Here is a 71,515-nt window from a genome sequence, read left to right on the forward strand (position 1 = left end):
CCCCACTACGTAGTGCTTGTTTAGCCAGTACATCAACATCCCCACTACGTAGTGCTTGTTTAGCCAGTACATATCAACATCCCCCTACGTAGTGCTTGTTTAGCCAGTACATCAACCTCCCCACTACGTAGTGCTTGTTTAGCAGTACATCACCTCCCCACTACGTAGTGCTTGTTTAGCCAGTACATCAACATCCCCACTACGTAGTGCTTGTTTAGCCAGTACATCAACATCCCCACTACTAAGTGCTTGTTTAGCCAGTACATCAACATCCCCACTACTCAGTGCTTGTTTAGCCAGTACATCAACTGCCTCGTTCCCCTCCACTCCTACATGAGCTGGGACCCATGTAAATATGATCTGTATACCCATTTGTTTACTCCTGCCATGGGTTTGTAGCCAACTCATAAAGCAGGTCTTGTCTGATACGTGATATAAACGACTGGAAACTCCTTAACACCCATGAATCAGAGCAAATAACTACTCTTTCTGGCATACCATCCTCCACCCACTGCAAGGCCAACAGTATGGCCATCATCTCCTCCGTACATACAGCCAGATCTGTACTACGTTTCCTGACTTTCACCCCATATTCCTGCTCTACAAACGCTGACCCAGAACATCCTGTTGATCGTGACTGAGAACAACAGAGGACTAATCACGCTGCCCTGTGGTGTACCATTATCCACCAGGTAGCTGCCGGAGAGACTTCCCCAGCCTCACATGGATAGACCTTCCAAACAGGAAATCCTTTATCCAGATGTATGTTCTTCCTCCTACCCCCGTAATATCAAGCTAAATTTACAAACCCTGCTTCCACATCATACGCCTTCTCCACATCAAAAAAAATACAGCTACAACAGTCTTCTTGTTCACCTGAGCCTTCCTGACCTCTGCTTCTAAGCAGAGCACTGGGTCCATTGTTCCCCTCCCCTTCCTGAATCCACTCTGATGTAGCGATACTAGCCCACTGCTCTCCAGGAAGTAAGTTAGCCTCTCCGTTATCATACGCTCCATAATCTTACATACATGTGATGTTAAAGGCTATTGGCTGATAGCTTGTTGGCCTCGTTGGGTCCTTCCCTGGCTTCCAAATTGGTACCACTACTGCCTCTTTCCAACTGCCTGGTAGTCCCCCCCCTACACTCTGTTGTACAACACCAATACCTTATCCAGAGCCTCATCACTAACATGGGCCAACATAATATAGCACACCTCATCTTTCTCAGGTGAAGTTAACCCAGCCTTACCTATTGCCCTTTTCACCTGTCATGGCGCATTCAACACATCATCTACATCCTCCCTCCTATCCAGCACTCCACGATACTCCGCCTCCTCTGACAAATGTACAGAGCTATGCACTGAGACGAACACTTTGGCCATCATCTCTGCTTTCTCCTCAGCTGTTACTGCCACATCCTTCCCACTCGTCAACACTGGATAATCCACTCCCCATTTTAATAATCTCCCACAGTCCTCCCACAGGGGCCGCCCTTCCAATGGTGTCACAGAACCGATGCCAACATGACGGATAGTTCTCCTCTTCAGGGATCTGGTGGTTTCCCAAACTCTGTCCTGTGTGTACGTTTTGGGCTGATTAAAATAACCAACTCATAATTACGCTTTGATGATTTGAATCAGCTATGTAGCGTTAGAGAGCAACAACCAAAACGTGCACCCAGGTCCAGAGTTTGGGCAATCCCCAGACGAGGTGAACCATCCGTCATGCAAAGAGGTCTGGTGGAGATGACGTAGATCCCCCACACAGTCGGCTGACTCTCCGCGGTAGATGGCTGTCAGTTGGGGCTAGCCAGCTAACTCACCGTTGACAACGATAACATTCAGACTATATTCACAAGACAGAAATATCAATACCAAAATGGATCAACAGTTTGAGGAAATAGATTCGTCTGGGCAGTGGCAAAACCTTTATAATGTAAGTTGGGCATTCAATGTGTTATTTTTATCCATTTTCGGTTGCTAACCTAGCTAACGTTAGTTATGTTGCTAACTAAATTGGCTAGCTATCTGCCCGGTTACTAGCTAGCAATTATGCACATTATCCATCATACTAGCTAGCACCAAACTATGTAATTTTAACGGTATATTGAATGGATAATACTAGTTAAACTGGTATTCATCCTGAAAGATAAACTAAGCTTCACAGGAGAAGAGTCAGACTTCCGGAAAACGTGCATCAACATTAGCTGGCTCGCCTGTTTCTGAGAAGTCGCAAACACTTCCTGAAATAATATGTGCGCATGTGTTGCCATATCTAGGAATCTGGGCACATTTACAGCGAAGTGGATGTCTGGAGCTCAAGTTAACAACAACCTATATAACTACCTACTCGGCCACAAGGAACACACAGTCCCGTTTTCTAGTTGTAGTTATTATGAGAGTGTTATAGTTAATGTTTGAGTTTTATATCCCTAGAGTTGAAAAATGTGTGATAGTAGTGCAGCAACAGTAGCCTTCTGTCTGTTATTACAGTTTGTTTTATACCATTCATTTTTCCCATAGGGATTTTACTATGACCAACAATGTCAGTATTACAAGAAGGTATTGCTCACTTATACCCTTTAATCATATATAATAGGAAAGCTTATTGGAAAGACACATTTTCAGAATGTTCATGTCAACAGACCTCTAGTGTTCATATCAGAATTACTTGTATAAATGGCTTTAAAAAAGGAAACCCTATTTTACAAGTGGTTCTGAAAGGTCATGAAAATACCTTTCCAATTATATATATAATGTAACCAACTTTGAAAGCACCAACACCAAGCTGTTGTTAAAAAATCGCCCATAAAGGTGCCATTGTAATGGGGCAGCTATGTTTTTGAAATGTGACTTTGGTTATAGAATCACCAAGTTACACACACACACACACACACACACACACACACACACACACACACACACACACACACACACACACACACACACACACACACAGCGAGAACAGGGTTTTAACGGGATTTGTATTTACAGGGCCATCACAGAAGTCACACATTAACCCCATAGAAGCCTTTTCCCAATATGGCCGCCCAACAACTCTATGGGGTCTTATTGGACAATTTCACACCTGTGAATGCCCAAAAATGTTCATAGTGATGGAGAATTAACAACTACATGAGGGAGACGAATCAGATATATAAAGATGTTGAATTATTCAAATAATTGTAAGAATGTAGCCAAAAATCTTTCTGAATCGCTGATTTCTGATGTTATGATCAATAATGGCAACATTTAATCGTCAAACATGTCAAATGGATATGTACATGTTTAGAGTCATGGATGTGAGTTGATTACAATGTTATCCAAGTGGCTGTTTTCATTATGAGGACTATAATCCTTCTGCCTACATTCCATTACAATGTAGTAAAATCCAGTGTTGGGCCTGTTGAGGCCAATTACATTACTTTTAGTATTATAGTAGCAGGATTATAGAGGTTCTAGGCTAGGGATAGGAGACAGGGTTATAGAGGTTCTAGGCTAGAGATAGGAGACAGGGTTATAGAGGTTCTAGGCTAGGGATAGGAGACAGGGTTATAGACAGGATTATAGAGGTTCTAGGCTAGGGATAGGAGACAGGGTTATAGAGGTTCTAGGCTAGGGATAGGAGACATGGTTATAGACAGGGTTATAGAGGTTCTAGGCTAGGGATAGGAGACATGGTTATAGAGGTTCTAGGCTAGGGATAGGAGACAGGGTTATAGAGGTTCTAGGCTAGGGGTAGGAGACAGGGTTATAGAGGTTCTAGGCTAGGGATAGGAGACAGGGTTATAGAGGTTCTAGGCTAGGGGTAGGAGACAGGGTTATAGACAGGGTTATAGAGGTTCTAGGCTAGGGGTAGGAGACAGGGTTATAGAGGTTCTAGGCTAGGGATAGGAGACAGGGTTATAGAGGTTCTAGGCTAGGGATAGGAGACATGGTTATAGACAGGGTTATAGAGGTTCTAGGCTAAGGGTAGGAGACAGGGTTATAGAGGTTCTAGGCTAGGGATAGGAGACAGGGTTATAGAGGTTCTAGGATAGGAGACAGGGTTAAAGAGGTTATAGGATAGGAGGCAGGGTTATAGAGGTTCTAGGCTAGGGATATGAGACAGGCTTAGAGGTTCTAGGCTAGGGATAGGAGACAGGGTTATAGACAGGGTTAGAGATTCTAGGCTAGGGATAGGAGACAGGGTTATAGAGGTTCTAGGCTAGGGATAGGAGACAGGGTTATAGAGGTTCTAGGATAGGAGACAGGGTTATAGAGGTTCTAGGCTAGGGATAGGAGACAGGGTTATAGAGGTTCTAGGCTAGGGATAGGAGACAGGGTTATAGAGGTTCTAGGCTAGGGATAGGAGACAGGGTTATAGAGGTTCTAGGCTAGGGATAGGAGACAGGGTTATAGAGGTTCTAGGCTAGGGATAGGAGACAGGGTTATAGAGGTTCTAGGCTAGGGGTAGGAGACAGGGTTATAGAGGTTCTAGGCTAGGGATAGGAGACAGGGTTATAGAGGTTCTAGGCTAGGGATAGGAGACAGGGTTATAGACAGGGTTAAAGAGGTTCTAGGCTAGGGATAGGAGACAGGGTTATAGACAGGGTTATACCCAGTAGTAAGCTGACCTAGGTAATTAGTTAGGTAGTGTATACCCAGTAGTAAGCTGACCTAGGTAAATAGTTAGGTAGTGTATACCCAGTAGTAAGCTGACCTAGGTAATTAGTTAGGTAGTGTATACCCAGTAGCAAGCTGACCTAGGTAAATATTTAGGTAGTGTATACCCAGTAGCAAGCTGACCTAGGTAAATAGTTAGGTAGTGTATACCCAGTAGTAAGCTGACCTAGGGAATTAGTTAGGTAGTGTATATCCAGTAGTAAGCTGACCTAGGTAATTAGTTAGGTAGTGTATACCCAGTAGTAAGCTGACCTAGGTAAATAGTTAGGTAGTGTATACCCAGTAGTAAGCTGACCTAGGTAAATAGTTAGGTAGTGTATACCCAGTAGTAAGCTGACCTAGGTAAATAGTTAGGTAGTGTATACCCAGTAGTAAGCTGACCTAGGTAAATAGTTAGGTAGTGTATACCCAGTAGTAAGCTGACCTAGGTAAATAGTTAGGCAGTGTATACCCAGTAGTAAGCTGACCTAGGTAAATAGTTAGGTAGTGTATACCCAGTAGTAAGCTGACCTAGGTAAATAGTTAGGTAGTGTATACCCAGTAGCTGACCTAGGTAATTAGTTAGGTAGTGTATACCCAGTAGCTGACCTAGGTAAATAGTTAGGTAGTGTATACCTAGTAGCTGACCTAGGTAATTAGTTAGGTAGTGTATACCCAGTAGTAAGCTGACCTAGGTAATTAGTTAGGTAGTGTATATCCAGTAGCTGACCTAGGTAATTAGTTAGGTAGTGTATACCCAGTAGTTGCTGTAGCTCAGACCTGTACACATTTAAATGAAAGTCGTATTGACAGTCGCTGACTGGTATTTGTTCTCGTTCTTTCTCAGGAAATCCGAAACCAAGCGAGCGACTACTCATGTAAGGTGGCAAAACTCCCAGAGAATCAGAATCGAAACCGATATAGAGATGTCAGCCCCTGTAAGTATTATCAATGTGGTGAATGTTTACACCTTGACGAGTCGCAAATAGTTTTCATTTACACATTTTAAATATATCTGGTTTCAGATGATCACAGTCGCGTTAAACTTGAAAACTCTGAAAATGACTACATCAATGCAAGTCTAGTCATGGTGGAGGAAGCCCAAAGAACCTATATTCTGTCTCAGGTCAGTACATACAAGTAGCTCAGACATTTCCATTCATTCTGTACTGATCACTGAAATGAGATTTACACTCAACATGTACTAAGGATTGTGTATCTACATGTTAAGGGTTGGTCTGTGTTTCAGTTGGTGATGAAGCAGTGTGTTGTGTTTTCTCCCAAAGGGCCCCTTGAAGAACACCTGCGGTCACTTCTGGTTGATGGTCTGGGAGCAGAACTCCAAAGCTGTTATCATGCTGAACAGAATCCTAGAGAAGGGGTCTGTAAGTAGCCGACATACATGTTATCAACAGAATCCTAGAGAAGGGGTCTGTAAGTAGCCTACATACATGTTATCAACAGAATCCTAGAGAAGGGGTCTGTAAGTAGCCTACATGCTGTTATCATGCTGAACAGAATCCTAGAGAAGGGATCTGTAAGTAGCCTACATGCATGTTGTCAACAGAATCCTAGAGAAGGGATCTGTAAGTAGCCTACATACATGTTATCAACAGAATCCTAGAGAAGGGGTCTGTAAGTAGCCTACATGCATGTTATCAACAGAATCCTAGAGAAGGGGTCTGTAAGTAGCCTACATACATGTTATCATGCTGAACAGAATCCTAGAGAAGGGGAACAGACTGACTGATGTATTGTCCCCCCCCCCAACAGGAGAAGTGTTCTCAGTACTACAGCTGACTGATGTATTGTCCCCCCCCCAACAGGAGAAGTGTCCTCAGTACTACAGCTGAATGATGTATTGTCCCCCCCCCCCAACAGGAGAAGTGTCCTCAGTACTACAGCTGAATGATGTATTGTCCCCCCCCCCCAACAGGAGAAGTGTCCTCAGTACTACAGCTGACTGATGTATTGTCCCCCCCCCCCCCCCCCCCCCAACAGGAGAAGTGTGCTCAGTACTACAGCTGACTGATGTATTGTCCCCCCCCCCAACAGGAGAAGTGTCCTTAGTTGTCCCCCCCCCAACAGGAGAAGTGTGCTCAGTACTACAGCTGACTGATGTATTGTCCCCCCCCCCCAACAGGAGAAGTGTCCTCAGTACTACAGCTGACTGATATATTGTCCCCCCCCCCAACAGGAGAAGTGTCCTCAGTACTACAGCTGACTGATGTATTGTCCCCCCCCCCCCCCAACAGGAGAAGTGTCCTCAGTACTACAGCTGACTGATGTATTGTCCCCCCCCCCAACAGGAGAAGTGTCCTCAGTACTACAGCTGACTGATGTATTGTCCCCCCCCCCCAACAGGAGAAGTGTCCTCAGTACTACAGCTGACTGATGTATTGTCCCCCCCCCCAACAGGAGAAGTGTCCTCAATACTACAGCTGACTGATGTATTGTCCCCCCCCCAACAGGAGAAGTGTGCTCAGTACTACAGCTGACTGATGTATTGTCCCCCCCCCCAACAGGAGAAGTGTTCTCAGTACTACAGCTGACTGATGTTTTGTCCCCCCCCAACAGGAGAAGTGTCCTCAGTACTACAGCTGACTGATGTATTGTCCCCCCCCCCCCCCCCCCAACAGGAGAAGTGTCCTCAGTACTACAGCTGACTGATGTTTTGTCCCCCCCCAACAGGAGAAGTGTGCTCAGTACTGGCCTACAGCTGAGGAACAGCAGCTGTCTTACACGGACACAGGGTTTGTCGTGACATTAGTGAAGGAAGAGGACAAGTCCAACTACATCGTACGAGTGTTGGAGCTGAGGAACACAGAGGTGAGCTCTTCGTCTCCGCAGACTCTGTGTCATGAGGACGTTGCTGTTAGCAACAGTCACCGTAATAAAACGACATGTCTTTTATCCAGACAGGAGGAACCACAGAGATATACCACTTTCACTACACCACCTGGCCTGACTTTGGCGTCCCAGAATCCCCGGCCTCTTTCCTCAACTTCCTGGTCAAGGTGCGGGAGTCTGGCTCATTGGGGCCGGAGCACGGGCCCTCCGTGGTCCACTGCAGCGCTGGGATTGGACGCTCAGGGACCTTCTCGTTGGTCGACACGTGTCTCATCCTGGTAACATCAATACTTCCTGTTTTTACATTGTAATTGAATCCCCGAGGGTTGGTATGAAAGTAGACTAGCTTCCTGTTCAGGGGTTGTCCTTGGACATTGAGCCTGTTCCCGCTACAGATACAGGAGATTCTGTCTCGGACAAGGCTCTACTACGTGGTGTTTCACATCAGCTCCAGGTCAAACTGTATTTTGATGTTTTTATTTCACCTTTATTTAACCAGGTAGGCCAGGTGAGAACACCTTTATTTAACCAGGTAGGCCAGGTGAGAACACCTTTATTTAACCAGGTAGGCCAGGTGAGAACACCTTTATTTAACCAGGTAGGCCAGGTGAGAACACCTTTATTTAACCAGGTAGGCCAGGTGAGAACACCTTTATTTAACCAGGTAGGCCAGGTGAGAACACCTTTATTTAACCAGGTAGGCCAGGTGAGAACACCTTTATTTAACCAGGTAGGCCAGGTGAGAACACCTTTATTTAACCAGGTAGGCCAGGTGAGAACACCTTTATTTAACCAGGTAGGCCAGGTGAGAACACCTTTATTTAACCAGGTAGGCCAGGTGAGAACACCTTTATTTAACCAGTTAGGCCAGGTGAGAACACCTTTATTTAACCAGGTAGGCCAGGTGAGAACACCTTTATTTAACCAGGTAGGCCAGGTGAGAACACCTTTATTTAACCAGGTAGGCCAGGTGAGAACACCTTTATTTAACCAGGTAGGCCAGGTGAGAACACCTTTATTTAACCAGGTAGGCCAGGTGAGAACACCTTTATTTAACCAGGTAGGCCAGGTGAGAACACCTTTATTTAACCAGGTAGGCCAGGTGAGAACACCTTTATTTAACCAGGTAGGCCAGGTGAGAACACCTTTATTTAACCAGGTAGGCCAGGTGAGAACACCTTTATTTAACCAGGTAGGCCAGGTGAGAACACCTTTATTTAACCAGGTAGGCCAGGTGAGAACACCTTTATTTAACCAGTTAGGCCAGGTGAGAACACCTTTATTTAACCAGGTAGGCCAGGTGAGAACACCTTTATTTAACCAGGTAGGCCAGGTGAGAACACCTTTATTTAACCAGGTAGGCCAGGTGAGAACACCTTTATTTAACCAGGTAGGCCAGGTGAGAACACCTTTATTTAACCAGTTAGGCCAGGTGAGAACACCTTTATTTAACCAGGTAGGCCAGGTGAGAACACCTTTATTTAACCAGGTAGGCCAGGTGAGAACAAGTTCTCATTTACAACTGGGACCTGGCCAAGATAAAGCAAAGCAGTACGACACAAACAACAACACAGAGTTAAACATAAACAAACGTACAGTCAATAACACAATAGAAAGATCTGTATACAGTGTGTGCAAATGTAGAAGAGTAGGGAGGTAGGCAATAAACAGGCCATAGAGGTGAAAATAATTACAATTTAGTATTAATACTGGAGTGATAGATGTGCAGATGATGATGTGCAAGTAGAGATACTGGGGTGCAAAAGAGCAAGAGGATAAGTAACAATATGGGGATGAGGTAGTTGGGTGGGCTATTTACAGATGGGCTGTGTCTCCAGGCTAAATGTACTGTTCAGCATTATGTAGACCAGCCGGTCTTGTCCCTGGTGTTGTGGGTGAAGTCATTCTCTCTCTCCTGTCCAGATGGACAAGAGGAAGGACTCGTCGTCAGTGGACATTCTGAGAGTTCTGCTGGACATGAGGGAGTACCGGATGGGTCTGATCCAGACTCCTGACCAGCTACGCTTCTCCTACAGGGCTGTCCTGGAGGGAGCCAAGAGCATCATGGGAGACTGCTCTGCACAGGTAAACACCACTAACCCTAACCACACACCTAGCTAGCTGGAGGGAGCCAAGAGCATCATGGGAGACTGCTCTGCACAGGTACACACTGTAACTAGTGTAAGGGATGAGTCCTGTGTCACCGTGAAACGATTTGGGGGGTTGTGACACTGTACAGGGTCATTCTGGGGCGGCAGGTAGCCTAGTAGTTAGAGTGTTGGACTAGTAACCGAAAGGTTGCAAGATCGAATCCCAGAGCTGACAACGTAAAAATCTGCTGTTTTGCCCCTGAACAAGGCAGTTAACCCACTGTTCCTAGGCCGTCATTGAAAATAAGAATTTGTTCTTAACTGACTTGCCGAGTTAAATAAAGGTAAAATAAAAAAATATTGCCGTATCGGAGAGTAGAGGACTGTCAATGTGAAACTAGACATGAGCAGAACTGTGTCTTCATTAACTACTGTCCTGTCTGTCTGTCTGGGGAGCTGTTGGTCATTAACTACTGTCCTGTCTGTCTGTATGAGTGGCTGTTGGTCATTAACTACTGTCCTGTCTGTCTGTATGAGTGGCTGTTGGTCATTAACTACTGTCCTGTCTGTCTGTATGAGTGGCTGTTGGTCATTAACTACTGTCCTGTCTGTCTGTCTGGGGAGCTGTTGGTCATTAACTACTGTCCTGTCTGTCTGTCTGGGGAGCTGTTGGTCATTAACTACTGTCCTGTCTGTCTGTCTGGGGAGCTGTTGGTCATTAACTACTGTCCTGTCTGTCTGTATGAGTGGCTGTTGGTCATTAACTACTGTCCTGTCTGTCTGTCTGTCTGGGGAGCTGTTGGTCATTAACTACTGTCCTGTCTGTCTGTATGAGTGGCTGTTGGTCATTAACTACTGTCCTGTCTGTCTGTCTGGGGAGCTGTTGGTCATTAACTACTGTCCTGTCTGTCTGTCTGTATGAGTGGCTGTTGGTCATTAACTACTGTCCTGTCTGTCTGTCTGGGGAGCTGTTGGTCATTAACTACTGTCCTGTCTGTCTGTCTGGGGAGCTGTTGGTCATTAACTACTGTCCTGTCTGTCTGTCTGTATGAGTGGCTGTTGGTCATTAACTACTGTCCTGTCTGTCTGTCTGGGGAGCTGTTGGTCATTAACTACTGTCCTGTCTGTCTGTCTGGGGAGCTGTTGGTCATTAACTACTGTCCTGTCTGTCTGTCTGTCTGGGGAGCTGTTGGTCATTAACTACTGTCCTGTCTGTCTGTATGAGTGGCTGTTGGTCATTAACTACTGTCCTGTCTGTCTGTATGAGTGGCTGTTGGTCATTAACTACTGTCCTGTCTATCTGTCTGGGGAGCTGTTGGTCATTAACTACTGTCCTGTCTGTCTGTATGAGTGGCTGTTGGTCATTAACTACTGTCCTGTCTGTCTGTCTGGGGAGCTGTTGGTCATTAACTACTGTCCTGTCTGTCTGTATGAGTGGCTGTTGGTCATTAACTACTGTCCTGTCTGTCTGTCTGGGGAGCTGTTGGTCATTAACTACTGTCCTGTCTGTCTGTCTGTATGAGTGGCTGTTGGTCATTAACTACTGTCCTGTCTATCTGTATGAGTGGCTATTGGTCATTAACTACTGTCCTGTCTGTCTGTCTGGGGAGCTGTTGGTCATTAACTACTGTCCTGTCTGTCTGTATGAGTGGCTATTGGTCATTAACTACTGTCCTGTCTGTCTGTCTGGGGAGCTGTTGGTCATTAACTACTGTCCTGTCTGTCTGTCTGGGGAGCTGTTGGTCATTAACTACTGTCCTGTCTGTCTGTCTGGGGAGCTGTTGGTCATTAACTACTGTCCTGTCTGTCTGTCTGGGGAGCTGTTGGTCATTAACTACTGTCCTGTCTGTCTGTCTGGGGAGCTGTTGGTCATTAACTACTGTCCTGTCTGTCTGTCTGTATGAGTGGCTGTTGGTCATAAACTACTGTCCTGTCTGTCTGTATGAGTGGCTATTGGTCATTAACTACTGTCCTGTCTGTCTGTCTGGGGAGCTGTTGGTCATTAACTACTGTCCTGTCTGTCTGTCTGGGGAGTTGTTGGTCATTAACTACTGTCCTGTCTGTCTGTATGAGTGGCTGTTGGTCATTAACTACTGTCTGTCTGTCTGTATGAGTGGCTGTTGGTCATTAACTACTGTCCTGTCTGTCTGTATGAGTGGCTGTTGGTCATTAACTACTGTCCTGTCTGTCTGTCTGGGGAGCTGTTGGTCATTAACTACTGTCCTGTCTGTCTGTCTGAGGAGCTGTTGGTCATTAACTACTGTCCTGTCTGTCTGTACAGAGCCAGAAGAGAGAGCTGTCCAGAGAGGACAGAGCGACAGTATGTGATTCACCGCCTTCCCCCCCTCCCAGGTGGCTCTCTGACACCCCCGCCCCCCCTCTACCCCCACCACGGCCTTTAGCCGCCCCCGCCCCCCCTCTACCCCCACCACGGCCTTTAGACGCCCCCGCCCCCCCTCTACCCCCACCACGGCCTTTAGACGCCCCCGCCCCCCCTCTACCCCCACCACGGCCTTTAGACGCCCCCCCGTCCCCTCTACCCCCGCCACGGCCTTTAGACGCCCCCCAGTCCCCCAGTCGGCCCTCAGAAAAGCCCAACGGCCAGCCACTGCCCTGTGTGGAGCCTGAGCCTGTGGCGTTGTCCAGAGAGGACCGGACATCAGGAGACGGGACAGATCCAGACAGATCAGAGAAGGACCTGGCGGAGGTGCCAAGGTCAGTACACCTCGAGGTGTATTCCCCTCTACTGCTTCTCTCTATTGTCTGCTTAACTCCTCCTACTGAAGCTGGCTGTGGGCCTTCAGTGCTGGGCAGACTGTTTAGATGGCATTCAATTAGGACCCTTCCAGACTCACATGTTTAGATGGCATTCAATTAGGACTCCCCCAGGCTCACATGTTTAGATGGCATTCAATTAGGACCCTTCCAGACTCAAATGTTTAGATGGCATTCAATTAGGACCCTTCCAGACTTACATGTTTAGATGGCATTCAATTAGGACCCTTCTAGACTCAAATGTTTAGATGGCATTCAATTAGGACCCTTCCAGACTCAAATGTTTAGATGGCATTCAATTAGGACCCTTCCAGACTTACATGTTTAGATGGCATTCAATTAGGACCCTTCCAGACTCAAATGTTTAGATGGCATTCAATTAGGACCCTTCCAGACTTGCATGTTTAGATGGCATTCAATTATGACCCTTCCAGACTCCCATGTTTAGATGGCATTCAATTAGGACCCTTCCAGACTCCCATGTTTAGATGGCATTCAATTAGGACCCTTCCAGACTCCCATGTTTAGATTGCATTCAATTAGGACCCCTCCAGACTCACATGTTTAGATGGCATTCAATTAGGACCCTTCCAGACTCCCATGTTTAGATGGCATTCAATTAGGACCCTTCCAGACTTCTCTAACCATGTAATGAAACCCTCATCTTATTATCTTATTCCAGTCTGAGGAAGAGACACAGGGAGGAGCGTATCGCCTGCACGGCCCAGAAGCTTCACCTGATGAAACAGAGACTGACGAACACAGAGAGGCAGAGAGAACGCTGGCTGTACTGGAGGCCTGTGCTGCTCAACATGGGGGCTGGAGCTGCCGTGGCCCTAGGGCTAGTGGTGGTTTGGCTCTTCTCCCAGTGATTTCCCTCCCTCTGTCAGAGCTGCCGTGGCCCTGGGGCTAGTGGTGGTTTGGCTCTTCCCCCAGTGATTTCCCTCCCCCTGTCAGAGCTGCTGTGGCCCTGGGGCTAGTGGTGGTTTGGCTCTTCTCCCAGTGATACCCCCTCCCCCTCTGTCTTTTTTGCACCAGTACCTGGCACACGGTACCCTCTCTCTCTCTCTGTAAGATACATTCTCATGGTCTGTTTGTGCATAACAGGGGTATTTATTTCTACAAGTCAAAACCAAGATTGGGGTCAATTCCATTTTTGATTCCTGTCAATTCAGGAAGTACACTGAAATTCCACATTTCAATTCTCTTCAAGCTTTTAAAAAAAATGATTTAACATTTAGAATTTAGTTTTGCTTTCTGAACTGAAATGGTGTTGAACTCAACCCTGGTGGAAAGGTCAGAGCACTAGATCAAACCGTCCCGGTGTATATTTTGGTTCCTGTTTAAAGATCTTGGTGGTAACATCTTCTCTCAGGCTGTTGGTGCTCCAGTTGGCAGCACCTGATGAATGTACTGTCTGAAACCCCCCCTATGCAGCAGCAACAGACATCATGTGCAAAAGGCTCAGTACAAAACAACAACATCATCTTGACCTTTTTACTTTCGTTCATTCTTTTTATTTCATTTTAAAAGGTCAGATTGTTTCATTGATATGATTGATGTACGTATTTGACAGGAAGCAATTCAAAGGCTGTTTCACCTCTTTTTTGGGGGATCCTCTCATAGAGCAACAGGAACATAGAGGTCAGAGGTCAGCAGTAGAACTGTTCTCTAACCAACAACATACTTTGTTCTTCATAATGCTGATGGTGCTTTGACATGTGTTCCTGACCAGACACGGTTCTTCCGTTGTGTCAGCAGGGTCCGGACCAGGCAGAGTTTGGTCTGAACGGTCAGCAGGGCCCAGAGCGGGCAGAGTTTGGTCTGAACGGTCAGCAGGGCCCGGACCGGGCAGAGTTTGGTCTGAACGGTCAGCAGGGCCCGGACCGGCAGAGTTTGGTCTGAACGGTCAGCAGGGCCCGGACCGGGCAGAGTTTGGTCTGAATGGTCAGCAGGGCCCGGACCAGGCAGAGTTTGGTCTGAACGGTCAGCAGGGCCCGGACCGGGCAGAGTTTGGTCTGAACGGTCAGCAGGGCCCGGACCGGGCAGAGTTTGGTCTGAACGGTCAGCAGGGCCCGGACCGGGCAGGGTTTGGTCTGAACGGTCAGCAGGGCCCGGACCGGGCAGAGTTTGGTCTGAACGGTCAGCAGGGCCCGCAGCGGGCAGAGTTTGGTCTGAACGGTCAGCAGTCTGGTCTCTACCTACCAACCCACGTTGTTGTGTACCGGGTCCATACAGCGGGTTCCCCCTGGTCCGTTAGTCTGGTCTCTACCTACCAACCCACGTTGTTGTGTACCGGGTCCATACAGCGGGTTCCCCCTGGTCCGTTAGTCTGGTCTCTACCTACCAACCCACGTTGTTGTGTACCGGGTCCATACAGCGGGTTCCCCCTGGTCCGTTAGTCTGGTCTCTACCTACCAACCCACTGGGTTACATTCTACTGGCAGCTGATCCAGGATGTCTCTCCTGGTGGACTTCTCAGCTAGCTAGCTTGTGCAAAGTCTGCTTATGAGGTTATATCTGATATGACAAGTTTTGCTAACCTGAGTTTATTTTATTTAGTTGTAGTATTATTAATCTGATGCTGACTGACTGGCTGACTGGCTGGCTGGCTGGCTGGATGGCTGACTGACTGGCTGGCTGACTGGCTGGCTGGCTGACTGACTGGCTGACTGACTGGCTGGATGGCTGACTGACTGACTGACTGGATGGCTGACTGGCTGATGCCCAGCAGACAGTAAGGAGAAGTGATGTATAACAGTAGCCTTGGTCTCTGTGTTGCAGCATGGACAGAGAAACGTGTGTGTGTGTGTGTGTGTGTGTGTGTTGCAGCAGCAGGTTTGGTCAAAGCACCTGCCAGTCCAAGGTTAAGGAAATGAATGTTGTTCAAAGAAAGCTCGGTGACAATATGATGTGGTTGTATCTTTTACTCTGTTGCTTTTAAACCCCCAAAATACTTGAATGTGCCTTTACTGTAGTCCCAGGGTTTCCATAGTAACGTGGTAGGGAATGGAGCGCTGTTTGCTATTAGGACAGTGTGACAGAGTTGACTTCATATACCCTGAATGGTCATTGTCACTGTTGATCAAAAATAAACCGTGTGGCTAACTCAAATAGGAATGTATGGTTGTATGGGCCCATGGTCGCGTACCAAATGTGTTGTTAGCATGTACTGACCTAGGATGTCTTCTTTATGTCGTCCCAGGTACTCACTCCTTGTGATAGAATGACTCATTGGTTACGTTCTTAGTGGTGCCCTATTCTCTTAATAGTGTACTACTTTTGGCTCTGGTCTAAAGTAGTGCACTATATAGGGGAAAGGGTTCCATAGGGCTCTGGTCAATAGTAGTGCACTATATAGGGGAAAGGGTTGCCATAGGGCTCTGGTCTAAAGTAGTGCACTATATAGGGGAAAGGGTTGCCATAGGGCTCTGGTCTAAAGTAGTGCACTATATAGGGGAAAGGGTTGCCATAGGGCTCTGGTCAATAGTAGTGCACTATATAGGGGAAAGGGTTGCCATAGGGCTCTGGTCAATAGTAGTGCACTATATAGGGGAAAGGGTTGCCGTAGGGCTCTGGTCAATAGTAGTGCACTATATAGGGGAAAGGGTTGCCATAGGGCTCTGGTCAATAGTAGTGCACTATATAGGGGAAAGGGTTGCCATATGGCTCTGGTCAATAGTAGTGCACTATATAGGGGAAAGGGTTGCCATAGGGCTCTGGTCTATAGTAGTGCACTATATAGGGGAAAGGGTTGCCATAGGGCTCTGGTCTATAGTAGTGCACTATATAGGGGAAAGGGTTGCCATAGGGCCCTGGTCAATAGTAGTGCACTATATAGGGGAAAGAGTTCCATTTGGGACTCCAACATTGTGATGACACTGGACGATCCTCCACCATTGGTTATGGTTTAGGCAGGTAATGCTGGCCTCGGTAATGCTGGCCTCGGAAATGCTGGTCCTCGGTAAATTACTGGCCTCGGTAAATACTGGCCTCGGTAAATACTGGCCTCGGTAAATACTGGCCTCGGTAATGCTGGCCTCGGTAATACTTGGCTCAGTAATACTGGCCTCTGTAATGCTGGCCTCGGTAATGCTGGCCTCTGTAATGCTGGCCTCGGTAATGCTGGTCTCGGTAATACTTGGCTCAGTAATACTGGTCTCGGTAATACTGGGCTCGGTAATACTTGGCTCGGTAATACTGGCCTCGGTAATGCTGGCCTCAGAACAGCATGGACCATAACATTTGTTTGTTGTTTCCCATGAGATTCAGGTGAGTTTTGTAACTGTGCAGTCACAACCTGACTGATAATGTTTAAAAAACAACCTGAACTTGTCCAATAAAATGTATTTTTTAAACCGTACATGCTTATGGCTGAGTTGATCCGCTTTCAATCAGTGATGCTTCTACACAGGTCTTAGAAGGAACTGAAATCCCGTGTTCATTTAGAAGGGACAGATGTGATTGGAGCTGAAATCCCGTGTTCATTTAGAAGGGAGAGATGTGATTGTATACAAATGTAAGCGGTTTACAAATTGACAGCAAGAAGCCCACACAGATCATGTTTGACTAAAATATATTTTCAGTCTACAAATGATTTGTAATTATGTTCCCCCCGATTTTAAATATACTCAAATATCAAAAGTAAAAATATAAATCATTTCAAATTCCTTATATTAAGCAGAGCAGACGGCAAAATGTTCTTGTTTTTAACATTTGCGGATAGCCAGGGGCACACTCCAACATAATTGACAAAAGATGCATTTGTGTTCAGTGAGTCTGCTAGATCAGAGGCAGCAGGGATGACCAGGTGTTCTCCTGATACCTGTGTGAATTGGACTGTTTTCCTAACAAGGGAAAATGTATGGAGTAAAAAGTACATGATTTTCTTTAGGAATGTAGGTAAGTAAAACTTTTCAAAAATGTATATACTAGTATAGGCAAGTTTCTCATGAAGTCAGAGGCAGGCTGCTGTTGTTGATCCTAGTTTGTCTGTAACGTCAAATTAAAAGTGATCATACTTATGTATTGATAGTACCGTTTTTTTTTGCTTCTCATGTTTGGGTTCCCTGTGTTGCCAATCTGAAATGTGAGAGATATGGTAGCCTAATCTTTGGCATGTTTTAATCATTTACACTATTTATCGTCAAGGGGTGTAGCGCTTGTTTCGGGCCGCAGATGGAGCCGGTCGCTGTAGTGGTCTCTTCCCGTTCTGTCTCCACAGCGGTTCTCTCACTAGCCTGCCGGGGCAGCCGAATGACACAGACACCAGATAAACGGAATATATTTTAAACGTTATCCGGGTGAGCGAGTTATAAAGCATATGGTATGAAACACCAAGAAGCGGGGGGAGTAAATGTAGTATTGTTGTTGTTGACGTTTTGATAGTTTAATTAGTTGATCCGTTAGCATAGAAGCTAACGTTAGCTCCAGTCAAGCTAGCCTGGGGGGTGTCATGGCAACAGGACCAACGAGCGACTGTTCACACAGAGTGGAAACAGGAACACATCACTTCCTGTTTTTAGGGAAAGGTTGACAATTATATGATGAATGTATCTATGAGATAAGATGAGGATGTATACCTTTTTACAAATAGTTTTTAGTATGTTGGCTATTTAGAATTGTATATGAGTATCCAAGTCAGCTGAATAAGAGAGAGACAACTGTATTGAAGAGAGAAGCCCCTGATAAATTATTTTAAATCTTCATTGTTTCAGACTCCATTCATTCTTCTCACCATACCCTGTCCAGGTCCCAAGGTTTAATAGGGTACACTACTAGACCATGTTGTGGGTTTTCACTGAGTTAACAGGGTTTAAGAGGGTACACTACACAACTAGACCATGTCTGCTGTGGTTTTTCACTGAGTTAACAGGGTTTAAGAGGGTACTACGCTTTGCCATTGCAGAGCTAGTAGTCAATGTTGCATTGTGTGAGTATCATAAATTACTAGGTTTTTTGGTCACTTTACCCCAAAAATGGTGGGACACAGACCACCATAATACATTGTATACAACTACCATGCTTTCATGTTTCACCACATGCTGCTAGTACAAAACCATGGTGTTTTTTACATCGCTGTACCATGGTTCATTTTACCATGGTAGCTAATACCATGTAACAAATGTTTTTGGGGTCACTACCATGGCAGTAAAATACCATGGTATTTTCCTGCTGTAGTAGTACAATGAAAAAACTACCATGGTACGATCATGTTTTTTTGGTCACTACCATGGCAGGAAAATTCCATGGCATTTGCATCAGTACCAAGGTATTTTCCTGCCATGGTAGTGCCCCCAAAACCATAATAGTAATGTTATCATGGTATTTATTGTTTTATTTTACTACCATGGTACATTTTCGTAAGGGACCAACTTTACCACGATGCATGTACAGTGAAGTAATACAAATACATGTGATTTTAGAGGCTCTCTCAATGATTGATTGCATAATGTACCCTAAATATTTCAGCTTGTGAGTGTGTGATATGGGGGTTGGAGCTATGTTTTACTTCTAAACAATGGCAACAGCGCCATGTTGATCTGAGCCTTGCTGTCGAAAAAACATATTAGTGTCCGACTTTCATCAGTTGCAGAAACACCTGCCCTGAATTCATCTTCCTCAACTTTCGTTTTCACTCGGTTGTTTTCGCCATTACGTCGATGCACGGCGCGGCCCATCGATGACGCATGGAAAACGTACACAATGGGCGTTTCACGTCTCCTGAAAAGTATCTCTGAGAAAACTACAATCAGTTCTCAAACTACAAACTGGTCCTTCTATAACCGAGTAGTTTATCGCCGACGATTTATAGAAATGTAAAATATTGAATGAAAATAAAGCAAATACACGTTAAACAAGACTCAGTCCTCAAAAAGTGATGGTTTTATGTAATATGTGTGATTATTGTTATTTAATGGAATGGTTTTGTCCTTAGTTGAGACTTTAATTAGACGAACCGCTTCAGGCAATGAGGAAGACACATGCCCGCTTCCTTTTCCGCCACAGTTTAAACTGGCAGTTGTTATTGTTGTGGAGGTCTGGGATTGAAGTTTTTGCAGATGGATTTTCCCGATCCTTCGTGTTATTCAGGCAAATAAGACAACTATAAGCCATTTACATGTAGCACTTCTTACCACACGTACAGTGTTCATTTAGTAAAACGGGCGAAACGCGGGTGGAAGTCTACCGAGATGTCTCTGCCACCGGAGAAAGCATCTGAACTAAAGCAGATCATACACAACCATCTGATCAAGGTAGCTAGTTACCGAAGCATTTAAAATAATCATTACCAATCTGATAGCTATGAAGTCATTAAAACTCGTTTTTCAACCACTCCACAAATGTCTTGTTAACAAACTATTGTTTCGGCAAGTCGGTTAGGACGTCTACTTTGTGCATGACACAAGTCATGCACAGATTAATTCACTGTATCTAGCTATGTACAGGGAAACACTTCTAGTTAAAGAGAGACTGTTGCCATTGAGGGAGAACAGCCAGGAGTTGAACCATTCTGTTCTAAGATTTAGTGACTAGTAGTAACGTGTGTTTTGTCAGATGAACATCCATGCGAAGATCAGGGATGTGTTGGCGGAGACCGTGAGAGAGGATCTGGACCCTGGACATAGCTCTCTGTCTGAGGAGGACTTCCTCCGGGCTCTGCAACGCAGGGGAATCGTAGACGATGTCATGAAGGATCTTCATTTCTCCAAGGTGAGTTCTGGGAAATCCTCCGTTCAGCACGTTTTATGAATGCAGCTTTCTACAGAAGTCCAGAGAGGACATGAATATACACAACAATTAATTCCCTCGTTATGTCGAGATCACAACTTCTCTCATGATCGCTACATAACAAACGTTGTTTAAATGAGACCACGAGATAATCGAAAGTACCACGCATCATCCATTCATTTGTTCAGATGCACCATGCAGGATTTAACCACCTCATCAAGGAGTCCTGTGGCTGTATTGGTCACAATGCACTCCTGGGGCATTTAAGCCCCGAACAATGCCTGACAAGCAGTCCTGTCTCCCAGGCTGTGTGCTGCCCCCAAGACCACAGCCAATCGCATGCAAGGAACAACGCAGCTAACTTGGCTAGTTAGCTGGATCGTCTTACTAGAAAGTTGTCTATGCTGATTGTTAGCTTGCATAACTGATATGTGTATAACTATAATGGACACTATTTGTTTTGTGGATAATATTTAAATGTACAGTGGATCAACTCCATTCCTGACAGGCTGATCAGATTCAATTTCAGCCTCAGAGGCTGATGAATCAGGATGCTGCCTTTAGAGGCAGTTTCATAGGTAAAGCTCCTTGCATGCGGATTAGCTGTCGGTGCTTTATAGGTTCATGCATATAATCCAGAGTAGTTGTGCTCTATTCCTGGCAGGCTGATCAGATTCAATAGCAGCCTCAGAGCTAGATCAGATTCAATAGCCTCAGAGCTAGATCAGATTCTATAGCAGCCTCAGAGCTAGATCAGATTCTATAGCAGCCTCAGAGCTAGATCAGATTCTATAGCAGCCTCAGAGCTAGATCAGATTCTATAGCAGCCTCAGAGCTAGATCAGATTCTATAGCAGCCTCAGAGCTAGATCAGATTCTATAGCAGCCTCAGAGCTAGATCAGATTCAAAAGCAGCCTCAGAGCTAGATCAGATTCAATAGCAGCCTCAGAGCTAGATCAGATTCTATAGCAGCCTCAGAGCTAGATCAGATTCAAAAGCAGCCTCAGAGCTAGATCAGATTCAATAGCAGCCTCCGAGCTAGATCAGATTCTATAGCAGCCTCAGAGCTAGATCAGATTCTATAGCAGCCTCAGAGCTAGGTCAGATTCAATAGCAGCCTCAGAGCTAGATCAGATTCAATTGCAGCCTCAGAGGCTGGTAAGTCAGTATGCTGTCTGCAAGGAGCCTTCCATATGAAACAGCCTACAAGGCAGCATCCTGAGAGGCTCAGAGGCAGCATCCTGAGGCTGCTATTGAATCTGATCAGCCTGTCAGGAATGAAGCTCACCCACTCTGTAAATAGCATCCATAAAACATACAGTGTCCCTTACAGATAAACACATATCAGGTATGCAAGCTAACAACCAGCACAGATAACAAGCTCGCTAGCTGACAAAACTACCTTGCTAGCTCGCTTACTCACTCACAAGACGAGCCAAGTTAGCTGCGTTGTTGCTTGCATGCGATTGGCTGTGGTCTCGGGGGTCGGCGGACAGCCTGGTAGACAAGGCTGCCTGTCAGGCATAGTTAAGGGCATAGATGCCCCATTAGCTCTAAAGGGACATTTATCTGGTTCACATTCTAACGTAGAAACTGATAATGATCTCCAAACACAAATGAAAGCATGATGTCAGCATGAAATGTACCATCCCTTAGTGTAGCAGTCAATAAAAACATGGGCTCTGATCCACTCCTATCTGTAGAGTTTATCTCGTCATCTCAACAAAACAACTTTTGTTATGTAGTGTTCATGACATAAGTTGTGATCTCAACATAATGAGGGGGTTTGTAGTGTTCATGACATAAGTTGTGATCTCAACATAATGAGGGGGTTTGTAGTGTTCATGACATAAGTTATGATCTCAACATAATGAGGGGGTTTGTAGTGTTCCTGACATAAATAAGTTGTGATCTCAACATAATGAGGGGGTTTGTAGTGTTCCTGACATAAATAAGTTGTGATCTCAACATAATGAGGGGGTTTGTAGTGTTCCTGACATAAATAAGTTGTGATCTCAACATAATGAGGGGGTTTGTAGTGTTCCTGACATAAATAAGTTGTGATCTCAACATAATGAGGGGGTTTGTAGTGTTCATGACATAAGTTGTGATCTCAACATAATGAGGGGGTTTGTAGTGTTCCTGACATAAATAAGTTGTGATCTCAACATAATGAGGGGGTTTGTAGTGTTCCTGACATAAATAAGTTGTGATCTCAACATAATGAGGGGGTTTGTAGTGTTCCTGACATAAATAAGTTGTGATCTCAACATAATGAGGGGGTTTGTAGTGTTCCTGACATAAATAAGTTGTGATCTCAACATAATGAGGGGGTTTGTAGTGTTCCTGACATAAATAAGTTGTGATCTCAACATAATGAGGGGGTTTGTAGTGTTCATGACATAAATAAGTTGTGATCTCAACATAATGAGGAGGTTTGTAGTGTTCCTGACATAAATAAGTTGTGATCTCAACATAATGAGGAGGTTTGTAGTGTTCCTGACATAAATAAGTTGTGATCTCAACATAATGAGGGGGTTTGTAGTGTTCCTGACATAAATAAGTTGTGATCTCAACATAATGAGGGGGTTTGTAGTGTTCCTGACATAAATAAGTTGTGATCTCAACATAATGAGGGGGTTTGTAGTGTTCCTGACATAAATAAGTTGTGATCTCAACATAATGAGGGGGTTTGTAGTGTTCCTGACATAAATAAGTTGTGATCTCAACATAATGAGGGGGTTTGTAGTGTTCATGACATAAGTTGTGATCTCAACATAATGAGGGGGTTTGTAGTGTTCATGACATAAATAAGTTGTGATCTCAACATAATGAGGCGTTTGTTTTATGTCCTCTCTGGGCTTCCGTACCTTCATAACGTTGACAGTGTTTTGACAGGAAGTGCCTGACACAGAGTTAGGACTCCAGAACACTCCGAAGCCTGCAACTCACTTTATTGACAAGGACCCGACGAAGCTCAAGAAAAGTAAGACAAACTGTTACCGGGGAGATTGAACGAGCAGTCTCTTGTAGCACCTGACGTTCCCTTACTACTGTTCAGTGTCAAATGATTGTATTTCTGTCCTCCCAGCCAACATGGACCCAGCGAGGAGGTACCTGTACCTCCAGGTCCTGGGGGGTAAGGCCTTTCTAGAGCACCTCCAGGAGCCAGAGCCTCTACCTGGTCAGGTCTGCTCCACCTTCACCCTCTACCTGCACTTCAGGAACCAGCGCTTCCACTCCAAGCCTGTCCCCTGTGCCTGTGAGCCAGACCTGCAGGAGGGCTTCCTGCTGGAGATACACAGAGAGGGCCTGGGTACAGACGGGTTGACTTCCTGACTGCCTGATGTTACACAACTGGTTTACTGTAGACAACATTGCCTCCTTTAATTTATCTTTAATCCCTGTTGTAAAGCGGTCATGTTTACTATCAGTCCTGTTTACTAGTAATCAAATCAAATTTATTTATATAGCCCTTCGTACATCAGTGCTGTACAGAAACCCAGCCTAAAACCCCAAACAGCAAGCAATGCAGGTGTAGAAGCACGGTGGCTAGGAAAAACTCCCTAGAAAGGCCAATACCTAGGAAGAAACCTAGAGAGGAACCAGGCTATGTGGGGTGGCCAGTCCTCTTCTGGCTGTGCCGGGTGGAGATTATAACAGAACATGGCCAAGATGTTCAAATGTTCATTAATGACCAGCATGGTCGAATAATAATAAGGCAGAACAGTTGAAACTGGAGCAGCAGCACAGTCAGGTGGAAGTTGAAACTGGAGCAGCAGCATGGCCAGGTGGACTGGGGACAGCAAGGAGTCATCATGTCAGGTAGTCCTGGGGCATGGTCCTAGGGCTCAGGTCAGTTGAAACTGGAACAGCAGCATGGCCAGGTGGACTGGGGACAGCAAGGAGTCATCATGTCAGGTAGTCCTGGGGCATGGTCCTAGGGCTCAGGTCCTCCGAGAGAGAGAAAGAAAGAGAGAAGGAGAGAATTAGAGAACGCACACTTAGATTCACACAGGACACCGAATAGGACAGGAGAAGTACTCCAGATATAACAAACTGACCCCAGCCCCCCGACACATAAACTACTGCAGCATAAATACTGGAGGCTGAGACAGGAGGGGTCAGGAGACACTGTGGCCCCATCCGAGGACACCCCCGGACAGGGCCAAACAGGAAGGATATAACCTAAGGATATAGTAGTCCTGTTTACTAGTAGTCCTGTTTACTATAGTTTACTATAGGATACTTGGCTCATTGAGCTCTAGCGACTCCTTGTGGCGGGCCAGGCGCCTGCAGGCTGACCTCGGTCGTCAGTTTGAACGGTGTTTCCTCTGACACGGTGGTGCGGCTGGCTTCCGGGTTAAACAGGCGGTGTTTCCTCTGACACGGTGGTGCGGCTGGCTTCCGGGTTAAACAGGAGGTGTTTCCTCTGACACGGTGGTGCGGCTGGCTTCCGGGTTAAACCGGCGGTGTTTCCTCTGACACGGTGGTGCGGCTGGCTTCCGGGTTAAACCGGCTGTGTTAAGAAGCGTGGTTTGTCGGGTCACGTTTCAGAGGACGCACGACTCGTCTCCAGAGCCCGTTGGGGAGTTGCAGCGATGAGACAAGATGGGAATTGGGGAGGAAAAGGGGGTACTACCAACAACAACAACAACGTAATAATTGATCATCTCTGAACAGGCTTATTGTCCGTGACCTTCCTTTGTCTCTGTGTCTTACAGGCGATGGCAGTAAGATGGCAGATGCCACCACGATGTTGTCTATATGTGACCCGGTACACCTGGTGTTGATAAAGAGAGACACGTCCAGCGAGACCACCCTGGTCTCCTCTTACTTCCTGGACTGGAGGACCGTCCTCTCCTCTCCCTCTGGGAAGACCAGCATTGCCGTAGAACTGCTTGGAGTCGGTAAGGACACTAGGGTTGGGTTAAACTATTTGAGGTTTAATTTTCTGAAGGAAAATTAACCTGCATTTTCTCTGAATTAGCCTGATTTACACCCAGTTAAATACATAGAAATTAAAGACAAAAGAGAGGGAACACATCCTGTCTGCTGTTCTGGGTTTCTGTTCTGTTCCAACTGTCGGTAGTGAGTGTAAGGTGTTTCTGTTCTGTCCTAACAGGTTGTGAGTGTAAGGTAACAGCTGGTCTGTCCTAACAGATGTTCAGTATATCTCCTCTGTATCCTAACAGGTGTTCAGTATATCTCCTCTGTATCCTAACAGGTAGTGAATGTAAGGTGACGGCTGGTGTACTCAACATGAGTCTTGACCTTTACCCTCCTCTGTCAGAGATCCTGTCACCTGACATCATTACCACACAGGTCAGAGACTGGTCGCAATGCTGCTCTGCTCTGTCATGTTGTCACGCTGTGATTCACTGACAACTTCCTTCCTAAGAGGCAGACATTTATATGGTTCCTTCCTAAGAGGCAGACATTTATATGGTTCCTTCCTAAGAGGCAGACATTTATATGGTTCCTTCCTAAGAGGCAGACATTTATATGGTTCCTTCCTAAGAGGCAGACATTTATATGGTTCCTCCCTAAGAGGCAGACATTTATATGGTTCCTTCCTAAGAGGCAGACATATGGTTCCTTCCTAAGAGGCAGACATATGGTTCCTTCCTAAGAGGCAGACATATGGTTCCTTCCTAAGAGGCAGACATATGGTTCCTTCCTAAGAGGCAGACATATGGTTCCTTCCTAAGAGGCAGACATTTATATGGTTCCTTCCTAAGAGGCAGACATATTGTTCCTTCCTAAGAGGCAGACATATTGTTCCTTCCTAAGAGGCAGACATTTATATGGTTCCTCCCTAAGAGGGAGACATTTATATGGTTCCTCCCTAAGAGGCAGACATTTATATGGTTCCTTCCTAAGAGGCAGACATTTATATGGTTCCTTCCTAAGAGGCAGACATTTATATGGTTCCTTCCTAAGAGGCAGACATTTATATGGTTCCTTCCTAAGAGGCAGACATATGGTTCCTTCCTAAGAGGCAGACATTATATGGTTCCTTCCTAAGAGGCAGACATTTATATGGTTCCTTCCTAAGAGGCAGACATTTATATGGTTCCTTCCTAAGAGGCAGACATTTATATTGTTCCTTCCTAAGAGGCAGACATATGGTTCCTCCCTAAGAGGCAGACCTATGGTTCCTCCCTAAGAGGCAGACCTATGGTTCCTCCCTAAGAGGCAGACCTATGGTTCCTCCCTAAGAGGCAGACCTATGGTTCCTCCCTAAGAGGCAGACCTATGGTTCCTCCCTAAGAGGCAGACCTATGGTTCCTCCCTAAGAGGCAGACCTATGGTTCCTCCCTAAGAGGCAGACCTATGGTTCCTCCCTAAGAGGCAGACCTATGGTTCCTCCCTAAGAGGCAGACCTATGGTTCCTCCCTAAGAGGCAGACCTATGGTTCCTCCCTAAGAGGCAGACCTATGGTTCCTCCCTAAGAGGCAGACCTATGGTTCCTCCCTAAGAGGCAGCCCTATGGTTCCTCCCTAAGAGGCAGACCTATGGTTCCTCCCTAAGAGGCAGACCTATGGTTCCTCTCTAAGAGGCAGGGGTTGATAGTGATTGTTATTGGTGTTTATTGTTTGCAGCAGTCTCTAAGAGACAGGGGTTGTTCCTGGTGTTTATTGTCTGCAGCAGTCTCTAAGAAGCAGGGGTTGATAGTGATTGTTACTGGTGTTTATTGTCTGCAGCAGTCTCTAAGAGACAGGGGTTGATAGTGATTGTTCCTGGTGTTTATTGTCTGCAGCAGTCCCTGGAGCGGCAGAAGACGGCGGAGAAGGAGAGGCTGTTTCTGGTTTATGCGAAACAGTGGTGGAGAGAGTTTCTAGAGATCAGACAGGCCAACCAATCCAAACTGGTCAAGATCTTTGCTCAGGTCCTCATATTGTTAATACTTGTGTATTAATGTAATACTGATGTGTTAATAATAGTCCCAAAAAAACACCGGACAGTGTGGTCGCCGTGCTGGGTGTTAGCCGTGCTGGGTGTTAGCCGTGCGGGTGTTAGCCCGTGCTGGGTGTAGCGTGCTGGGTGTTAGCCGTGCTGGGTGTTTCGCCCGGCTGGGTGTTAGCCGTGCTGGGTGTTAGCCGTGCTGGGTTTAGCCGTGCTGGGTGTTGAGAGAGCCGTGCTGGGTGTTAGCCGTGCTGGGTGTTTAGCCCAGTTCTGGATGTTACCCGTGCTGGGTGTTAGCCGTGCTGGGTTAGCCGGGCTGGGTGGTTGCCGTGCTGGGTGTAACCGAACAGTGTGTTAGCCGTCCGTGTTTAGCCGTGCTGGTTGTTGCGTGGCTGGGGTTTAGCCGTGCGGGGTTAGCCGTGCCTGGTGTTTAGCCGTGCTGGGTGTTAGCCGTGCTGGGGTAGCCGTGCTGGGTGTTAGCCCTTGCTGGGTGTTAGCCGTGCTGGTGTCAACGGACAGTGTGGTTAGCCGACCGTGCTGGGTGTAGCCGTGCTGGTGTTGCCGTGCTGGGTGGTTAGCCGTGCTGGGTGTTAGCCGTGCTGGGGTGTCAACCGGACAGTGTGTTAGCCGTGCTGGGGTGTTAGCCGTGCTGGGGTTAGCCGTGCTGGGTGTTAGCCGTGCTGGTTGTTAGCCGTGCTGGGTGTTAGCCGTGCTGGGGTTAGCCGTGCTGGGTGTTAGCCGTGCTGGGTGTTAGCCGTGCTGGGTGTCAACGGACAGTGTGTTAGCCGTGCTGGGTGTTAGCCGTGCTGGGTGTTAGCCGTGCTGGGTGTTAGCCGTGCTGGGTGTTAGCCGTGCTGGTGTTAGCCGTGCTGGGTGTTAGCCGTGCTGGGTGTTAGCCTGCTGGTGTTAGCCGTGCTGGGTGTTAGCCGTGCTGGGTGTTAGCCGTGCTGGTGTTAGCCGGTGCTGGGTGTTAGCCGTGCTGGGTGTTAGCCGTGCTGGTGTTAGCCGTGCTGGGGTGTCAACCGGACATGGTTGTAGCCGTGCTGGGTGTTAGCCCGTGCTGGTTAGCCGTGCTGGTGTTAGCCGTGCTGGGTGTTAGCCGTGGACATGTGTGTTAGCCGGCTGGGTGTAGCCGTGCTGGGTGTTAGCCGTGCCGGGTGTCAGCCGGACAGTGTGTTAGCCGGTCTGGTGTTAGCCGTGGCTGGGTGTTAGCCGTGCTGGGTTGTTAGCCGGATGCTGGGTGGTTAGCCGTGTGGGTGTTAGCCGTGCTGGGCGTGTTAGGCCGTGCTGTGTGTTTAGCCGTGCTGGGGTTAGCCCGTGCTATGGGTGTTAGCCGTGCTGGGGTGTTAGCCGTGCTGGGGTGTTAGCCGGACAGTGTGTTAGCCGTGCTGGGTGTTGCCGTTGCGGGTGTTAGCCGTGGGCTGGGGTGTTAGCCGGGCTGGGTGTTAGCCGTGCTGGTGTTAGCCGTGCTGGGTGTTAGCCCGTGCTGGGTGTTAGCCGTGCGGGGTGTTAGCCGTGCTGGGTGGTTAGTCCGTGCGGGGTGTTAGCCGTGCTGGGTGTGTAGCCGTGCTGGGTGTTAGCCGTGCTGGGTGGTTGAAGCCGTGCTGGGTGTCAACCGTGCTGGGTGTCAACCGGACAGTGTGTAGCCGGCTGGGTGTTAGCCGTGCTGGGTGTTAGCCGTGCTGGGTGTTAGCCGTGCGGGGTGTTAGCCGTGCTGGGTGTTTAGCCGTGCTGGGTGTTAGCCGTGCTGGTGTCAACCGGACAGTGTGTTAGCCGTGCTGGGTGTTAGCCGTGCTGGGTGTTAGCCGTGCTGGGTGTTAGCCTGCTGGGTGTTAGCCGTGCTGGGTGTCACACCGGACAGTGTGTTAGCCGTGCTGGGTGTTAGCCGTGCTGGTGTCAACCGGACAGTGTGTTAGCCGTGCTGGGTGTTAGCCGTGCTGGGTGTTAGCCGTGCTGGGTGTTAGCCGTGCTGGGTGTTAGCGTGCTGGGTGTTAGCCGTGCTGGGTTCAAACCGGACAGTGTGTTAGCCATGCTGGGTGTTAGCCGTGCTGGGTGGTTAGCGTGCTGGGTGTTAGCCGTGCTGGGTGTCAACCGGACAGTGTGTTAGCCGTGCTGGGTGTTAGCCGTGCTGGGTGTTAGCCGTGCTGGGTGTTAGCCGTGCTGGTGTTAGCCGTGCTGGGTGTCAACCGGACAGTGTGTTAGCCGTGCTGGGTGTTAGCCGTGCTGGGTGTCAACCGGACAGTGTTGTTAGCCGTGCTGGGTGTTAGCCGTGCTGGGTGTTAGCCGTGCTGGGTGTAGCCGTGCTGGGTGTTAGCCGTGCTGGGTGTTTAGCCGTGCTGGGTGTCAACCGGACAGTGTGTTAGCCGTGCTGGGTGTTAGCCGTGCTGGGGTGTTAGCCGTGCTGGGTGTTAGCCGTGCTGGGTGTCAACCGGACAGTGTGTTAAGCCGTGCTGGGTGTTAGCCGTGCTGGGTGTTAGCCGTCTGGGTGTTAGCCGTGCTGGGTGTTAGCCGTGCTGGGTGTCAACCGACATGGTGTTAGCCGTGCGGGGTGTTAGCCGTGCTGGGTGTCAACCGGACAGTGTGTTAGCCGTGCTGGGTGTTAGCCGTGCAGGGTGTTAGCCGTGCTGGGTGTTAGCCGTGCTGGGTGTTAGCCGTGCTGGGTGTTAGCCGTGCTGGGTGTTAGCCGTGCTGGGTGTCAACCGGACAGTGTGTTAGCCATGCTGGGTGTTAGCCGTGCTGGGTGTCAACCGGACAGTGTGTTAGCCGTGCTGGGTGTTAGCCGTGCTGGGTGTTAGCCGTGCTGGGTGTCAACCGCGCTGGGTGTTAGCCGCGCTGGGTGTTAGCCGTGCTGGGTGTTAGCCGTGCTGGGTGTTAGCCGTGCTGGGTGTTAGCCGTGCTGGGTGTCAACCGGACAGTGTGTTAGCCGTGCTGGGTGTTAGCCGTGCTGGTGTTAGCCGTGCCGGGTGTTAGCCGTGCTGTGCCGGGTGTTAGCCGTGCCGTGCCGGGTGTTAGCCGTGCCGTGCCGGGTGTTAGCCGTGCCGTGCCGGGTGTTAGCCGTGCCGGGTGTTAGCCGTGCCGGGTGTTAGCCGTGCCGGGTGTTAGCCGTGCCGGGTGTTAGCCGTGCCTGGTGTTAGCCGTGCTTGGTGTTAGCCGTGCCGGGTGTTAGCCGTGCCGGGTGTTAGCCGTGCCGGGTGTTAGCCGTGCCGGTGTTAGCCGTGCCGGGTGTTAGCCGTGCCGGGTGTTAGCCGTGCCGGGTGTTAGCCGTGCTTGGTGTTAGCCGTGCTGTGCCGGGTGTTAGCCGTGCTGGGTGTTAGCCGTGCTGGGTGTTAGCCGTGCTGGGTGTTAGCGGTGCTGGGTGTTAGCCGTGCTGGGTGTCAACCGGACAGTGTGTTAGCCGTGCCGGGTGTTAGCCGTGCTGTGCCAGGTGTTAGCCGTGCTGTGCCGGGTGTTAGCCGTGCCGGGTGTTAGCCGTGCCGTGCCGGGTGTTAGCCGTGCCGTGCCGGGTGTTAGCCGTGCCGTGCCGGGTGTTAGCCGTGCCGGGTGTTAGCCGTGCCGGGTGTTAGCCGTGCCGTGCCGGGTGTTAGCCGTGCCGGGTGTTAGCCGTGCCGTGCCGGGTGTTAGCCGTGCCGTGCCGGGTGTTAGCCGTGCCGTGCCGGGTGTTAGCCGTGCCGTGCTGGGTGGTAGCCGTGCTGGGGTGGTAGCCGTGCTGGGTGGTAGCCGTGCTGGGTGGTAGCCGTGCCGTTCTGGGTGTTAGCCGGGCTGGGTGTTAGCCGTGCCGTGCTGGGTGTTATCCGGGCTGGGTGTTAGCCGTGCTGGGTGTTAGCCGTGCCGTGCTGGGTGTTAGCCGTGCTGTGCTGGTTGTTAGCCGTGCTGTGCTGGGTGTTAGCCGTGCCGTGCTGGGTGTTATCCGGGCTGTATTTGAACTTTGCTGTGTTGCTTGCAGGATGAGAACGGCGTCAACAGGCCGGTGTGTTCCTACGTGCGTGTCCTGCGTGCTGGTCGTCTCCTGGAGAGTCCCCGTCAGGCGGCCCGTTTCGTTAGCCTGCTGGGCCTGGAGAAAGCCCCCCGTGGTGGGGGGAGGAGGAGGGGGCAAACAGGAGCAGTGGTGCTCCCTTCTCGCCTTCCTCTGTAGAAACAAGGTGAGGACCGGCTCTGTTCTCAACCACACACACACACAGCTTTAAGCATTTAGACAGCTGTAATGCTATGACGTCTTTAACCTCTGAACTCATCTCTCTGTGTTCTAATCGTCAGTGGTGGAATTGTAAAATAATTGATTTCTGAAACGGTTAAACGGTCTGTTATGAGAAGATTTATTTATATCCTGATGGACGGTTCTTGGGATTTCCCCAGTGCAGCAGAATGAATAAATGCCTCCCCTTTTCTATCCTCTCCCCTCCCCTATCCTCTTCTATCTCCTCTCCTCTCCTCTCCTCTCCTCTCCTCTCCTCTCCTCTCCTCTCCTCTCCTCTCCTCTCCTCTCCTCTCCTCTCCTCTCCTCTCCTCTCCTCTCCTCTCCTCTCCTCTCCTCTCCTCCTCCTCTATGCTCTCCCTCCCTCCTCCTCTAACCTCCTCTACCTCTCCTCTCCTCTCCTCTCCTCTCCTCTCCTCTCCTCTCCTCTCCTCTCCTCTCCTCTCCTCTCCTCTCCTCTCCTCTCCTCTCCTCTCCTCTCCTCTCCTCTCCTCTCCTCTCCTCTCCTCCTCCTCTCCTCCTCCTCTATCCTCTCCTCTCCTCCTCCTCTATCCTCTGAGACATGATGACCAGCGATGACCAGCCCTGTGGGTTAGAGTTAGGAACTGAGACATGATGACCAGCCCTGTGGGTTAGAGTTAGGAACTGAGACCAGACTGAGACATGATGACCAGCCCTGTGGGTTAGAGTTAGGAACTGAGACATGATGACCAGCCCTGTGGGTTAGAGTTAGGAACTGAGACATGATGACCAGCCCTGTGGGTTGGAGTTAGGAACTGAGACATGATGACCAGCCCTATGGGTTAGAGTTAGGAACTGAGACATGATGACCAGGCCTGTGGGTTAGAGTTAGGAACTGAGACATGATGACCAGCCCTGTGGGTTAGAGTTAGGAACTGAGACATGATGACCAGCCCTGTGGGTTGGAGTTAGGAACTGAGACCAGACTGAGACATGATGACCAGCCCTGTGGGTTAGAGTTAGGAACTGAGACATGATGACCAGCCCTGTGGGTTAGAGTTAGGAACTGAGACATGATGACCAGCCCTGTGGGTTGGAGTTAGGAACTGAGACATGATGACCAGCCCTGTGGGTTGGAGTTAGGAACTGAGACATGATGACCAGCCCTGTGGGTTGGAGTTAGGAACTGAGACATGATGACCAGCCCTGTGGGTTGGAGTTAGGAACTGAGACATGATGACCAGCCCTGTGGGTTGGAGTTAGGAACTGAGACATGATGACCAGCCCTGTGGGTTAGAGTTAGGAACTGAGACATGATGACCAGCCCTGTGGGTTCGAGTTAGGAACCGAGACATGATGACCAGCCCTGTGGGTTGGAGTTAGGAACTGAGACATGATGACCAGCCCTGTGGGTTGGAGTTAGGAACTGAGACATGATGACCAGCCCTGTGGGTTAGAGTTAGGATCTGAGACATGATGTTTTTGGTGTTTCCAGGGAGACTGTGACATCTCTCTGATCTGATTGGTTGTGTGTTTTCCAGGGCGACTGTGAGGACCATGCCACCCTGCTGTGCAGTCTGCTGCTGGGGTTCGGCCTGGATGCCTACGTGTGTGTTGGCACTAAGCCCAAGAGCCTGGCACACACCTGGGTGATGACCAGGGGCACTGACAGCACCATCACCTTCTGGGAGAGCCTGACCGCACACAGGTGAGACTGAAGCCTGGTTCAGATACAACGGCCCCACCTGAGACAAGACACAACCAGACTGTTTCACAATGTTGTAGCTGACCTGAAGACGAGACGTTCAAAAAGACCAGCCCAGGGTCTCCCGAGTGGCAAGCGGTCTGAGGCACTGTATCGCAGTACTTGAGGCGTCACTACAGACCCGGGTTTGGTCACAGGCTGTGTCACAACCGGCCTTGACCGGGAGTCCCATAAAATAAATTGGCTCATCGCACTCTAGCGACTCCATGTGGCGGGCCGGGCGCCTGCAGGCTGACTTCGATGGTCAGTTGAACAGTGTTTCCTCTGACACGGTGGTGCAGCTGGCTTCCGGGTTAAACCGGCGGTGTTTCCTCTGACACGGTGGTGCGGCTGGCTTCCGGGTTTAGCGGGCGGGTGTTAAGAAGTGCGGTTTGTCGGGTCATGTTTCAGAGGACACACGACTGGACTGTTTGTAGCAGTAAGATGTTGTAGCAGCTAGGTGTTGTAGCCGCTAGGTGTTGTAGCAGCTAGGTGTTGTAGCCGCTAGGTGTTGTAGCCGCTAGGTGTTGTAGCAGTAAGGTGTTGTAGCAGCAAGGCAACAAGGTGTTGTAGCCACTAGGTGTTGTAGCCACTAGGTGTTGTAGCCACTAGGTGTTGTAGCCACTAGGTGTTGTAGCCGCTAGGTGTTGTAGCCGCTAGGTGTTGTAGCCGCTAGGTGTTGTAGCCGCTAGGTGTTGTAGCAGTAAGGTGTTGTAGCAGCAAGGCAACAAGGTGTTGTAGCCACTAGGTGTTGTAGCCGCTAGGTGTTGTAGCCGCTAGGTGTTGTAGCCGCTAGGTGTTGTAGCCGCTAGGTGTTGTAGCCGCTAGGTGTTGTAGCCGCTAGGTGTTGTAGCCGCTAGGTGTTGCAGCAAACAAGTTTCATGAAATACATTCACCAGGAAAGTTACACACTTTTCGTCAGAGAAATATCAACAAGCTAGGCTAGGTATTACTGCAGCAAAACAGCTAGCTGTTACTGCAGCAAAACAACTAGCTGTCTGCTTGGCTGAACACAGAAAGTCAGCGCACTGTTCTCTCTAAAGCGAGTCGCAAGTTTTTCGCTAAGATTTGACATGTTGAATTTTGGAAACTCCAACAGCCAACGTGAGATGTTCCTAAAACCACACTGTTTCAGATCAAACAAACTGTGTTCTTCAACTGCATAAAACACATCAGAGGTGTTTTAAATGTGAACTAGGCTTAACAACACCTGCAACAATTAAGTCCTCTGTCTCTCTGGCGGAGTTTCTGATAGGTTAACGGAGTCCCCTTCACCAGGGTGCAGCATGGTTATGAATAGAGCTGCGATGATCCCTCACTCTAGTCTGTACGTCAGTGGCATGTCTGTTCTACACAATATATTTCTACCTATTCAACCATTGTTTGTTTCAGGTACCCTCCACCAGGCCATTGACCCAGATGCCCCTCCCCTGGCCCCCCAGCCCCGCCCCTCCTATCCCTACAGGACCATCGGCTGTGTGTTCAACCACAGGTCCTTCCTGGCCAACTGCCAGCCGTCGGACGCCGTGGAACTCTGCTCGTTCGACTTCCACAACCAGTCCCAGTGGAAGGTTATGAGTGAGGAGGCTGTTGGCTCAGTCTGCTCCCCAGGCAGCACCACCTCTCTGCCCCCTCTACCTCCTCTCTGTGGCCCCTCCCTGGAGCCCAGCGCTGCCTCCAACCAGCTGGAACTGGAGCTGAGGTACCTGGTGGTGGAACACAGGAAGGTGAGAGTACGAACAACGGCATACAGGTTGGCCTCAGTTTAACCTGTAACACCTGTCAGAGCCCATACCTGTCAGTCATGTTGTGTCTCTATAGTACAGGATGTTAACATGGTCTCTGTGTGTCTAGTCATGTATATCTACAATACAGGATATTAACATGGTCTCTGTGTGTCTAGTCATGTTGTGTCTCTATAGTACAGGATGTTAACATGGTCTCTGTGTGTCTAGTCATGTATATCTACAATACAGGATATTAACATGGTATCTGTGTGTCTAGTCATGTATATCTACAATACAGGGTATTAACATGGTATCTGTGTGTCTAGTCATGTTGTGTCTCTATAGTACAGGATCTGTGTCTGTATTGTAGTAGATCTCTGTGTCTGTATTGTAGTAGATCTCTGTGTCTGTATTATAGTAGATCTCTGTGTCTGTATTATAGTAGATCTCTGTATTATAGTAGATCTCTGTATTATAGTAGATCTCTGTGTCTGTATTATAGTAGATCTCTGTATTATAGTAGATCTCTGTGTCTGTATTATAGTAGATCTCTGTGTCTGTATTATAGTAGATCTCTGTATTATAGTAGATCTCTGTGTCTGTATTGTAGTAGATCTCTGTGTCTGTATTATAGTAGATCTCTGTGTCTGTATTATAGTAGATCTCTGTGTCTGTATTATAGTAGATCTCTGTGTCTGTATTATAGTAGATCTCTGTATTATAGTAGATCTCTGTGTCTGTATTGTAGTAGATCTCTGTGTCTGTATTATAGTAGATCTCTGTGTCTGTATTATAGTAGATCTCTGTGTCTGTATTATAGTAGATCTCTGTGTCTGTATTATAGTAGATCTCTGTGTCTGTATTATAGTAGATCTCTGTATTGTAGTAGATCTCTGTGTCTGTATTATAGTAGATCTCTGTGTCTGTATTATAGTAGATCTCTGTATTATAGTAGATCTCTGTATTATAGTAGATCTCTGTGTCTGTATTATAGTAGATCTCTGTATTATAGTAGATCCTGTATTATAGTAGATCTCTGTGTCTGTATTATAGTAGATCTCTGTATTATAGTAGATCTCTGTATTATAGTAGATCTCTGTATTATAGTAGATCTCTGTATTATAGTAGATCTCTGTATTATAGTAGATCTCTGTGTCTGTGTTATAGTAGATCTCTGTATTATAGTAGATCTCTGTGTCTGTATTATAGTAGATCTCTGTATTATAGTAGATCTCTGTATTATAGTAGATCTCTGTATTATAGTAGATCTCTGTATTATAGTAGATCTCTGTGTCTGTGTAATAGTAGATCTCTGTATTATAGTAGATCTCTGTATTATAGTAGATCTCTGTATTATAGTAGATCTCTGTGTCTGTGTTATAGTAGATCTCTGTGTCTGTATTGTAGTAGATCTCTGTATTATAGTAGATCTCTGTATTATAGTAGATCTCTGTATTATAGTAGATCTCTGTGTCTGTATTATAGTAGATCTCTGTGTCTGTATTATAGTAGATCTCTGTGTCTGTATTATAGTAGATCTCTGTGTCTGTGTTATAGTAGATCTCTGTGTCTGTATTATAGTAGATCTCTGTGTCTGTGTTATAGTAGATCTCTGTATTATAGTAGATCTCTGTGTCTGTATTATAGTAGATCTATGTGTCTGTATTATAGTAGATCTCTGTGTCTGTATTATAGTAGATCTCTGTATTATAGTAGATCTCTGTATTATAGTAGATCTCTGTATTATAGTAGATCTCTGTGTCTGTGTTATAGTAGATCTCTGTATTATAGTAGATCTCTGTATTATAGTAGATCTCTGTATTATAGTAGATCTCTGTGTCTGTGTTATAGTAGATCTCTGTGTCTGTATTATAGTAGATCTCTGTGTCTGTATTATAGTAGATCTCTGTATTATAGTAGATCTCTGTGTCTGTATTGTAGTAGATCTCTGTGTCTGTATTATAGTAGATCTCTGTGTCTGTATTATAGTAGATCTCTGTGTCTGTATTATAGTAGATCTCTGTGTCTGTATTATAGTAGATCTCTGTATTATAGTAGATCTCTGTGTCTGTATTATAGTAGATCTCTGTATTATAGTAGATCTCTGTGTCTGTATTATAGTAGATCTCTGTGTCTGTATTATAGTAGATCTCTGTGTCTGTATTATAGTAGATCTCTGTGTCTGTATTATAGTAGATCTCTGTATTGTAGTAGATCTCTGTGTCTGTATTATAGTAGATCTCTGTGTCTGTATTATAGTAGATCTCTGTATTATAGTAGATCTCTGTATTATAGTAGATCTCTGTGTCTGTATTATAGTAGATCTCTGTATTATAGTAGATCTCTGTATTATAGTAGATCTCTGTGTCTGTATTATAGTAGATCTCTGTATTATAGTAGATCTCTGTATTATAGTAGATCTCTGTATTATAGTAGATCTCTGTATTATAGTAGATCTCTGTATTATAGTAGATCTCTGTGTCTGTGTTATAGTAGATCTCTGTATTATAGTAGATCTCTGTGTCTGTATTATAGTAGATCTATGTGTCTGTATTATAGTAGATCTCTGTATTATAGTAGATCTCTGTATTATAGTAGATCTCTGTATTATAGTAGATCTCTGTGTCTGTGTAATAGTAGATCTCTGTATTATAGTAGATCTCTGTATTATAGTAGATCTCTGTATTATAGTAGATCTCTGTGTCTGTGTTATAGTAGATCTCTGTGTCTGTATTGTAGTAGATCTCTGTATTATAGTAGATCTCTGTATTATAGTAGATCTCTGTGTCTGTATTATAGTAGATCTCTGTGTCTGTATTATAGTAGATCTCTGTGTCTGTATTATAGTAGATCTCTGTGTCTGTATTATAGTAGATCTCTGTGTCTGTGTTATAGTAGATCTCTGTGTCTGTATTATAGTAGATCTCTGTGTCTGTGTTATAGTAGATCTCTGCATTATAGTAGATCTCTGTGTCTGTATTATAGTAGATCTATGTGTCTGTATTATAGTAGATCTCTGTGTCTGTATTATAGTAGATCTCTGTATTATAGTAGATCTCTGTATTATAGTAGATCTCTGTATTATAGTAGATCTCTGTGTCTGTGTTATAGTAGATCTCTGTATTATAGTAGATCTCTGTATTATAGTAGATCTCTGTATTATAGTAGATCTCTGTGTCTGTGTTATAGTAGATCTCTGTGTCTGTATTATAGTAGATCTCTGTGTCTGTATTATAGTAGATCTCTGTATTATAGTAGATCTCTGTGTCTGTATTGTAGTAGATCTCTGTGTCTGTATTATAGTAGATCTCTGTGTCTGTATTATAGTAGATCTCTGTGTCTGTATTATAGTAGATCTCTGTGTCTGTATTATAGTAGATCTCTGTGTCTGTATTATAGTAGATCTCTGTATTGTAGTAGATCTCTGTGTCTGTATTATAGTAGATCTCTGTGTCTGTATTATAGTAGATCTCTGTATTATAGTAGATCTCTGTATTATAGTAGATCTCTGTGTCTGTATTATAGTAGATCTCTGTATTATAGTAGATCTCTGTATTATAGTAGATCTCTGTGTCTGTATTATAGTAGATCTCTGTATTATAGTAGATCTCTGTATTATAGTAGATCTCTGTATTATAGTAGATCTCTGTATTATAGTAGATCTCTGTGTCTGTGTTATAGTAGATCTCTGTATTATAGTAGATCTCTGTGTCTGTATTATAGTAGATCTATGTGTCTCTATTATAGTAGATCTCTGTATTATAGTAGATCTCTGTATTATAGTAGATCTCTGTATTATAGTAGATCTCTGTATTATAGTAGATCTCTGTGTCTGTGTAATAGTAGATCTCTGTATTATAGTAGATCTCTGTATTATAGTAGATCTCTGTATTATAGTAGATCTCTGTGTCTGTGTTATAGTAGATCTCTGTGTCTGTATTGTAGTAGATCTCTGTATTATAGTAGATCTCTGTATTATAGTAGATCTCTGTGTCTGTATTATAGTAGATCTCTGTGTCTGTATTATAGTAGATCTCTGTGTCTGTATTATAGTAGATCTCTGTGTCTGTATTATAGTAGATCTCTGTGTCTGTATTATAGTAGATCTCTGTGTCTGTATTATAGTAGATATCTGTGTCTGTGTTATAGTAGATCTCTGTATTATAGTAGATCTCTGTGTCTGTATTATAGTAGATCTATGTGTCTGTATTATAGTAGATCTCTGTGTCTGTATTATAGTAGATCTCTGTATTATAGTAGATCTCTGTATTATAGTAGATCTCTGTATTATAGTAGATCTCTGTATTATAGTAGATCTCTGTATTATAGTAGATCTCTGTGTCTGTGTTATAGTAGATCTCTGTATTATAGTAGATCTCTGTATTATAGTAGATCTCTGTATTATAGTAGATCTCTGTGTCTGTGTTATAGTAGATCTCTGTGTCTGTATTATAGTAGATCTCTGTGTCTGTATTATAGTAGATCTCTGTATTATAGTAGATCTCTGTGTCTGTATTGTAGTAGATCTCTGTGTCTGTATTATAGTAGATCTCTGTGTCTGTATTATAGTAGATCTCTGTGTCTGTATTATTGTAGATCTCTGTGTCTGTATTATAGTAGATCTCTGTGTCTGTATTATAGTAGATCTCTGTATTGTAGTAGATCTCTGTGTCTGTATTATAGTAGATCTCTGTGTCTGTATTATAGTAGATCTCTGTATTATAGTAGATCTCTGTATTATAGTAGATCTCTGTGTCTGTATTATAGTAGATCTCTGTATTATAGTAGATCTCTGTATTATAGTAGATCTCTGTATTATAGTAGATCTCTGTGTCTGTATTATAGTAGATCTCTGTATTATAGTAGATCTCTGTATTATAGTAGATCTCTGTATTATAGTAGATCTCTGTATTATAGTAGATCTCTGTGTCTGTATTATAGTAGATCTATGTGTCTGTATTATAGTAGATCTCTGTATTATAGTAGATCTCTGTATTATAGTAGATCTCTGTATTATAGTAGATCTCTGTATTATAGTAGATCTCTGTGTCTGTGTAATAGTAGATCTCTGTATTATAGTAGATCTCTGTATTATAGTAGATCTCTGTATTATAGTAGATCTCTGTGTCTGTGTTATAGTAGATCTCTGTGTCTGTATTGTAGTAGATCTCTGTATTATAGTAGATCTCTGTATTATAGTAGATCTCTGTGTCTGTATTATAGTAGATCTCTGTGTCTGTATTATAGTAGATCTCTGTGTCTGTATTATAGTAGATCTCTGTGTCTGTATTATAGTAGATCTCTGTGTCTGTATTATAGTAGATCTCTGTGTCTGTGTTATAGTAGATCTCTGTGTCTGTATTATAGTAGATCTCTGTGTCTGTGTTATAGTAGATCTCTGTATTATAGTAGATCTCTGTGTCTGTATTATAGTAGATCTATGTGTCTGTATTATAGTAGATCTCTGTGTCTGTATTATAGTAGATCTCTGTATTATAGTAGATCTCTGTATTATAGTAGATCTCTGTATTATAGTAGATCTCTGTATTATAGTAGATCTCTGTGTCTGTGTTATAGTAGATCTCTGTATTATAGTAGATCTCTGTATTATAGTAGATCTCTGTATTATAGTAGATCTCTGTGTCTGTGTTATAGTAGATCTCTGTGTCTGTATTGTAGTAGATCTCTGTATTATAGTAGATCTCTGTATTATAGTAGATCTCTGTATTATAGTAGATCTCTGTATTATAGTAGATCTCTGTGTCTGTGTTATAGTAGATCTCTGTGTCTGTATTGTAGTAGATCTCTGTATTATAGTAGATCTATGTGTCTGTATTATAGTCGATCTCTGTGTCTGTTGTTATAGTAGATCTCTGTGTCTCCCTCCAGGGTCTGTATTATAGTAGATCTCTGTGTCTGTGTTATAGTAGATCTCTGTGTCTCCCTCCAGGGTCTGTATTATAGTAGATCTCTGTGTCTGTATTGTAGTAGATCTCTGTGTCTGTATTATAGTAGATCTCTGTGTCTGTATTATAGTAGATCTCTGTATTATAGTAGATCTCTGTGTCTGTATTATAGTAGATCTCTGTATTATAGTAGATCTCTGTGTCTGTATTATAGTAGATCTCTGTATTATAGTAGATCTCTGTGTCTGTATTATAGTAGATCTCTGTATTATAGTAGATCTCTGTGTCTGTATTATAGTAGATCTCTGTATTATAGTAGATCTCTGTGTCTGTATTGTAGTAGATCTCTGTGTCTCCCTCCAGGGTCTGTATTATAGTAGATCTCTGTATTATAGTAGATCTCTGTGTCTGTATTATAGTAGATCTCTGTATTATAGTAGATCTCTGTGTCTGTATTATAGTAGATCTCTGTGTCTGTATTATAGTAGATCTCTGTATTATAGTAGATCTCTGTATTATAGTAGATCTCTGTGTCTGTATTGTAGTAGATCTCTGTGTCTCCCTCCAGGGTCTGTATTATAGTAGATCTCTGTATTATAGTAGATCTCTGTATTATAGTAGATCTCTGTGTGTATTATAGTAGATCTCTGTATTATAGTAGATCTCTGTGTCTGTATTATAGTAGATCTCTGTGTCTGTATTATAGTAGATCTCTGTGTCTGTATTATAGTAGATCTCTGTATTATAGGAGATCTCTGTATTATAGTAGATCTCTGTATTATAGTAGATCTCTGGGTCTGTGTTATAGTAGATCTCTGTGTCTCCCTCCAGGACCTTGGCCTGGCCACAGTGTGGGATGACCACCTGTCCTACGTCCTGTCCTCCGCCCTGGCGGCGTACGAGCTGGAGCGCTGCATGGGGACTTCCTGCGGTAACGAGGAGTTCCAGGATGCTGTGCGGAGGGCGGTGCCGGACGGACACACCTTCAAAGGTTTCCCTATCCACTTCCTGCACCACAACGCACGGCGAGCCTTCGCTACCTGCCTCAGGTAACTATAGCAACGCACGGGAACTCACGTGAGCCTTTGCTACTTGCCACCGGTAACTATAGCAACACACCGCAACACACGTCGAGCCTTCTCTACCTGCCTCAGGTAACTATAGCAACACACCGCAACACACGTCGAGCCTTCGCTACTTGCCTCAGGTAACTATAGCAACGCTCCTCAACACACGTCGAGCCTTCGCTACTTGCCTCAGGTAACTATAGCAACACTGAATATTTCCAGCTTTTAGACACCTCACAATTGTATAAGTTGATCAGGTAAATGAAGGACAGGAGAAGTGTGTGTTGTCATGGATACTGAAGTGATATGTGACTGTTGTTGTTTGGGCAGGTCTCCGTTCTGTGATGAGATAGTGTGTTGCCGTGGGGACCACGTGAGGCTGGCGGTGCGTGTCCGGGTGTTTGCGTACCCCGAGTCTGCCTGTGCCGTCTGGGTGATGTTCGCCTGCAAGTATCGTTCTGTACTCTGACCTCTGACCTTTGACACGCCCCCACCGTTCGAGGAACATCAAGTTTAAGGGACCAGGGACCTCCCCATACCATAATAACACCATACTGAAGGGCTGATACCATATCTATTGAATTACCAGGGACCTCCCCATACCATAATAACACCATACTGAAGGGCTGATACCATATCTATTGAATTACCAGGGACCTCCCCATACCATAATAACACCATACTGAAGGGCTGATACCATATCTATTGAATTACCAGGGACCTCCCCATACCAATGACGGCCTAGGAACAGTGGGTTAACTGGCCTAGGAACAGTGGGTTAACTGTTCTAGGAACAGTGGGTTAACTGTTCTAGGAACAGTGGGTTAACTGGTCTAGGAACAGTGGGTTAACTGGTCTAGGAACAGTGGGTCAACTGGTCTAGAAACAGTGGGTCAACTGGTCTAGGAACAGTGGGTCAACTGGTCTAGGAACAGTGGGTCAACTGGTCTAGGAACAGTGGGTCAACTGGTCTAGGAACAGTGGGTCAACTGGTCTAGGAACAGTGGGTCAACTGGTCTAGGAACAGTGGGTCAACTGGTCTAGGAACAGTGGGTCAACTGGTCTAGGAACAGTGGGTCAACTGGTCTAGGAACAGTGGGTTAACTGGTCTAGGAACAGTGGGTTAACTGGTCTAGGAACAGTGGGTCAACTGGCTAGGAACAGTGGGTCAACTGGTCTAGGAACAGTGGGTCAACTGGTCTAGGAACAGTGGGTTAACTGGTCTAGGAACAGTGGGTTAACTGGTCTAGGAACAGTGGGTTAACTGGTCTAGGAACAGTGGGTCAACTGGTCTAGGAACAGTGGGTCAACTGGTCTAGGAACAGTGGGTTAACTGGTCTAGGAACAGTGGGTTAACTGGTCTAGGAACAGTGGGTTAACTGGTCTAGGAACAGTGGGTTAACTGGCCTAGGAACAGTGGGTTAACTGGCCTAGGAACAGTGGGTTAACTGGCCTAGGAACAGTGGGTTAACTGGTCTAGGAACAGTGGGTTAACTGGTCTAGGAACAGTGGGTTAACTGGTCTAGGAACAGTGGGTTAACTGGCCTAGGAACAGTGGGTTAACTGGTCTAGGAACAGTGGGTTAACTGGTCTAGGAACAGTGGGTTAACTGGTCTAGGAACAGTGGGTTAACTGGTCTAGGAACAGTGGGTTAACTGGTCTAGGAACAGTGGGTCAACTGGTCTAGGAACAGTGGGTCAACTGGTCTAGGAACAGTGGGTTAACTGGTCTAGGAACAGTGGGTTAACTGGTCTAGGAACAGTGGGTTAACTGGTCTAGGAACAGTGGGTTAACTGGTCTAGGAACAGTGGGTTAACTGGTCTAGGAACAGTGGGTTAACTGGTCTAGGAACAGGGGTTAACTGGTCTAGGAACAGTGGAACAGTGGGTTAACTGGTCTAGGAACAGTGGGTTAACTGGTCTAGGAACAGTGGGTTAACTGGTCTAGGAACAGTGGGTTAACTGGTCTAGGAACAGTGGGTTTACTGGTCTTAGGAACAGTGGGTCAACTGGCCTAGGAACAGTGGGTTAACTGGTCTAGGAACAGTGGAACAGTGGGTTAACTGGTCTAGGAACAGTGGGTTAACTGGTCTAGGAACAGTGGGTTAACTGGTCTAGGAACAGTGGGTTAACTGGTCTAGGAACAGTGGGTCAACTGGCCTAGGAAACAGTGGGTTAACTGGTCTAGGAACAGTGGGGTTAACTGGTCTAGGAACAGTGGGTCAACTGGTCTAGGAACAGTGGGTTAACTGGTCTAGGAACAGTGGGTTTAACTGGTCTAGGAACAGTGGGTTAACTGGTCTAGGAACAGTGGGTTAACTGGTCTAGGAACAGTGGGTTAACTGGTCTAGGAACAGTGGGTTAACTGGTCTAGGAACAGTGGGTTAACTGGTCTAGGAACAGTGGGTTAACTGGTCTAGGAACAGTGGGTTAACTGGTCTAGGAACAGTGGGTTAACTGGTCTAGGAACAGTGGTAGTTCTAGGAACAGTGGGTCAACTGGCCTAGGAACAGTGGGTTAACTGGTCTAGGAACAGTGGGTTAACTGGTCTAGGAACAGTGGGTTAACTGGTCTAGGAACAGTGGGTTAACTGTTCTAGGAACAGTGGGTTAACTGGTCTAGGAACAGTGGGTTAACTGGTCTAGGAACAGTGGGTTAACTGGTCTAGGAACAGTGGGTTAACTGGTCTAGGAACAGTGGGTTAACTGGTCTAGGAACAGTGGGTTAACTGGTCTAGGAACAGTGGGTTAACTGGCCTAGGAACAGTGGGTTAACTGGCCTAGGAACAGTGGGTTAACTGGCCTAGGAACAGTGGGTTAACTGGCCTAGGAACAGTGGGTTAACTGGTCTAGGAACAGTGGGTTAACTGGCCTAGGAACAGTGGGTTAACTGGCCTAGGAACAGTGGGTCAACTGGTCTAGGAACAGTGGGTCAACTGGTCTAGGAACAGTGGGTTAACTGGCTGATGTTTTGCGATTCGATACTGTGATCTTGTTGTTATTCCCAAACATGTAATATATTCCCTGATATGTAACTATTGATTCCCTCCTGTCACTACAATGTGTTGTCTTTCTACTGTCTTATTACAGGCTTTGTTTACTCTATGAGAATGTATTTATAGCTACATATATTTTTTTCAAAATAAATGATTTACTTTTTAAAAAATTGAGTGAGTTTGAATTGTAATTTAACTCAATTTGATTGATCAGAACTTGTTCCTGTTATCTAGTCATTCAGGTTTAATTACTAGAGTTTAAGCCCACCTTGAAGGTAATAAACAGTAGATTGATCAGAACTTGTTCCTGTTATCTAGTCATTCAGGTTTAATTACTAGAGTTTAAGCCCACCTTGAAGGTAATAAACAGTAGATTGATCAGAACTTGTTCCTGTTATCTAGTCATTCAGGTTTAATTACTAGAGTTTAAACCCACCATGAAGGTAATAAACAGATGTGTAATTACATTGTTCCACCACTAGATGGCGAGTGAAGACCAGCAGAGACGGTGAAGGTTGAACTGACTGAACTAAAGGCTCCATTCCTCCAGCAGTGATGCTGTTCAGTGTAATCACTGTCTAGAGAATACCGACCCTCTCATCCTCCTCACATCCACATCTACTGAACTGACTGAACTAAAGGCTCCATTCCTCCAGTAGTGATGCTGTTCAGTGTAATCACTGTCTAGAGAATACCGACCCTCTCATCCTCCTCACATCCACATCTACTGAACTGACAAACAAAATGATCCATAAAACACCAGTTAAACACTTTACAACTAAGTTGATGGTATTTGACGGTGAAGGTTGAACTGACTGAACTAAAGGCTCCATTTCTCACAGTAGCTTCCCAGTAGCTGGTGTTGTCCTTCCCAGTAGCTGGTGATGTCCCTCCCAGTAGCTGGTGTTGTCCTTCCCAGTAGCTGGTGCTGTCCATCCCAGTAGCTGGTGCTGTCCTTCCCAGTAGCTGGTGCTGTCCTTCCCAGTAGCTGGTGCTGTCCTTCCCAGTAGCTGGTGCTGTCCTTCCCAGTAGCTGGTGCTGTCCTTCCCAGTAGCTGGTGCTGTCCTTCCCACTAGCTGGTGTTGTCCTTCCCAGTAGCTGGTACTGTCCTTCCCAGTAGCTGGTACTGTCCTTCCCAGTAGCTGGTGCTGTCCTTCCCAGTAGCTGGTGCTGTCCTTCCCAGTAGCTGGTGCTGTCCTTCCCAGTAGCTGGTGCTGTCCCAATTTGAACATCTTGGCCATGTTCTGTTATAATCTCTACCCGGCACAGCCAGAAGAGGACTGGCCACCCCACATAGCCTGGTTCCTCTCTAGGTTTCTTCCTAGGTATTGGCCTTTCTAGGGAGTTTTTCCTAGCCACCGTGCTTCTACACCTGCATTGCTTGCTGTTTGGGGTTTTAGGCTGGGTTTCTGTACAGCACTTTGAGATATCAGCTGATGTACGAAGGGCTATATAAATAAATTTGATTTGATTTGATTCCCAGTAGCTGGTGTTGTCCTTCCCAGTAGCTGGTGCTGTCCTTCCCAGTAGCTGGTGCTGTCCTTCCCAGTAGCTGGTGTTGTCCTTCCCAGTAGCTGGTGCTGTTCTTCCCAGTAGCTGGTGCTGTCCTTCCCGGTAGCTGGTGCTGTCCTTCCCGGTAGCTAGTGCTGTCCTTCCCGGTAGCTGGTGCTGTCCTTCCCAGTTGCTGGTGCTGTCCTTCCCAGTAGCTGGTGCTGTCCTTCCCAGTAGCCCGTACTGTCCTTCCCGGTAGCCGGTGCTGTCCTTCCCGGTAGCCGGTGCTGTCCTTCCCGGTAGCCGGCGCTGTCCTTCCCGGTAGCCGGTACTGTTCTTCCTGGTAGCCGGTGCTGTCCTTCCCAGTAGCTGGTACTGTCCTACCCAGTAGTCTCTGAAGACAGTTGGCATCTCCAGTCTCTCTTTCATTGGATGAATATTACAATAAGAGAAAAGTAATGCAGTCTGAACGGTTCTGTCATGACTATTTCATTATCTTACTGGCTGTTATCGGCCCTCAATTAAACTGTGATGAGTGAGTCTCATTGGCTCAGTATGAAGCTAAAATAGGGTCAGATCTTAGGGGGATTTAGCCTGGTGTTAATGCAGATCTCAATGGGGGATTTCGCCTGGTGTTAATGCAGATCTTGGGGGGGATTTAGCCTGGTGTTAATGCAGATCTTAGGGGGGATTTAGCCTGGTGTTAATACAGATCTTAGGGGGGATTTAGCCTGGTGTTAATATAGATCTCAGGGGGATTTATCCTGGTGTTAATGCAGATCTCAGGGGGGATTTAGCCTGGTGTTAATGCAGATCTTAGGGGTATTTAGCCTGGTGTTAATACAGTAGGCTTCTCTTTAATGTAGCTCTATTCACACTGGACTAAATGTATTATAAAAGTTCATGTTAACTGGTTCCCCTCAGTTAGATGGTAACTGGTTCCTCTCAGTTAGATGGTAACTGGTTCCTCTCAGTTAGATGGTAACTGGTTCCTCTCAGTTAGATGGTAACTGGTTCCTCTCAGTTAGATGGTAACTGGTTCCTCTCAGTTAGATGGTAACTGGTTCCTCTCAGTTAGATGGTAACAGGTTCCTCTCAGTTAGATGGTAACAGGTTCCTCTCAGTTAGATGGTAACTGGTTCCTCTCAGTTAGATGGTAACTGGTTCCTCTCAGTTAGATGGTAACTGGTTCCTCTCAGTTAGATGGTAACTGGTTCCTCTCAGATGCTAACTGGTTCCTCTCAGTTAGATGGTAACCGGTTCCTCTCAGATGCTAACTGGTTCCTCTCAGTTAGATGGTAACTGGTTCCTCTCAGTTAGATGGTAACCGGTTCCTCTCAGATGCTAACTGGTTCCTCTCAGTTAGATGGTAACCGGTTCCTCTCAGATGCTAACTGGTTCCTCTCAGTTAGATGGTAACTGGTTCCTCTCAGTTAGATGGTAACCGGTTCCTCTCAGATGCTAACTGGTTCCTCTCAGTTAGATGGTAACCGGTTCCTCTCAGTCAGATGGTAACTGGTTCCTCTCAGTTAGATGGTAACTGGTTCCTCTCAGTTAGATGGTAACTGGTTCCTCTCAGTTAGATGGTAACCGGTTCCTCTCAGTTAGATGGTAACTGGTTCCTCTCAGTTAGATGGTAACTGGTTCCTCTCAGTTAGATGGTAACTGGTTCCTCTCAGTTAGATGGTAACTGGTTCCTCTCAGTTAGATGGTAACTGGTTCCTCTCAGTTAGATGGTAACTGGTTCCTCTCAGTTAGATGGTAACTGGTTCCTCTCAGTTAGATGGTAACTGGTTCCTCTCAGTTAGATGGTAACTGGTTCCTCTCAGTTAGATGGTAACTGGTTCCTCTCAGTTAGATGGTAACTGGTTCCTCTCAGTCAGATGGTAACTGGTTCCTCTCAGATGGTAACTGGTTCCTCTCAGTTAGATGGTAACCGGTTCCCCTCAGTTAGATGGTAACTGGTTCCTCTCAGTTAGATGGTAACTGGTTCCTCTCAGTCAGATGGTAACTGGTTCCCCTCAGTTAGATGGTAACTGGTGTAATGCTCTGGGTGTCGTGGGTGTGGAGTCAAACGCAGGAGACAGAGAGTGCAATGCTGTGCTCTTTAATTGCACCAACGCACCACAGAGGTGCTCACAATAATAACGGCCCCACACACAGGGAATGAAAAATGTACAACTGAAAATTCACGACCAGGAACAAACACGTTCCTCTACTACAGAGCCGAAGGTTACAATGAATAATACCGCACAACAAACAGGCGGGCCGGCTGTCTAAAGAAGCCCAACTAATCATCACAAACAGGTGCTACCAATAAACATACAAGGAGGGGGAGGAAAGACGATCAGTGGCAGCTGATGGGCCGGTGACGACGACCGCCGAGCGCCACCTGACCGGGAAGGGAAGCCACCTTTGGTCGGACTCGTGACAGTACCCCCCCCTGACGCGCGGCTCCCGCAGCGGATGGAGGCGATGGAAATCCCTCAAAATGGATGGATCCAAGATGTCCCCCACCGGTACCCAGCACCTCTCCTCCGGGCCGTACCCCTCCCAGTCCACGAGGTACTGCAGGCCCCTCACCTGGTGTCTTGAGTCCAGAATGGCCCGGATCGTATACGCCGGGGACCCTTGATGTCCAGAGGGGGGGAGGGACCTCCGGAACCTCACTGTCCTGCAGGGGACCAGCTACCACCGGCCTGAGGAGAGACACATGAAACGAGGGGTTAATACGATAATAGGAAGGGAGTTGTAATCGATAACACACCTCGTTTATTCTCCTCCTCTTCTGCCGTCCACTCGCTTGTTGTAGAGATTCCTGGACGGCCCTCCAGGTCTCCTTGGAGCGCTGTACCCATTCCTCCACCGCAGGAGCCTCGGTCTGGCTCGGATGCCATGGTGCCAGGACCGGCTGGTACCCCTACACACTGAAAAGGGGACACGTTAGTAGAGGAGTGGTGTAGTGAGTTCTGGGCCATTTCAGCCCAGGGAATGTATCGTGCCCACTCCCCTGGCCGATCCTGGCAATACGACCGCAGGAACCTACCCACCTCCTGGTTCACTCTCTCCACCTGCCCATTACTCTCGGGGTGATAACCGGAGGTCAGGCTGACAGAGACCCCCAAACGTTCCATGAAGGCCCTCCAGACCCGGGACGTGAATTGGGGGCCCCGATCAGAAACGATGTCCTCCGGCACCCCGTAGTGCCAAAAGACATGGGTGAATAACGCCTCCGCAGTCGGTAGGGCTGTAGGGATACCGGGCAACGGGAGGAGACGGCAGGACTTAGAGAACCGATCCACAATCACTAGAACCGTGGTGTTCCCCTGAGACGGCGGAAGATCGGTCAGGAAATCTACGGATAGATGTGACCATGGCCGCTGTGGAACGGGGAGGGGTTGTAACTTCCCTCTAGGAAGGTGCCAAGGAAGGAGGAGACATAACCCTTAACGTCCTTTGCCAAAGTAGGCCACCAATACCTCCCCCGAAGGCTCCCCACTGTCCTCGTCACCCCAGGGTGACCCGAGGAGGGTAGGACGTGAGCCCACCGAATCAGTTTGTCCCGAACACCAAACGGCACGTACTTTAGCCTGGTGTTAATATAGATCTCAGGGGGATTTATCCTGGTGTTAATGCAGATCTCAGGGGGGATTTAGCCTGGTGTTAATGCAGATCTTAGGGGTATTTAGCCTGGTGTTAATACAGTAGGCTTCTCTTTAATGTAGCTCTATTCACACTGGACTAAATGTATTATAAAAGTTCATGTTAACTGGTTCCCCTCAGTTAGATGGTAACTGGTTCCTCTCAGTTAGATGCTAACTGGTTCCTCTCAGATGCTAACTGGTTCCTCTCAGATGCTAACTGGTTCCTCTCAGTTAGATGGTAACCGGTTCCTCTCAGATGCTAACTGGTTCCTCTCAGATGCTAACTGGTTCCTCTCAGATGCTAACTGGTTCCTCTCAGTTAGATGGTAACCGGTTCCTCTCAGATGCTAACTGGTTCCTCTCAGTTAGATGGTAACCGGTTCCTCTCAGATGCTAACTGGTTCCTCTCAGTTAGATGGTAACATGTTCCTCTCAGTTAGATGGTAACTGGTTCCTCTCAGTTAGATGGTAACTGGTTCCTCTCAGTTAGATGGTAACCGGTTCCTCTCAGATGCTAACTGGTTCCTCTCAGTTAGATGGTAACTGGTTCCTCTCAGTCAGATGGTAACCGGTTCCTCTCAGATGCTAACTGGTTCCTCTCAGTTAGATGGTAACTGGTTCCTCTCAGTTAGATGGTAACTGGTTCCTCTCAGATGCTAACTGGTTCCTCTCAGATGCTAACTGGTTCCTCTCAGTTAGATGGTAACCGGTTCCTCTCAGATGCTAACTGGTTCCTCTCAGATGCTAACTGGTTCGTCTCAGTTAGATGGTAACCGGTTCCTCTCAGATGCTAACTGGTTCCTCTCAGTTAGATGGTAACCGGTTCCTCTCAGATGCTAACTGGTTCCTCTCAGTTAGATGGTAACTGGTTCCTCTCAGTTAGATGGTAACTGGTTCCTCTCAGTTAGATGGTAACTGGTTCCTCTCAGTTAGATGGTAACTGGTTCCTCTCAGTCAGATGGTAACTGGTTCCTCTCAGATGGTAACCGGTTCCTCTCAGATGGTAACTGGTTCCTCTCAGTTAGATGGTAACTGGTTCCTCTCAGTTAGATGGTAACTGGTTCCTCTCAGTTAGATGGTAACTGGTTCCTCTCAGTCAGATGGTAACTGGTTCCTCTCAGTTAGATGGTAACTGGTTCCTCTCAGTCAGATGGTAACTGGTTCCTCTGAGTCAGATGGTAACTGGTTCCTCTCAGTTAGATGGTAACTGGTTCCTCTCAGTTAGATGGTAACTGGTTCCTCTCAGTTAGATGGTAACTGGTTCCTCTCAGTTAGATGGTAACTGGTTCCTCTCAGTTAGATGGTAACTGGTTCCTCTCAGTTAGATGGTAACCGGTTCCTCTCAGATGGTAACTGGTTCCTCTCAGTTAGATGGTAACTGGTTCCTCTCAGTCAGATGGTAACCGGTTCCTCTCAGATGCTAACTGGTTCCTCTCAGTTAGATGGTAACTGGTTCCTCTCAGTTAGATGGTAACTGGTTCCTCTCAGTTAGATGGTAACTGGTTCCTCTCAGTTAGATGGTAACTGGTTCCTCTCAGTTAGATGGTAACTGGTTCCTCTCAGATGGTAACTGGTTCCTCTCAGTTAGATGGTAACAGGTTCCTCTCAGTTAGATGGTAACAGGTTCCTCTCAGTCAGATGGTAACTGGTTCCTCTCAGTTAGATGGTAACTGGTTCCTCTCAGATGGTAACTGGTTCCTCTCAGTCAGATGGTAACTGGTTCCTCTGAGTCAGATGGTAACTGGTTCCTCTCAGTTAGATGGTAACTGGTTCCTCTCAGTTAGATGGTAACTGGTTCCTCTCAGTTAGATGGTAACTGGTTCCTCTCAGTTAGATGGTAACTGGTTCCTCTCAGTCAGATGGTAACTGGTTCCTCTCAGTTAGATGGTAACTGGTTCCTCTCAGTCAGATGGTAACTGGTTCCTCTCAGTTAGATGGTAACTGGTTCCTCTCAGTTAGATGGTAACTGGTTCCTCTCAGTTAGATGGTAACTGGTTCCTCTCAGTTAGATGATAACTGGTTCCTCTCAGTTAGATGGTAACTGGTTCCTCTCAGTTAGATGGTAACTGGTTCCTCTCAGATGGTAACTGGTTCCTCTCAGATGGTAACCGGTTCCTCTCAGTTAGATGGTAACCGGTTCCTCTCAGATGCTAACTGGTTCCTCTCAGTTAGATGGTAACTGGTTCCTCTCAGTTAGATGGTAACTGGTTCCTCTCAGTTAGATGGTAACTGGTTCCTCTCAGTTAGATGGTAACTGGTTCCTCTCAGTCAGATGGTAACTGGTTCCTCTCAGATGGTAACCGGTTCCTCTCAGATGGTAACTGGTTCCTCTCAGTTAGATGTAACTGGTTCCTCTCAGTTAGATGGTAACTGGTTCCTCTCAGTTAGATGGTAACTGGTTCCTCTCAGTCAGATGGTAACTGGTTCCTCTCAGTTAGATGGTAACTGGTTCCTCTCAGTTAGATGGTAACTGGTTCCTCTCAGTTAGATGGTAACTGGTTCCTCTCAGTTAGATGGTAACTGGTTCCTCTCAGTTAGATGGTAACTGGTTCCTCTCAGTTAGATGGTAACTGGTTCCTCTCAGTTAGATGGTAACCGGTTCCTCTCAGTTAGATGGTAACAGGTTCCTCTCAGTCAGATGGTAACTGGTTCCTCTCAGATGGTAACTGGTTCCTCTCAGTCAGATGGTAACTGGTTCCTCTGAGTCAGATGGTAACTGGTTCCTCTCAGATGGTAACCGGTTCCTCTCAGATGGTAACTGGTTCCTCTCAGTTAGATGGTAACTGGTTCCTCTCAGTTAGATGGTAACTGGTTCCTCTCAGTTAGATGGTAACTGGTTCCTCTCAGTCAGATGGTAACTGGTTCCTCTCAGTTAGATGGTAACTGGTTCCTCTCAGTCAGATGGTAACTGGTTCCTCTCAGTTAGATGGTAACTGGTTCCTCTCAGTTAGATGGTAACTGGTTCCTCTCAGTTAGATGGTAACTGGTTCCTCTCAGTTAGATGGTAACTGGTTCCTCTCAGTTAGATGGTAACTGGTTCCTCTCAGTTAGATGGTAACTGGTTCCTCTCAGTTAGATGGTAACCGGTTCCTCTCAGTTAGATGGTAACAGGTTCCTCTCAGTCAGATGGTAACTGGTTCCTCTCAGATGGTAACTGGTTCCTCTCAGTCAGATGGTAACTGGTTCCTCTGAGTCAGATGGTAACTGGTTCCTCTCAGTTAGATGGTAACTGGTTCCTCTCAGTTAGATGGTAACTGGTTCCTCTCAGTTAGATGGTAACTGGTTCCTCTCAGTTAGATGGTAACTGGTTCCTCTCAGTCAGATGGTAACTGGTTCCTCTCAGTTAGATGGTAACTGGTTCCTCTCAGTCAGATGGTAACTGGTTCCTCTCAGTTAGATGGTAACTGGTTCCTCTCAGTTAGATGGTAACTGGTTCCTCTCAGTTAGATGGTAACTGGTTCCTCTCAGTTAGATGATAACTGGTTCCTCTCAGTTAGATGGTAACTGGTTCCTCTCAGATGGTAACTGGTTCCTCTCAGATGGTAACCGGTTCCTCTCAGTCAGATGGTAACTGGTTCCTCTCAGTTAGATGGTAACTGGTTTCTCTCAGTTAGATGGTAACCGGTTCCTCTCAGATGGTAACTGGTTCCTCTCAGTTAGATGGTAACCGGTTCCTCTCAGTCAGATGGTAACTGGTTCCTCTCAGTTAGATGGTAACTGGTTCCTCTCAGATGGTAACCGGTTCCTCTCAGATGGTAACTGGTTCCTCTCAGTTAGATGGTAACTGGTTCCTCTCAGTTAGATGGTAACTGGTTCCTCTCAGTTAGATGGTAACTGGTTCCTCTCAGTTAGATGGTAACTGGTTCCTCTCAGTCAGATGGTAACTGGTTCCTCTCAGTTAGATGGTAACTGGTTCCTCTCAGTTAGATGGTAACTGGTTCCTCTCAGTTAGATGGTAACTGGTTCCTCTCAGTTAGATGGTAACTGGTTCCTCTCAGTTAGATGGTAACTGGTTCCTCTCAGATGGTAACTGGTTCCTCTCAGTCAGATGGTAACTGGTTCCTCTCAGTTAGATGGTAACTGGTTCCTCTCAGTTAGATGGTAACTGGTTCCTCTCAGTTAGATGGTAACTGGTTCCTCTCAGTTAGATGGTAACTGGTTCCTCTCAGTTAGATGGTAACTGGTTCCTCTCAGTTAGATGGTAACTGGTTCCTCTCAGATGGTAACCGGTTCCTCTCAGTTAGATGGTAACTGGTTCCTCTCAGTTAGATGGTAACTGGTTCCTCTCAGTTAGATGGTAACTGGTTCCTCTCAGTTAGATGGTAACTGGTTCCTCTCAGTCAGATGGTAACTGGTTCCTCTCAGTTAGATGGTAACTGGTTCCTCTCAGTCAGATGGTAACTGGTTCCTCTGAGTCAGATGGTAACTGGTTCCTCTCAGTTAGATGGTAACTGGTTCCTCTCAGTTAGATGGTAACTGGTTCCTCTCAGTTAGATGGTAACTGGTTCCTCTCAGTGAGATGGTAACTGGTTCCTCTCAGTCAGATGGTAACTGGTTCCTCTCAGTTAGATGGTAACTGGTTCCTCTCAGTCAGATGGTAACTGGTTCCTCTGAGTCAGATGGTAACTGGTTCCTCTCAGTTAGATGGTAACTGGTTCCTCTCAGTTAGATGGTAACTGGTTCCTCTCAGTTAGATGGTAACTGGTTCCTCTCAGTTAGATGGTAACTGGTTCCTCTCAGTTAGATGGTAACTGGTTCCTCTCAGTTAGATGGTAACTGGTTCCTCTCAGTTAGATGGTAACCGGTTCCTCTCAGATGGTAACTGGTTCCTCTCAGTTAGATGGTAACTGGTTCCTCTCAGTCAGATGGTAACCGGTTCCTCTCAGATGCTAACTGGTTCCTCTCAGTTAGATGGTAACTGGTTCCTCTCAGTTAGATGGTAACTGGTTCCTCTCAGTTAGATGGTAACTGGTTCCTCTCAGTTAGATGGTAACTGGTTCCTCTCAGTTAGATGGTAACAGGTTCCTCTCAGTTAGATGGTAACAGGTTCCTCTCAGTCAGATGGTAACTGGTTCCTCTCAGTTAGATGGTAACTGGTTCCTCTCAGATGGTAACTGGTTCCTCTCAGTTAGATGGTAACTGGTTCCGCTCAGTTAGATGGTAACTGGTTCCTCTCAGTTAGATGGTAACTGGTTCCTCTCAGTTAGATGGTAACTGGTTCCTCTCAGTTAGATGATAACTGGTTCCTCTCAGTTAGATGGTAACCGGTTCCTCTCAGATGCTAACTGGTTCTTCTCAGTTAGATGGTAACTGGTTCCTCTCAGTTAGATGGTAACTGGTTCCTCTCAGTTAGATGGTAACTGGTTCCTCTCAGTTAGATGGTAACTGGTTCCTCTCAGTCAGATGGTAACTGGTTCCTCTCAGATGGTAACCGGTTCCTCTCAGATGGTAACTGGTTCCTCTCAGTTAGATGGTAACTGGTTCCTCTCAGTCAGATGGTAACTGGTTCCTCTCAGTTAGATGGTAACTGGTTCCTCTCAGTCAGATGGTAACTGGTTCCTCTGAGTCAGATGGTAACTGGTTCCTCTCAGTTAGATGGTAACTGGTTCCTCTCAGTTAGATGGTAACTGGTTCCTCTCAGTTAGATGGTAACTGGTTCCTCTCAGTTAGATGGTAACTGGTTCCTCTCAGTTAGATGGTAACTGGTTCCTCTCAGTTAGATGGTAACTGGTTCCTCTCAGTTAGATGGTAACCGGTTCCTCTCAGATGGTAACTGGTTCCTCTCAGTTAGATGGTAACTGGTTCCTCTCAGTCAGATGGTAACCGGTTCCTCTCAGATGTTAACTGGTTCCTCTCAGTTAGATGGTAACTGGTTCCTCTCAGTTAGATGGTAACTGGTTCCTCTCAGTTAGATGGTAACTGGTTCCTCTCAGTTAGATGGTAACTGGTTCCTCTCAGTTAGATGGTAACTGGTTCCTCTCAGATGGTAACTGGTTCCTCTCAGTTAGATGGTAACAGGTTCCTCTCAGTTAGATGGTAACAGGTTCCTCTCAGTCAGATGGTAACTGGTTCCTCTCAGTTAGATGGTAACTGGTTCCTCTCAGATGGTAACTGGTTCCTCTCAGTCAGATGGTAACTGGTTCCTCTGAGTCAGATGGTAACTGGTTCCTCTCAGTTAGATGGTAACTGGTTCCTCTCAGTTAGATGGTAACTGGTTCCTCTCAGTTAGATGGTAACTTTTTCCTCTCAGTTAGATGGTAACTGGTTCCTCTCAGTCAGATGGTAACTGGTTCCTCTCAGTTAGATGGTAACTGGTTCCTCTCAGTCAGATGGTAACTGGTTCCTCTCAGTTAGATGGTAACTGGTTCCTCTCAGTTAGATGGTAACTGGTTCCTCTCAGTTAGATGGTAACTGGTTCCTCTCAGTTAGATGATAACTGGTTCCTCTCAGTTAGATGGTAACTGGTTCCTCTCAGATGGTAACTGGTTCCTCTCAGATGGTAACCGGTTCCTCTCAGTCAGATGGTAACTGGTTCCTCTCAGTTAGATGGTAACTGGTTTCTCTCAGTTAGATGGTAACCGGTTCCTCTCAGATGGTAACTGGTTCCTCTCAGTTAGATGGTAACCGGTTCCTCTCAGTCAGATGGTAACTGGTTCCTCTCAGTTAGATGGTAACTGGTTCCTCTCAGATGGTAACCGGTTCCTCTCAGATGGTAACCGGTTCCTCTCAGATGGTAACTGGTTCCTCTCAGATGGTAACTGGTTCCTCTCAGTTAGATGGTAACTGGTTCCTCTCAGTTAGATGGTAACTGGTTCCTCTCAGTTAGATGGTAACTGGTTCCTCTCAGTTAGATGGTAACTGGTTCCTCTCAGTCAGATGGTAACTGGTTCCTCTCAGTTAGATGGTAACTGGTTCCTCTCAGTCAGATGGTAACTGGTTCCTCTGAGTTAGATGGTAACTGGTTCCTCTCAGTTAGATGGTAACTGGTTCCTCTCAGTTAGATGGTAACTGGTTCCTCTCAGTTAGATGGTAACTGGTTCCTCTCAGTTAGATGGTAACTGGTTCCTCTCAGTTAGATGGTAACTGGTTCCTCTCAGTTAGATGGTAACTGGTTCCTCTCAGTTAGATGGTAACTGGTTCCTCTCAGTTAGATGGTAACCGGTTCCTCTCAGATGGTAACTGGTTCCTCTCAGTTAGATGGTAACTGGTTCCTCTCAGTCAGATGCTAACTGGTTCCTCTCAGTTAGATGGTAACTGGTTCCTCTCAGTTAGATGGTAACTGGTTCCTCTCAGTTAGATGGTAACTGGTTCCTCTCAGTTAGATGGTAACTGGTTCCTCTCAGTTAGATGGTAACTGGTTCCTCTCAGTTAGATGGTAACAGGTTCCTCTCAGTTAGATGGTAACAGGTTCCTCTCAGTCAGATGGTAACTGGTTCCTCTCAGTTAGATGGTAACTGGTTCCTCTCAGATGGTAACTGGTTCCTCTCAGTTAGATGGTAACTGGTTCCGCTCAGTTAGATGGTAACTGGTTCCTCTCAGTTAGATGGTAACTGGTTCCTCTCAGTTAGATGGTAACTGGTTCCTCTCAGTTAGATGATAACTGGTTCCTCTCAGTTAGATGGTAACCGGTTCCTCTCAGATGCTAACTGGTTCCTCTCAGATGGTAACCGGTTCCTCTCAGTCAGATGGTAACTGGTTCCTCTCAGTTAGATGGTAACTGGTTTCTCTCAGTCAGATGACAACTGGTTCCTCTCAGTTAGATGGTAACTGGTTCCTCTCAGTTAGATGGTAACCGGTTCCTCTCAGATGGTAACTGGTTCCTCTCAGTTAGATGGTAACCGGTTCCTCTCAGTCAGATGGTAACTGGTTCCTCTCAGTTAGATGGTAACTGGTTCCTCTCAGTCAGATGGTAACTGGTTCCTCTCAGATGGTAACCGGTTCCTCTCAGATGGTAACCGGTTCCTCTCAGATGTTAACTGGTTCCTCTCAGTTAGATGGTAACTGGTTCCTCTCAGTTAGATGGTAACTGGTTCCTCTCAGTTAGATGGTAACTGGTTCCTCTCAGTTAGATGGTAACTGGTTCCTCTCAGTTAAATGGTAACTGGTTCCTCTCAGTCAGATGGTAACTGGTTCCTCTCAGTTAGATGGTAACTGGTTCCTCTCAGTTAGATGGTAACTGGTTCCTCTCAGATGGTAACTGGTTCCTCTCAGTCAGATGGTAACTGGTTCCTCTCAGTTAGATGGTAACTGGTTCCTCTCAGTTAGATGGTAACTGGTTCCTCTCAGTTAGATGGTAACTGGTTCCTCTCAGTTAGATGGTAACTGGTTCCTCTCAGTCAGATGGTAACTGGTTCCTCTCAGATGGTAACCGGTTCCTCTCAGATGGTAACTGGTTCCTCTCAGTTAGATGGTAACTGGTTCCTCTCAGTTAGATGGTAACTGGTTCCTCTCAGTTAGATGGTAACCGGTTCCTCTCAGATGCTAACTGGTTCCTCTCAGTTAGATGGTAACTGGTTTCTCTCAGTTAGACTGTAACTGGTTCCTCTCAGATAGATGGTAACTGGTTCCTCTCAGATGGTAACTGGTTCCTCTCAGATGGTAACTGGTTCCTCTCAGATGGTAACTGGTTCCTCTCAGATGGTAACTGGTTCCTCTCAGTCAGATGGTAACTGGTTCCTCTCAGATGGTAACTGGTTCCTCTCAGATAGATGGTAACTGGTTCCTCTCAGTTAGATGGTAACGGGTTCCTCTCAGTTAGATGGTAACGGGTTCCTCTCAGTTAGATGGTAACGGGTTCCTCTCAGTTAGATGGTAACTGGTTCCTCTCAGAAGGTAACTGGTTCCTCTCAGATGGTAACTGGTTCCTCTCAGTTAGATGGTAACCGGTTCCTCTCAGTTAGATGGTAACTGGTTCCTCTCAGTTAGATGGTAACCGGTTCCTCTCAGTTAGATGGTAACTGGTTCCTCTCAGTTAGATGGTAACTGGTTCCTCTCAGAAGGTAACTGGTTCCTCTCAGATGGTAACTGGTTCCTCTCAGTTAGATGGTAACCGGTTCCTCTCAGTTAGATGGTAACCGGTTCCTCTCAGTTAGATGGTAACCGGTTCCTCTCAGTTAGATGGTAACTGGTTCCTCTCAGTTAGATGGTAACTGGTTCCTCTCAGTTAGATGGTAACGGGTTCCTCTCAGTTAGATGGTAACTGGTTCCTCTCAGTTAGATGGTAACTGGTTCCTCTCCGTTATCTGTGGTCACGAGATGAACTAAGACAGTTCCGTGGCTCAATGCCAGGCGTTTAACTTGGCTGTCAAGGACCAATGAATGAAGGCTAATCAAGGCTTGTGGAAAATAAATATGCTGATATTTTCCCGTTAATGTAGAATATGGATTAATAATCACTGAAATAAACGTTATATGCTATTATTACCAAAATCATAATGAACCATTTGTTTTTCTCTTAGTTCATGAAATAATGATCACAATAACACATGAAAGCATCAACAGATACATCCTGTTATCCTCTCTGGGTTTGTATGGACATCCAGGTAGATGTTCTGACATCCAGGTAGATGTTCTGACATCCAGGTAGATGTTCTGACATCCAGGTAGATGTTCTGACATCCAGGTAGATGTTCTGACATCCAGGTAGATGTTCTGTCATCCAGGTAGATGTTCTGACATCCAGGTAGATGTTCTGACATCCAGGTAGATGTTCTGACATCCAGGTAGATGTTCTGTCATCCAGCTGATTACATGTGATTTGTAAGGAAAGAAAGTTGATCTCTGAAGAGACCGGGGATCGCTCCGTATAAACATTCCCTCTGATTGATATCCTGAACTCTGCTGCTGTGGAGACTGACTGGACCCTGTAATAACCGTACCATCAATTAGTACGGACCAATCAATGAGCTAACGGCAGAATGAGCCTGATGGACTGTGGGTAGCTGCCAGCCCATATCGATTTACTTCAAACCAATTAGTGTTTTTTTGCAGAGCTGTGAAGGAGGACTGTTCTGATTGGTCCCTACACTGTCTGCTGTGAGCCGAGCAGCTCATCGACCGTCTCGTGTTACATCCTGCTCCTGTTGTTATATACAGATGCCCAGTCTGAAACCCCATTAATACAGACAGGACACAGGATGTTCTACCCAATCTAAAACCCCATTAATACAGACAGGCCACAGCCACAGCATGTTCTACCCAATCTAAAACCCCATTAATACAGACAGGCCACAGGATGTTCTACCCAATCTAAAACCCCATTAATACAGACAGGCCACAGCCACAGCATGTTCTACCCAATCTAAAACCCCATTAATACAGACAGGCCACAGGATGTTCTACCCAATCTAAAACCCCATTAATACAGACAGGCCACAGCCACAGCATGTTCTACCCAATCTAAAACCCCATTAATACAGACAGGCCACAGCATGTTCTACCCAATCTAAAACCCCATTAATACAGACAGGCCACAGGATGTTCTACCCAATCTAAAACCCCATTAATACAGACAGGCCACAGCCACAGCATGTTCTACCCAATCTAAAACCCCATTAACGCAGACATGCCACAGCATGTTCTACCCAATCTAAAACCCCATTAATACAGACAGGCCACAGCCACAGCATGTTCTACCCAATCTAAAACCCCATTAACGCAGACATGCCACAGCATGTTCTACCCAATTTAAAACCCCATTAATACAGACAGGCCACAGGATGTTCTACCCAATCTAAAACCCCATTAATACAGACAGGCCACAGCCACAGCATGTTCTACCCAATCTAAAACCCCATTAATACAGACATGCCACAGCATGTTCTACCCAATCTAAAACCCCATTAATACAGACAGGCCACAGGATGTTCTACCCAATCTAAAACCCCATTAACGCAGACATGCCACAGCATGTTCTACCCAATCTAAAACCCCATTAATACAGACAGGCCACAGGATGTTCTACCCAATCTAAAACCCCATTAACGCAGGCAGGCCACAGGATGTTCTACCCAATCTAAAACCCCATTAATACAGACAGGCCGCAGCCATAGGATGTGTCCGAAATGGCACCCTATTCCTAGTGCACAAATTTTGTCCAGGGTCCATAGGGCTCTGTTCTAAAGTAGTGCACTATGTAGGGATAAGATACCATTTGACGAGCAGATATAATGGAGACACTTCAGTGCCACGTTGACATTACAGCAGTTACAGACAGCTGTCCTGTGGTGCTGTTCTGTCCTGTCCTGTGGTGCTGTCCTGTCCTGTGGTGCTGTCCTGTCCTGTGCTGTTCTGTGGCGCTGTTCTGTGGCGATGTTCTGTGGTCCTGTCCTGTGGTCCTGTCCTGTGGTGCTGTCCTGTGGCGGTGTCCTGTGGTGTTCTGTGGCGATGTCCTGTGGTGTTCTGTGGTGCTGTTCTGTGGCGCTGTCCTGTGGCGATGTCCTGTGGCGATGTCCTGTGGCGATGTTCTGTGGTGCTGTCCTGTCGTGCTGTCCTGTGGTGTTCTGTGGTGCTGTCCTGTGGTGCTGTTCTGTGGCGATGTCCTGTGGTGCTGTCCTGTGGTGCTGTTCTGTGGCGATGTTCTGTGGCGCTGTCCTGTGGTGCTGTTCTGTGGTGCTGTCCTGTGGTGCTGTCCTGTGGCGCTGTTCTGTGGCGCTGTTCTGTGGTCCTGTCCTGTGGTCCTGTCCTGTGGCGCTGTCCTGTGGCGCTGTCCTGTGGCGCTGTCCTGTGGCGCTGTCCTGTGGCACTGTTCTGTGGCGCTGTTCTGTGGTGCTGTCCTGTGGTGCTGTTCTGTGGTGCTGTCCTGTAGCGCTGTTCTGTGGTGCTGTTCTGTGGAAAGCTACATGGGTCTGTAGTTCTAATGACCTTCGTTGAAAAGGCCTGTCTGTCTGTAACTGGAAACAACCTGGAGTACAGCCAGGATGATACTGACCACATGATTCATACTGGGAACTGTTCTGTCACCTACATGATTCATACTGGGAACTGTTCTGTCACCTACATGATTCATACTGGGAACTGTTCTGTCACCTACATGATTCATACTGGGAACTGTTCTGTCACCTGCATGATTCATACTGGGAACTGTTCTGTCACCTGCATGATTCATACTGGGAACTGTTCTGTCACCTACATGATTCATACTGGGAACTGTTCTGTCACCTACATGATTCTGTCACCTACATGATTCATACTGGGAACTGTTCTGTCACCTACATGATTCATACTGGGAACTGTTCTGTCACCTGCATGATTCATACTGGGAACTGTTCTGTCACCTGCATGATTCATACTGGGAACTGTCCTGTCACCTACATGATTCATACTGGGAACTGTTCTGTCACCTACATGGTTCTGTCACCTACATGATTCATACTGGGAACTGTTCTGTCACCTACATGATTCATACTGGGAACTGTTCTGTCACCTGCATGATTCATACTGGGAACTGTTCTGTCACCTGCATGATTCATACTGGGAACTGTTCTGTCACCTACATGATTCTGTCACCTACATGATTCATACTGGGAACTGTTCTGTCACCTACATGATTCTGTCACCTGCATGATTCATACTGGGAACTGTTCTGTCACCTGCATGATTCATACTGGGAACTGTCCTGTCACCTACATGATTCATACTGGGAACTGTTCTGTCACCTACATGGTTCTGTCACCTACATGATTCATACTGGGAACTGTTCTGTCACCTACATGATTCATACTGGGAACTGTTCTGTCACCTGCATGATTCATACTGGGAACTGTTCTGTCACCTGCATGATTCATACTGGGAACTGTTCTGTCACCTACATGATTCATACTGGGAACTGTTCTGTCACCTACATGATTCTGTCACCTACATGATTCATACTGGGAACTGTTCTGTCACCTACATGATTCTGTCACCTACATGATTCATACTGGGAACTGTTCTGTCACCTACATGATTCATACTGGGAACTGTTCTGTCACCTGCATGATTCATACTGGGAACTGTTCTGTCACCTGCATGATTCATACTGGGAACTGTCCTGTCACCTACATGATTCATACTGGGAACTGTTCTGTCACCTACATGGTTCTGTCACCTACATGATTCATACTGGGAACTGTTCTGTCACCTACATGATTCATACTGGGAACTGTTCTGTCACCTACATGATTCATACTGGGAACTGCTCTGTCACCTACATGATTCCTCATACTGTGAACTGTTCTGTCACCTACATGATTCATACTGGGAACTGCTCTGTCACCTACATGATTCTGTCACCTACATGATTCCTCATACTGTGAACTGTTCTGTCACCTACATGATTCATACTGGGAACTGTTCTGTCACATGATTCATACTGGGAACTGTTCTGTCACCTACATGATTCATACTGGGAACTGTTCTGTCACCTACATGATTCATACTGGGAACTGTTCTGTCACCTACATGATTCATACTGGGAACTGTTCTGTCACCTACATGATTCATACTGGGAACTGTTCTGTCACCTACATGATTCATACTGGGAACTGTTCTGTCACCTACATGATTCCTCATACTGTGAACTGTTGTCACCTACATGATTCCTCATACTGTGACTGTCACCTACATGATTCTGTCACCTACATGATTCCTCATACTGGGAACTGTTCTGTCACCTACATGATTCATACTGGGAACTGTTCTGTCACCTACATGATTCATACTGGGAACTGTTCTGTCACCTACATGATTCCTCATACTGGGAACTGTTCTGTCACCTACATGATTCCTCATACTGGGAACTGTTCTGTCACCTACATGATTCATACTGGGAACTGTTCTGTCACCTACATGATTCCTCATACTGGGAACTGTTCTGTCACCTACATGATTCATACTGGGAACTGTTCTGTCACCTACATGATTCATACTGGGAACTGCTCTGTCACCTACATGATTCTGTCACCTACATGATTCCTCATACTGGGAACTGTTCTGTCACCTACATGATTCATACTGGGAACTGTTCTGTCACCTACATGATTCCTCATACTGTGAACTGTTGTCACCTACATGATTCCTCATACTGTGACTGTCACCTACATGATTCTGTCACCTACATGATTCCTCATACTGGGAACTGTTCTGTCACCTACATGATTCATACTGGGAACTGTTCTGTCACCTACATGATTCATACTGGGAACTGCTCTGTCACCTACATGATTCTGTCACCTACATGATTCCTCATACTGGGAACTGTTCTGTCACCTACATGATTCCTCATACTGGGAACTGTTCTGTCACCTACATGATTCATACTGGGAACTGTTCTGTCACCTACATGATTCCTCTTTTGAGAGTGTGAGTGAGTTTGTGTGTCTGTTCAGTAGGCTATTTGTTTTGTTGCCAAATATGCACAGTACTCTCCACTAGATATGGAGGAGATAACAGGACTCTCCACTGGATATGGAGGAGATAACAGGACTCTCCACTGGATATGGAGGAGATAACAGGACTCTCCACTGGATATGGAGGAGATAACAGGACTCTCCACTAGATATGGAGGAGATAACCAGTACTCTCCACTAGATATGGAGGAGATAACAGGACTCTCCACTGGATATGGAGGAGATAACAGGACTCTCCACTGGATATGGAGGAGATAACAGGACTCTCCACTAGATATGGAGGAGATAACCAGTACTCCCCCCTGGGTATGGAGGAGATAACCAGGACTCCCCCCTGGGTATGGAGGAGATAACCAGGACTCTCCACTGGATATGGAGGAGATAACCAGGACTCTCCACTGGATATGGAGGAGATAAACATTATTGCGACGTCATTGTTTTACAGGAATAATTTCCTTCTGTTCTGAATGATAGACCAAGGCTTTCCATCTGTTCTGAATGGTAGACCAAGGCTTTCCTTCTGTTCTGAATGGTAGACCAAGGCTTTCCTTCTGTTCTGAATGGTAGACCAAGGCTTTCCATCTGTTCTGAATGGTAGACCAAGGCTTTACTTCTGTTCTGAATGGTAGACCAAGGCTTTCCTTCTGTTCTGAATGGTAGACCAAGGCTTTCCTTCTGTTCTGAATGGTAGACCAAGGCTTTCCATCTGTTCTGAATGGTAGACCAAGGCTTTCCATCTGTTCTGAATGGTAGACCAAGGCTTTCCATCTGTTCTGAATGGTAGACCAAGGCTTTCCATCTGTTCTGAATGGTAGACCAAGGCTTTCCATCTGTTCTGAATGGTAGACCAAGGCTTTCCATCTGTTCTGAATGGTAGACCAAGGCTTTCCTTCTGTTCTGAATGGTAGATCAAGGCTTTCCATCTGTTCTGAATGGTAGATCAAGGCTTTCCTTCTGTTCTGAATGGTAGACCAAGGCTCCTTCATGTTATCCCATATGTTTAGTAGTTAGAGAAACTGACTACTATACTAGTGAGCTCCCCAAGAGGAGAGACAGAACGGTTATGTTGGAAGAAACTGTAAAGGCTTCTGGGATAGACCGCAAGCAACATTTCACCCATTCTAAACCTTATTTACATATTTCATTTATGCAACCAAATTAACAGTGTCTGACTGCATGCCCTCTTTTCATTAGTGAACTAATAGATTTTAATCTATTGTTCTTTACATTCATTTGCAAGCTCATCAAAATGTCACACAGTGGTCTGTCTGCTGCCTGTCTGTCTGCTGCCTGCCTGTCTGTCTGCTGCCTGTCTGACTGACTGCTGCCTGTCTGACTGACTGCTGCCTGTCTGTCTTTCTGTTTGCCTGACGCATGTCTGTCTGCCTGACACCTGCTTGTCTGTCTGACTGACTGCTGCCTGTCTGTCTTTCTGCCTGTCTGACGCATGTCTGTCTGCCTGACACCTGCTTGTCTGTCTGACTGACTGCTGCCTGTCTGTCTTTCTGCCTGCCTGACGCATGTCTGTCTGCCTGACACCTGCTTGTCTGTCTGACTGAATGCTGCCTGTCTGTCTTTCTGTCTGCCTGACGCATGTCTGTCTGCCTGACACCTGCTTGTCTGTCTGACTGCTGCCTGTCTGTCTGACACATGTCTGTCTGTCTGTCTGCCTGACACCCGTCTGTCTGTATGTCTGTCTGCATGTCTGTCTGACACATGTCTGTCTGCCTGACGTCTAGAGTCCTCTACAATGGGCCTGTGAGCAGAGAGGACAAGATTGCTTTCTCAAGCACCACCCTGTACTTTCCTTATTGTCTGGAACAAACACTGCTTTCTCAAGCACCTCCCTGTCCTGTCCTTATTGTCTGGAACAAACACTGCTTTCTCAAGCACCTCCCTGTCCTGTCCTTATTGTCTGGAACAAACACTGCTTTCTCAAGCACCTCCCTGTCCTGTCCTTATTGTCTGGAACAAACACTGCTTTCTCAAGCACCTCCCTGTCCTGTCCTTATTGTCTGGAACAAACACTGCTTTCTCAAGCACCTCCCTGTCCTGTCCTTATTGTCTGGAACAAACACTGCTTTCTCAAGCACCTCCCTGTCCTGTCCTTATTGTCTGGAACAAACACTGCTTTCTCAAGCACCTCCCTGTCCTGTCCTTATTGTCTGGAACAAACACTGCTTTCTCAAGCACCTCCCTGTCCTGTCCTTATTGTCTGGAACAAACACTGCTTTCTCAAGCACCTCCCTGTCCTGTCCTTATTGTCTGGAACAAAGCTCCTTTATGAATCCAAGGGGAAAGTAAAGGCAGAAAGAGGAACATCAAGTCAAAACACTTCAGAGTTTCAGCGGTTTTTCTGTTTTTCTTTTTCTTTTATTTGCAGGAAAGGAAATAAATTACCGGAGAACACCTGAATATTTTTTGAGAACCCCCTTCCCTCCCCAGAAAACCAAATGACTCAGCAAACGTATCGCTTGCCGTAGCAAGACTGTTATTAAAGAAAACAATCAGAGCAGCTGGATTAATCTCTGGCAGAGGCCTTATCTTCAAGCAGCACCTTTGTTATTTCCTGATGAGCGGCTGCTTTTCCTGCCACATCGTAGCACACCTCACTGCCCCCTTTCATCTCTCTACGGGCCTGTTCAGTTTATTAAAACACCTTCGTTTCTGAAGAACAGAGAGAAGACGAAGGCAAACAATAAGGTCAGGCAATCTCCTCTCCTCCAGCAGCCAGACAGCCAGGCATTCAGGCAGTCAGCCAGCCAGCTAGTCAGACAGCCAGGCATTCAGGGAGTCAGCCAGCCTGCCAGTCAACTAGCCAGCCAGCCAGTCAGACAGCCAGGCATTCAGGGAGTCAGCCAGCCATCCAGCTAGCCAGCCAGTCAGACAGCCAGGCATTCAGGGAGTCAGCTAGCCAGCCAGTCAACCAGCCAGTCAGCTAGCCAGCCAGCCAGTCAACCAGTCAGCTAGCCAGTCAGCTAGCTAGCCAGCTAGTCAACCACCTAGCCAGCCAGTCAACCAGTCAGTCAGCTAGCCTGTCAGCTAGCCAGTCAGCCAGCCAGTCAACCAGGGCTGCAGGGCTGAGGAGGATGGGAGCTGGCAGTCAGTCAGTCAATGTATTAGGTGGGTTGTATCAGGTTGTATCAGGTCTGACGGTGGGTTGTATCAGGTCTGTGGGTTGTATCAGGTCTGTGGGTTGTATCAGGTCTGACGGTGGGTTGTATCAGGTTGTATCAGGTCTGACGGTGGGTTGTATCGGGTCTGACGGTGGGTTGTATCAGGTTGTATCAGGTTGTATCAGGTCTGACGGTGGGCTGTATCAGGTGGGTTGTATCAGGTTGTATCAGGTCTGACGGTGGGTTGTATCAGGTCTGATGGTGGGTTGTATCAGGTTGTATCAGGTCTGACGGTGGGTTGTATCAGGTTGTATCAGGTCTGACGGTGGGTTATATCAGGTTGTATCAGGTCTGACGGTGGGTTATATCAGGTTGTATCAGGTCTGACGGTGGGTTATATCAGGCTGTATCAGGTATGACGGTGGGTTATATCAGGTTGTATCAGGTCTGACGGTGGGTTGTATCAGGTCTGACGGTGGGTTGTATCAGGTGTGACGGTGGGTTGTATCAGGTCTGACGGTGGGTTGTATCAGGTCTGACGGTGGGTTGTATCAGGTCTGACGGTGGGTTGTAGCAGGTCTGACGGTGGGTTTTAGCAGGTTGTATCAGGTCTGACGGTGGGTTGTATCAGGTTGTATCAGGTCTGACGGTGGGTTATATCAGGTTGTATCAGGTCTGACGGTGGGTTGTATCAGGTCTGACGGTGGGTTGTGTCAGATCTGATGGTGGGTTGTATCAGGTCTGACGGTGGGTTGTATCAGGTCTGACGGTGGGTTTTAGCAGGTTGTATCAGGTCTGACGGTGGGTTGTATCAGGTCTGACGGTGGGTTTTAGCAGGTTGTATCAGGTCTGATGGTGGGTTGTATCAGGTTGTATCAGGTCTGACGGTGGGTTGTATCAGGTCTGACGGTGGGTTTTAGCAGGTTGTATCATGTCTGATGGTGGGTTGTATCAGGTTGTATCAGGTCTGACGGTGGGTTGTATCAGGTCTGACGGTGGGTTGTATCAGGTCTGACGTTGGGTTGTATCAGGTCTGACGTTGGGTTGTATCAGTTCTGACGGTGGGTTGTATCAGGTCTGTGGGTTGTATCAGGTCTGACGGTGGGTTGTATAAGGTCTGACGGTGGGTTGTATCAGGTTGTATCAGGTCTGACGGTGGGCTGTATCAGGTGGGTTGTAGCAGGTCTGACGGTGGGTTGTATCAGGTTGTATCAGGTTGTATCAGGTCTGATGGTGGGTTGTATCAGGTCTGATGGTGGGTTGTATCAGGTCTGACGGTGGGTTGTATCAGGTCTGACGGTGGGTTGTATCAGGTCTGACGGTGGGTTGTAGCAGGTCTGACGGTGGGTTGTAGCAGGTCTGACGGTGGGTTTTAGCAGGTTGTATCAGGTCTGACGGTGGGTTGTAATCAGATCTAATGGTGGGTTTTATCAGGTCTGACGGTGGGTTGTATCAGGTCTGACGGTGGGTTGTATCAGATCTGATGGTGGGTTGTATCAGGTCTGACGGTGGGTTGTATCAGGTCTGACGGTGGGTTGTATCAGGTCTGACGGTGGGTTGTAGCAGGTCTGACGGTGGGTTTTAGCAGGTTGTATCAGGTCTGACGGTGGGTTGTATCAGGTCTGACGGTGGGTTATATCAGGTCTGATGGTGGGTTGTATCAGGTCTGACGGTGGGTTGTATCAGGTCTGATGGTAGGTTGTATCAGGTCTGACGGTGGGTTGTATCAGGTCTGACGGTGGGTTGTATCAGGTCTGACGTTGGGTTGTATCAGGTCTGACGTTGGGTTGTATCAGTACTGACTGGTTTCATCAGTCCGGTTCTGACTGGTTCCCTGACTGTAGTCCTGGGGAATTCATCAGTCCACTACTGACTGGTTTCATCAGTCCAGTACTGACTGGTTCCCTGACTGTAGTCATGGTGAATTCATCAGTCCAGTTCTGACTGGTTCCCTGACTGTATTCCCTGGTGAATTCATCAGTCCAGTACTGACTGGTTCCCTGACTGTGGTCCTGGTGAATTCATCAGTCCAGTTCTGACTGGTTCCCTGACTGTAGTCCCTGGTGAATTCATCAGTCCAGATCTGACTGGTTCCCTGACTGTAGTCCCTGGTGAATTCATCAGTCCAGTACTGACTGGTTCCCTGACTGTAGTCCTGGTGAATTCATCAGTCCAGTACTGACTGGTTCCCTGACTGTAGTCCTGGTGAATTCATCAGTCCAGACACCAGCCTTTCCTTAAAGCATCCCAGCCAGATAACACTGTTAGTTTGTGTTCAGCACTCATTGTTTGGTGTAGAATGCATGATTCGGATCACATCACACACGCCTTGGCCTTTTTAATGTGCTGCAGGGGGAGAGCAGTGATACACATCGAGTAACGAGACTATGATGAATGGTGGTGGAGAGTGGAGAGTGGAGAGAGAGATGTTCTCTTGTAGGTCTGTAGTAGCAGATACCTTGTTGGTTTTTCACACCACTACTCTCTCTCTTAATTGTTTTTAATATATTTTATATATTTTAGGGGGTGGATCAGATGTAATATTTTAGGGGGTGGATCAGATTTAATATTTTAGGGGGTGGATCAGATTTAATATTTTAGGGGGTAACCAAAAAAGTGTTAAACAAATCAAAATAATTTTCTTCGAATAGCCACCCTTTGCCTTGATGACAGTTTTGCACACTTTTGGCATTCTCGTAACCAGCTTCACCTGGAAAGCTTTTCCAACGGTCTTGAAGGAGTTCCCTCATATGCTGAGCATTTGTTGGCTGCTTTTCCTTCACTCTGCGGTCCGACTCATCCCAAACCTTCTCACAGAGATGAACCTGGAGAAGAGTCCCCTAAGCAAGCTAGACCCAACCATGAGAAAACAAAAACATAATTACTTGTCACATTGGAAAGAATCAACTAAAAAACAGAGCAAACTAGAATGCTATTTGGCCCTAAACAGAGAGTACACAGTGGCAGAATACCTGACCACTGTGATTGACCCAAACATAAGGAAATCTTTGACTATGTACAGACTCAGTGAGCAAAGCCTTGCTGTTGAGGAAGGCCACCGTAGGCAAACCTGGCTCTCAAGAGAACACAGGCTATGTGCTCACTTTCCCATGGCAATAATGCCCTTAAATTGAATTGAGGGAGGGAGCGAGAGAGAGAGAGAGAGAGGGAGAGAGAGAGGGAGCGAGAGACACAGACACAGAGGGAGAATGAACTCTCAGGTTCCCTGGCATACCAGAATGACAAGTGCTGAATGTGAAAGCACAGGCTCTAAAATGGCTGTTCGGCTCTGTCTGAATTCCCCTGCCTGTGCCATATTACATATCTGTGTTCCAGTGATATTTCTCTTTGAAATGTAGGCCACCTCCGCGTAGAGGGAAAAGACGAAGACAGCGACCCATCTAATGTAGGCCACCTCCGCGTAGAGGGAAAAGACGAAGACAGCGACCCATCTAATGTAGGCCACCTCCGGTAGAGGGAAGAGACGGTGACCCATCTAATGTAGGCCACCTCCGGTAGAGGGAAAAGACGAAGACAGCTATCCATCTAATGTAGGCCACCTCCGGTAGAGGGAAAAGACGAAGACAGCTATCCATCTAATGTAGGCCACCTCCGGTAGAGGGAAAAGACGGTGACCCATCTAATGTAGGCCACCTCCGCGTAGAGGGAAAAGACGGCGACCCATCTAATGTAGGCCACCTCCGGTAGAGGGAAAAGACGGTGACCCATCTAATGTAGGCCACCTCCGGTAGAGGGAAGAGACGGTGACCCATCTAATGTAGGCCACCTCCGGTAGAGGGAAAAGACGAAGACAGCTATCCATCTAATGTAGGCCACCTCCGGTAGAGGGAAAAGACGAAGACAGCTATCCATCTAATGTAGGCCACCTCCGGTAGAGGGAAAAGACGGTGACCCATCTAATGTAGGCCACCTCCGCGTAGAGGGAAAAGACGGCGACCCATCTAATGTAGGCCACCTCCGGTAGAGGGAAAAGACGGTGACCCATCTAATGTAGGCCACCTCCGCGTAGAGGGAAAAGACGGCGACCCATCTAATGTAGGCCACCTCCGGTAGAGGGAAAAGACCAAGACCCATTTAATGTAGGCCACCTCCACGTAGAGGGAAAAGACCAAGACCCATCTAATGTAGGCCACCTCCTCGTAGAGGGAAAAGACCAAGACCCATCTAATGTAGGCCACCTCCGGTAGAGGGAAAAGACCAAGACCCATTTAATGTAGGCCATCTCCACGTAGAGGGAAAAGACCAAGACCCATCTAATGTAGGCCA

The 71,515-nt window shown here is 46.6% G+C and overlaps 1 protein-coding gene and 1 pseudogene across 1 annotated transcript; both read left to right on the forward strand.

The window, feature by feature from the left end:
- Positions 1-1,527: 1,527 nt before the first annotated feature.
- On the forward strand, positions 1,528-18,065 carry LOC116373138 (tyrosine-protein phosphatase non-receptor type 2-like). The gene is made up of 9 exons (XM_031821862.1): positions 1,528-1,936; positions 5,492-5,582; positions 5,670-5,770; positions 5,931-6,029; positions 7,336-7,473; positions 7,563-7,772; positions 9,418-9,579; positions 11,866-12,299; positions 13,042-18,065. Exons 1-9 carry the CDS (start codon positions 1,880-1,882, stop codon positions 13,229-13,231), a joined length of 1,482 nt encoding a protein of 493 aa, XP_031677722.1. The 5' UTR covers positions 1,528-1,879; the 3' UTR covers positions 13,232-18,065.
- A 1,304-nt stretch (positions 18,066-19,369) lies between these two features.
- On the forward strand, positions 19,370-42,414 carry LOC116373139 (centrosomal protein of 76 kDa-like; annotated as a pseudogene).
- The last annotated feature ends 29,101 nt before the right edge of the window (positions 42,415-71,515 follow it).

This window comes from Oncorhynchus kisutch, unplaced genomic scaffold (assembly GCF_002021735.2).
Source record: "Oncorhynchus kisutch isolate 150728-3 unplaced genomic scaffold, Okis_V2 scaffold4024, whole genome shotgun sequence".
Taxonomy (NCBI): domain Eukaryota; kingdom Metazoa; phylum Chordata; class Actinopteri; order Salmoniformes; family Salmonidae; genus Oncorhynchus; species Oncorhynchus kisutch.

Excerpts from the sequence above, each read along its gene's own strand:
- LOC116373138 (XM_031821862.1), top strand. The coding sequence starts at position 1,880 with ATGGATCAACAGTTTGAGGAAATAGATTCGTCTGGGCAGTGGCAAAAC. Across the intron at positions 5,771-5,930 it reads GAACCTATATTCTGTCTCAG|GGCCCCTTGAAGAACACCTG; the intron begins GTCAGTACATAC and ends TTTCTCCCAAAG. Across the intron at positions 12,300-13,041 it reads GACCTGGCGGAGGTGCCAAG|TCTGAGGAAGAGACACAGGG; the intron begins GTCAGTACACCT and ends ATCTTATTCCAG.